Source organism: Lagenorhynchus albirostris, chromosome 9 (genome assembly GCF_949774975.1).
Source record: "Lagenorhynchus albirostris chromosome 9, mLagAlb1.1, whole genome shotgun sequence".
NCBI classification, from domain to species: Eukaryota; Metazoa; Chordata; class Mammalia; order Artiodactyla; family Delphinidae; genus Lagenorhynchus; species Lagenorhynchus albirostris.
Window position 1 is genome coordinate 90876620 of NC_083103.1, and position 72089 is coordinate 90948708.

At 38.6% G+C, this 72089-nt stretch overlaps 1 protein-coding gene and 1 pseudogene across 1 annotated transcript; both read right to left on the bottom strand.

Moving 5' to 3' along the window:
* Window positions 1-32658: 32658 nt before the first annotated feature.
* Window positions 32659-33237, bottom strand: LOC132526548 (NXPE family member 2-like). The gene has a single exon (XM_060160889.1). The coding sequence runs from the start codon at window positions 33235-33237 to the stop codon at window positions 32659-32661; it is 579 nt and encodes a 192-aa protein (XP_060016872.1).
* Window positions 33238-43116: 9879 nt separating this feature from the next.
* LOC132526549 (NXPE family member 1-like) lies at window positions 43117-51779 on the bottom strand (annotated as a pseudogene).
* Window positions 51780-72089: the final 20310 nt, after the last annotated feature.

Consider the following 72089-nt stretch of genomic DNA (forward strand, 5'->3'; position numbering starts at 1 on the left):
CCTACCTTCTAATACCATCACCTGGGGGTTAGGATTTCAATATATGAATATTGAGGGGACACAAACATTCAGAGCATAGCAGTAGTAGTATCTTGTATTCTCTAATGTAAGTAATTAATGATGTTGAATATCTTTCCCTGTGCTTATTTATCATCCATATATCTTCTTTTATGAAATGTCTGTTCAGATCTTTTATTGATGATATATATGAGAGATTGAGATTGATATAAGGAACTGGCTCAAGCAATTATGGAGAATGAGAAATCCTGTGAGTGAAAGCTGGAGACCCAGGAAAGCCTGTGGTGTAGTTCCAGTCCAGACCCAAAGTCTTGAGAACCAGGGAGCCAGTGTTGTTACGTTCCAGTCAGAGTTTGTAGGCCCAAGAACCAGGGAAGTGATGATGTAAGTCCCAGTAAGTTCTGAGTGCAGAGAAGACCAATGTCCCAGCTCAACAGTCAGGCAGAGAGCCAATTGTATCTTCCTATGACTTTTCATTTTATTCAGGTCCTCAATGGATTGGATGATGCCTGCACACATTGGAAAGGGCAACTTGCTTTACTCAGGCTGCTAATTCAAATGCTAATCTCGTCTAGGGACACCCAGAAATAATGGGACAGTGATTAAATCAGATTAGATTAGATCAAGTGTTTCTAGTTTTCTTGCCTCCTTACTGAGCAATTTTAGCTTTTCATTTTCTCAATATTTCCTTTTCCAGAATAGGGTCTTTGCCCCATCTTTGCAAAACCAAAGAGTGTTTTTGTCAAAACAGTCAGTGTGTTAAAAGTGAAGTAATCCTCTATTTCTGGAGAAATGGAAAAAGTTCTTACAGTTTTAAAATGGCAGATTTTCTTATTCCTAGTCCTTAGGGTTCCCTAAAAAATTGAAGTTTAATTTTATTGAGGGCACTCTATTACAGTGGGTAAAACATTATGATACATTTGAATTAAAAAAAAATTTAAAAAAGATTCCAATTTTTAAAAATTGTATATACAAACACAAAGGTTAGAAAACTGCAAGGGAAATTTCATTACAGACTGTTAGAGCTATGTTTTGGTTTACAAAGCTTTGTTTTGTGTTAGGTGTACATTTCCTTTCTGAATTGTCTAGTTGGAGGAAACTGTTAGAAAATGATTATTTTGTCTTTATCGAAAGCACTCTTGAAATTAGACCTCAGTTTTTTGGGAAACCTTGATGTCTAGAATTGAGGAAATTTCCCATTTAAAAACTCTTAAAGCTGGTCTACCTGGGTACAAATCCCATTTCTGCAGCTAATTAATTGCATGACTTGGGACAAGTGCATAATTCTCTGTGGCTCAGTTTCTTCATCTATAAAATAGGGATAATTCTAATGACTAGAAAGTACCAGGCTGACAGAATATGCTGATGACTTTGTTGAGTGTGTGTGTGTGTGTGTGTGTGTGTGTGTGTGTGTGTGTGTGAGAGAGAGAGAGAGAGAGAGAGAGAGAGAGAGAGAAAACACTAGCAAAGGAAATTGAAAAGGGTCAGCCTACATGGTAGGAGGAAACCAGGAAAGTGTCTTTAGAAACCAAACTAGTTTGTGATTAACTGAATTAAATTCCGCTGTCTAGTATATTAAGTAAGATTTACAGCTACTGTTGGATTTAGCCATTCAGCAGTGATTGGTGACTTTGAGGGGAGCAGATTTGGTGGAGGAGTGGACAAAAGCTTGATTGGAATGGTTTCAAGAGAGAATGGAAGGAGAGAAATAGGAGCAAGAAGCATAGACATTAAAAAAATAAAGTTTTACATTCAAAGTGATAAACAGTATGTAATGTCTTTGAAATAATAGGTGACGTTTATTGAGCACTTACTGTGTGACAGACACTGTTTTAGGCACTTGTATTAACTTGTTTAATGAGGAATAAGAAATACAGCTGGTCCTTGGTTTGCATGATAGTGTAAGACCACATGCACTAAAGCCATGGAAAGCGATCTTGAAAATCAGTGAGAAAGATTAAGATGTGACCTTCAACATTTTCGTCAAAACATTCTGTATTTTTTTTTTTTTTTTTCGCGGTATGCGGCCCTCTCACTGTTGTGGCCTCTCCCGTTGCGGAGCACAGGCTCCGGACTCGCAGGCTCAGCAGCCATGGCTCACGGGCCCAGCCACTCCGCGGCATGTGGGATCTTCCCGGACCGGGGCACGAACCCGTGTCCCCTGCATCGGCAGGCGGACTCTCAACCACTGTGCCACCAGGGAAGCCCAAAACATTCTCTATTTTAACTAGCTCTGTTGTTTATTAATGTATTGGGAAGTGAAAAAAGTTAGTAAAACTAATATTTATAGTACATTGTAATTTAAAACATTAAAAACATTAAAGACAAAAGTGTTTGTTTCACTGTAACATACCAAGATTAGTTTGAACAGTGCTTGCCTTCTCATCTGTGTTTGTACATCAGCTTCCAGCATTTTAGCTTTTCCTCTTTCAGTGTTGTGAAATATTTCCGAGAGTCGATTTAATGTGACGTTTTTGCGGGTATTACTCCCTCTGGGATGTCTCCTCCTTTTCATCATAACCACTTCCTCATTTATGTTTATAAATCCTCCTTCTCTAAGTCCCTCAGGCTGCATATCTGCCCCTCTGTGGGTCTGGGTCTGAGTGTGCCCTGCCTGAGCCTTCTATTGCTAATATGCCAAAGTTAAAAAAAAAAAAAGATACTGAGACCAGGAGGGAGAAGTCAGTGGAGACAGGAGTACAGTGGGCAAGTATTGTACAAGTGGAAAAGACTGTTGTTGTTTTTTAAATTTTATTTATTTATTTATTTTTGGCCGTGTTGGGTCTTCGTTGCTGCGTGCAGGTTTTCTCTAGCTGCGGCGAGCGGGGGCTGCTCTTCGTTGTGGTGCGCGGGCTTCTCATTGCGATGGCTTCTCTTGTTGTGGAGCCTGGGCTCTAGGCACGCGGGCTTCAGTAGTTGTGGCATGTGGTCTCAGTTGCTGTGGCTTGTAGGTTCTAGAGTGCAGGCTCAGTAGTTGTGGTGCACGGGCTTAGTTGCTCCGTGGCACGTGGGATCTTCCCGGCCCAGGGCTCGAACCCGTGTCCCCTGCACTGGCAGACAGATTCTCACCCACTGCACTATCAGGGAAGCCCGGAAAGACTGGTTTTTAAGGGCAGGATATCTCACCCAAACTCAGCTGTGCAGGGTCCTCCAGGTGAATAGGATCTGATGAAATGTTCAAGCAGCTTTAGCTGTTTTTTCTGCTGGTAAACAACTTTTTGGACACAAATTCCCTACCTTTCATTTGGTCAGTCTTGCTGGTGATCGGTGCTGTTGGGGAAATAGAATTGAAAACAGCATCTCTTGACACCGAAGGAAACTGCTCCATAAAGGTTGAAGACGAAACAGTTTTATTACTGAATGAGGGTTTGAGCAGAACGGGATGCACATCACAGGCAGTCAGCTAAAGAGAATGTAAAGGCAGAAGGAAATCTCACCCTCTCATATAGCCAGGCAGATAAAACGTACCTCTACACCATGTTCTCGAGATAAATGGTAACCAGTCCTCAGGTAAGAGGACATGACAGCACCATTTGTCACAAATAGTCCCTCATAGATTCACTTGGTAATTGGGGTGACCATCTGTGTTTGTTAACTGTCTTCATCTGGAAGAATAATGAAGCTTCTCTTCTCTCTATGACAGTAGGTAGTTAGAATTTGGAGCCAGAGGACTAAGTTAAACTCTCATAGAGACTGCGAGAGTGGGCTGTTCTTTCCGTTGATGTTTACATTTCAAAGAGGTGGCTCCTAGGTCCTTGAGAAAGACATTCCGGCGTTGTAAACCTGGCGAGAAGCTTATTTAGCTTTTGAAAAGATTTACATACCTCTCAAAAGGACAGAGAAAGAATTTATAATTACAAGTTTTCTAAAGGGAAATGGAGGGGGGAGGTGTCTTTCCCTATGTGCCATTACAGTACTTAGGATCAGAAAGTCTTTGAACATAGTCCAAAGCTTATTTCTGTTCATATGGTCTCATTGGAGACAGGAGAAGAGCTTGTTGTCAACCTCCAAATAATTACTTTGATTTTGAAGATTATCCTCTCTCCTTTAGGCCACTAATTAATTACTCCAGTCATTGTTATCTGAGCCCTTTCTTTTCTTGGCCTGTGAACTATATCAACAAATGAACATGTTTTCAGGCATGTTCAACTAACAGTGTTAAAGAGAAAGTCCTTTACATTAAATTCTCTTTGATTTTGAGTGGCAATGAATATTAAACAGCAGATGTGCCCCACTGTCCTGCGCACTAGGGATAAGTGCTAAACACGGCGGCTGCGGTGCTTTCCCTCCTGGATCTTACTCTCTGGCAGGGAATCAGTTTAACACACAGGAATCAATGCCCTGAGTACACCTCCAGGGGAGGTACAGAGTGGATAGTGAATAAAGTGCCTGCCTTAGCCCGGGATCTCAAGAAGTCAGATTATGGAGGTCCTGTAAACTTTAGTGAGGATTTGGGATTAAGAATTCAGTGTCTTGGGACTATCCCTAGGGATTTTGATTCTTTGGTTTGGTACAACTTCAGAGCCAATGGTTTTAAGGAGCTCTTCTGTAGGACTCTGGAGCAGTTAGTCCCAACATATCCCTTTGAGAGTCTCTGGACTTCATCGCCTTTGAAAATTTTAAAAGGCAGAGATTGACATAATTGGATTTGAATGGATTGGTGGAGGGAGGGGACAAGAACGGTAGGATAGTTAGGAAGCTACTGCAGTAGTCAAGGAAAGAATGATGGTGGCTTGGATTAGTGGGCATTTAGAGAAATGGACAGTTTTGAGACATTTAGGAGGTAGAATAGGATTTTATGATTGTTTAAATGTGAAAGGAGATTCTGAAGGAGAGGGAGGTATCAAGGATGACTCCCAGATTTCATATTCAAGAAATGGGCAGGATGGTGATATAATTTCCTGAGATAATGAACATTGGAGGAAAAGCATTGGGACTGAGGGGTAGGGATGAGAAGTTCATTTTTTAGACACAGGGACAGCCACAGGGAGATGTTTAGGAGGCAGCTGAATGCAGCAGTCTGGAGCTCAGGAGCTCTGGCTGGTTCTATACTAGAGATGGGGATTTGGGAGCAGTCAGCCGATAGATGGTAACTGAATGGAACAGATGAAATCCCCCAAAGAAAGGCTGTAGATGAGAAGGGAAGAAGGTCTGGAACAAAGCATGAGCCATATCAGGATATATTTTGGTAGGAAGAGGATCCAGCAGTCGATGTTGAAAGGAATGGCTAAAGTGATGGGAGGGAAACTGGGAGAGTGTGGTATCCATGTGGATATCTATGGAGAGTGGCCCTTGGTGATTTTTCTATATTTGTAATTTGGCAAAAGCAAGTTAAAAAACATTTCAGTCTCATTTCCAATCACACGATCCGGAGGGTGGATATTCTCAGTGCCACCTGCAATGGTTTTATCCCAGGCATCAGTCACATTCACAATGAGATCTTAAAACATACCTTTCAGGATAAGTGAGTTAATACAGCCTCAAAAGTCACAAGTCTCTCTCCTTCCATATGCACATCATTGATGTTTTCCATCCCACTTTGGTGTCTGGACTTCTCAGGAGCAGACATTCAATGGCTTTTTTTTTTCAATAAATTAATTTTATTTATTTTTTGCTGCATTGGGTCTTCGTTGCTGCACATGGGCTTTCTCTAGTTGCAGTGACTGAGGGCTACTCTTTGGTGCGGTGCATGGGCTTCTTATTGCAGTGGATTCTCTTGTTGCAGAGCATGGGCTCTAGGCGTGCGGGCTCAGTAGTTGTGGCTCGCGGGCTCTGGGGCGCAGGCTCAGTAGTTTTGGCACGTGTGCTCCGCGGCACGTGGGATCTTCGCAGACCAGGTCTCGAGCCCGTGTCCCCTGCATTGGCAGGTGGATTCTTAACCACTGCGCCACCAGGGAAGCCCTCAATGGCTTTTTGACCCTGTGAATAAAAACACTGATAGGAAATGATCTGGAGTTCCGGCCCAGGGGGATGAGGATGACTGCATTGTTTGCTGCTCTCAGGTCAGTTTCTGGGTGATGTGTTTATCTTTCACTGAGAAAAAATTCAGCGTGATAAAGTCCTTATCTTTTCCACTGAATGTGAATGTTTTTTCTGCATCTAGAAGTACATATTTCTCTTCTTTTTTAAAAAAAGTATTCTTTATAAATCTGCCTGACTCAAAGTTCTCAACCAGGCCCACCACTTGCTCTGGTACAGCCCACCAGCTAGGAATGGTTTTTATATTTTTGAATTGTTTTGTTTTAAGGGATTACATAAATACCTACATAACCTTGATTTTGCCTCTTGGCCCACAAAACCTAATATGTTAACTATTTAGCCTTTTATGGAAACATTTTGCAATCCCTGATCTTAACTACCAAAGACTGAAAAAAAATCTTTTCACTCAAATGGGAAAGGCAACTAGGCCAGTGGTTCTCAAACTTTAGCATAGGTCAGAATCACCTGGAAGCCTTGTTCTGGTACAGGTTGCTGGGCTCCATCCCCAGTGTCTGGAGTGGGACCAGAGAAAGGGCATTTCTTTCTTTCTTTTTTAAATTAATTTTTAAATTGTGTTATATTTGACATATAACATTATATTAGTTTTAGGTGTGCAATGTAATGATTTGATATTTGTATATATGGCAAAATGATCACTACAATAAGTCTAGTTAACATCTGTACCGATACACAGTTACAAAATTTTTTTTCTTATGATGAGAACTTTTAAGATCTATTCTCTTAGCAACTTTCAAATATGCAATATATCAATAGTATTACTATTAACCATAGTCACTGTGGTATGCATTATACCCCCATGACTTATTTACTGTATAACTGGAAGTTTGTACCTTTTGACCCCCTTCACCCATTTTTCCCAACCCCTCCCCCCTCCCCCCACTTCTGGCAACTATGAGTCTGCTCTCTGTATCTATAAATGAGCTCAGGTTTTTTTTTTTTTCTTGTTTTGCTTTTGTATTATACATATAAGTGAGATCATACAGTATTTGTCTTTCTCTGTCTCACTTATTTCACTTAGCATAATACCCTCAAGTTCCATTTATGTTGTCACAAATGGCAAGATTTCATTCCTTTTTATGGCTGAAAAATATTCCATTATATATATACCACATCTTCTTTATCCATTCATTTGTTGGTGGACACTTAGGTTGTTTCCATGTCTTGGCTATTGTAAATAATGCTGCAGTGAACATAGAGGTGCATACATCTCGAATTAGTGTTTTTGTTTTCTTTGGATAAATACCCGGAAGTGGAAATGATGGATGATATGGTGGTTCTACTGGTTTTTTTTTTTGGCCGCACCATGCGGCATGTGGGAGCTTAGTTCCCTGACCAGGGATTGAACAGGGATTGAACCCAGGCCCCCTGCAGTGGAAGTGCAGAGACTTAACAGCTGGACCACCAGGGAAGTACCCTGTAGTTCTATTTTTAATTTTTTTTTTTTTTTGGCCACGTTGCACGGCTTGTGGGATCTTAGTTCCCCTACCAGGGATCGGACCCGTGCCCTCGACAGTGAAAGAGCAGAGTCCTAATCACTGGACTGCCAGGGAGTTCCCCATTTTTAATTTTTTGAGGAACCTCCAGTTACATTCCCACCAACAGTGCACAAGTGTTCCCTTTTCTCCATATCCTTGCCAATGCTTGTTATTTCTTGTCTTCTTGATAATAGCTATTCTAATAGGTGTGAGGTGGTATCTTATGGTGGTTTTGATTTGCATTTTCCTGATCATTAGTGCTGTTCAGCACCTGTAGGCCATCTCTGAGTTGTCTTTGGGAAAATGTCTATTCAGATTCTCTGCCCATTTTCTAACCAGGTTGTTTCTTTTTTTTTCTTTTCCTTTTTTCTTTTTGCTGTTGAGTTGTATGAGTTCTTTATGTATTTTGGTATTAGCCCCTTATCAGAAGTACACGCTTCTTTTATTTTTTAAAATAAATTTATTTATTTATTTTTGGCTGCATTGGGTCTTCGTTGCTGCGCACGGGCTTTCTCTAGTTGCAGTGAGTGGGGGCTACTCTTTGTGGTGCGTAGGCTTCTCATTGCGGTGGCTTCTCCTGTTGCGGAGCACGGGCTCTAGGTGCGTGGGCTTCAGTAGTTATGGCACATGGGCTTCAATAGTTGTGGCTCGCGGGCTCTAGAGCGCAGGCTCAGTAGTTGTGGCACACAGGTTTAGTTGCTCTGTGGCATGTGAGATCTTCCCGGACGAGGGCTCAAACCCATGTCCCCTGCATTGGCAGGCGGAGTCATAACCACTGCACCACCAGGGAAGTCCCTACACGTTTCTTAAGTAATCCACTTCCATGACGGTAGAAACACACACACACACCTGTTACTGATGGTAAATAAACCATATATATATATTTCTATTTTAAAGAAAAGAATAGAATTTGTCACTTTAAAACATTTGACTGTAGTAGCCATATATCTGCCAAGTTTAACTTTCTCGAGCAACTAGTCCCCCCCTCATCCCACCAGGTGAGCTATCATTCTGTCAACCTGTCAGGCCTGGTGCCCTGTCTTTCCACCACATGGGTTGTGGACACATGGCTAGGGGTCCCCTGGGCCAAGTGATTGGTTTGGGGATAGGCACATTGCCCATACGGATTTCTGCCCGGAATAGGTACCTGGATGTTAGGGGAGGAAAATCCTTTGTTCCTGTAGCGGTGGATGAGCTAGAAGGATGTGCCTCTGGGTCTTTGGGCAGCCACCTTTCTTTCTGCATGGTGAAGGGCTTCTCTGAAGAAGGAAACCAGCCCATAACCAGAAGCAAAGTCGAGAGATGAGCTCCGGTGACACAGTGTGAGTGGTGGATCCAGCTCTCACTTTGAATCCTTGTATCCCACTTAATGTGATAATACCCTTTCTTACTTAAACTGATTAGCGGTAGACTGTTGTCATTAACAACTGAGAGAGTCATAATTAATCCAATGACCCAGTGGTTAAAGTATTCACTCTAATGTTTTCAGAGATATTTATTAAACATCATTTATGGGCCTGAAGCCCACTACCCTATTCCTCTATACTTAACATAACAACAACAAAAAAGGGGTCATCAAATTGTGACTTGTTAATTTTAAGTCAGTTAAGAACAGTATTCTCCCTTTCAGGGAAATAAATGATATTTATTACAACAAGAGAAGAGAATATACAATAGTTGCTAATTTTTTTGAGAAATCTCTCTCTAGAAATGATGCTTGCTTGCTGTTTTAATGTTTAAGTAGAGGATCAGTGAGGGACTCTGCCCACTGAACTTGCCTCAAACGAGGTTCTGGAGTTATGATTGGATTCACCAAGGACCATTTATTTCTACCCCAGGGCCTAAGCAAAAATAGTCAGAAACTTCACCCTATTGTGTGCACAGAACTTGGTTGTTCAACCCTTGGTACTAAGTGAGTTCCCAGCTTACAGTGGGGGTGGGATGATGGTGTCACACTGTGGTAGATGGCTGAAAACTGCAAAGTAATATTTAATGTTGCGTAGTCCTGCCTTGGAAATGAGTGAACCTTTGATTGGTGTCCTGAAATTTCCATCTCATTGCCTAACAAATTTCTAAGTTAGCCCAGCACAGAAAAGGAACTCATCCCAGATTTTGGTAAGGTTTTAAAACACATGACAAGATAATCAAATTTTGAGCATGTTGCCTAAAAAGGGCAGATCTCTAGCTCAGATGAATTAAAACTGCAATGACAGAACTTTTTATTAGAACATGTGAAGAGGAAGAATATTTTTAATATTCCTTGTGACAGGAGAAGTGAAATGTTAAAAGTAACTCACAAGTTGAAAAGGCGGATGAGCCCAAATAAAACCATTACCATAGGAAGATCACATTTAAAGAGATTCAAAAAATGATGCTTGGATTTTAAAATTAAGATAGAAGAAACGTACTTTCAGAAACTGTTGGAAAGTAGTCAATCCTGTGGTGTAGAGGTATAAGTCAGTTTTCCTTTCAAAGAGTCATTGATGACATTTAATTTTCTGTTAGCAAATTTCTTCAATCCGTCCTCCTTCCAAAAGGCAACCACTGGGAGGTGAGAACTTATCTCAGTCTTTTGTTTCCCCCCATCTTTTCACTCTCTGGTAAAACAAATACCCCTCATAAGCAATGTTCAGCCCTGACTTTTTTTTGTGTGGTATGCGGGCCTCTCACTGTTGTGACCTCTCCCGTTGCGGAGCACAGGCTCCGGACGCGCAGGCTCAGAGGCCATGGCTCACGGGCCCAGCCGCTCCGCGGCATGTGGGATCTTCTCGGACCGGGGCACGAACCCGCGTCCCCTGCATCGGTAGGCGGACTCTCCACCACTGCGCCACCAGGGAAGCCAAGCCCTGCTGTTTTTTTTTGTTACAGACCTTCCTGTACACTTGCAAGTATCAGAAACATCAGCCATACATTTCTCCTACTTGGCACGTGGAGGAACGGCACGTGGAGGAACGTAGCACAGCTACTTTGTTAAGGATGGCTATGTGCAGGTTTCAGCTGAAAGACATTAAAGAATCTCTCAATTTGTGCTCATTGGCAAGTGGTGGCTACATGTCTGCTCTTTCCTCACCCATTTATCAAGGGCCTGCACCATAGTTCTGCAAGGCTCAGAGATGAAAACAATATCTCCTGCTCTTAAGTAGCCTACAGCCTAGTGTGAATCCAAGTATGAAAGGCAATACTATACAGACTCTTCACCATTGACTCTGAGGTTAGGAGAGCAGCCTTTAGCTCTGAAACAAGGCAGTTAACTGACCTGGACACTCAAGACACTTGCCTTGTCAATATTGTGATTTAATGAACTGAGTTAAGCAACTAGAGTTGTCTCTGAACTGTGGACATTACCTAAGTTCTAATGATAAGATTTCAGACAGTAACTCCCGGGAAATCTCCTCCTTACAAACAAAGGAGTCAACACATGCTGAATATTTGGGATGTTGGAGCATTTTCCATTAGTTTTAACTGTACTTTGAACATTTACAAATCTTCTTTCTCCCTTCCATCCTCCCTACATAACAGCAAATTACATTTCTTTAGTTATTCATCCCTGTTGAAAGCAGGTGCAAGGTGCCTTAGCTAATAGTCTACAACTACAAAGGTCTTGCACAGCTATCTTCCCCCCATAATGCATACCAGATACTCTCATGTTGTCCAGTCTGTCATTCCCATACCTTCCACCCTTGTACTTTGAATCCTTGAACACTTAGACATGGGCTGTCCAGCACTCCTCTGCATGTGTGTCATTTTTTAAGAAGCTTCTTTCAGATGTGGTACATATATACAATGGAATACTACTCAGCCATAAAAATGAATGAAATAACGCCATTTGTGGCAACATGGATGGAACTAGAGATTATTATACTAAGTAAGTCAGAAAGAGAAGACAGATACCATATGATATCACTTATATGTGGAATCTAAAATATGACACAAATGAACTTTTATGAAATAGAAACAGACTCACAGACATAAACAATAGACTTCTTGTTGCCAAGGGGAGGGGTTGGGGAAGGGATGGAGTGGGAGTTTGGGATTAGCAGATGCAAACTATTATATATAGAATGGATAAACAACAAGGTGCTACTGTATTGCCCAGGGAACTATTAATATATTCAATATCCTGTGATAAACCATAATGGAAAAGAATATAAAAAATGTGTATATATGTATAACCAAATCACTTTGCTGTACAGCAGAAGGTAACACAACATTGTAAGTCAACTATGTTTCAATAAAAAAAATAAATAAGAAGCTTCTTTCCAGTAGGAAGTGTGGTTGTCTTATGAGAACTGAGCATGTACAATCCACAAGGACTTTTCAGCATTCTTTCTTGGGCTCCTACCCATTCACTGAGCCAGTTGTTAGTTATAATCTCGCATTGCTAGATTATAATAGTTAGGTTCCTCTCACTGTTCCCAATGTCCAGCTACCAGTAATTTTACTCCTTCCTATAGTTTGTCTTTCTTTCACCAAGTTTCTATTCATAAAACCTTGCTGAACTTATTTATATTCTGTTACCTTTTTATTCTTTCATTTCCCACTACCCTAATCTATGTATTCCCTAATTGGTATATTCCCTGTTTTCCATAGTAATACAAGCAAGAGTAAGATTTACATTTACAATAAGTAGATTTGTTAAAATGGTTTGAAAATTATTCAAGAAATAGAAACTGGCATATCTTGAGGCAGACTGCATTGGTTCAAACCCCAGTTCTGCCTCTTGCTGGTTGGGTTAGTCATTTATTCTGTTTCTTTAAGCATCCAGAGAGTGAGTGTAATAGTGGTACACAGGTTGTATAGAGAGGGTTCTGGCATTGGGTTCAAATCTTCACTGTCACTTATTTGCGGTCTGATGTTGGTCAAATTTACTTAACCTTTCTAAGTCACAGTGTGCTCTTCTGCAGTTCAAGGATAATGATAGCACCTGCCTCTTGGGATTATTGTATGGAATATGATATGCATGTAAAGCAGTTAGCACAGTGCCTGGCACACTTTAAGTGCAGAAAAACATGTTAGATATTCTTAGGAAAAACACACAGCAGGGCCAAAGCTGATAAACTAAAACTCAGATATGTAAAATAGTATATAGCTTTCTAACTTTTTTGTGACTGGATGAATATTGCTTCTGCTATTGAGGGGACAAAAGTGAAATTTCCCATCACAGGTCAATGTCTCTTCTAGTATCTTTCAGATAAATGGTATCTTTCAGATTATTTCCCCATTTTGCTGGTAAATGGACAATCTTGGAGGATTCCTCTCCCTGCCATATTCCTCTTGATTGCCCTGTCTTCCTCATTCTTTACCTCTATCTGGGCACAGAGACACTTACATGACCTCCTGGTAGAAGGAAAGATTTCTATCCTAAGAAAGGGCTTTCTTGGCTGGTTCCCACTGAACTCTGATCCGTGTGTAATTTGTGCCACTTCATCTCTGAGAACCTGCTTCTGTCTTTTCTGCAGCTGTTGTTGATGCCTTTGTGGCTGATGTAGTTTGTGTTTTCTAGTCAAGGAAAGTGCAAGATGACCCACTGATTCCTGAGCTCCCACTTGACTCCTACTGATACTGATGCCCTTATGTGACCCAGCAACATTGCTCCCTTCTCCCCTCCCCTTTCATTTTCATTCTATTATATGTTGGCACAAGGTACCTGCAAGCCATTCTTTTATCAAAGTTCCAAATGGAAAAGGAAATTCAAGTCTCCTCTTTGCTTTTGGCATGACCTCAAACTATCTGGAGTATTTTTATTGCAAACCTTACCCAAGTTTTGACAGTGGGAGATATGGGAGGCAGGGGAACAGAATTGAGGACTCTCCTTGATAACCTCTCTCTCTCCTCTCCCAGCTTCTTTTCCCAGTGGCCAAAGGGCTTTCTACTTTTCCTCTCTATGTGATGGGAATGCCATATCTTCTTTTTTGCCTATTCTATGGGTTTTGTAAGACTCTGATCAAGTTGGCCAGATTTGACTCTCTTGATATATGAAAGATATTAAATACACTTTTGAGGTATTGTCCCCTCAAAAAACAAACAACCAGACCTAGCTTTCAGATCTTTTCTGTTCCTATGTGCTAGAATTCTGAAGATCAAACCTGAGCAATACTTCTCTGTCTCCCCAAAATGTTGAATGAATGCTGTTGATTAGGCAGGATAACACAGCATATGGGAAATGAAACTTACATCAGTTTAATATTTCAAAAATATCATCCTTATTATTTCTGTTCGTTATAGAAAGGGATCATCACAAAGTAGAAAAACATCATTTGTAATCCCATCTCCAGGAAGTAATCACAGTTAATGTTTTCTAGCTGGGTGCTAACTGGGTGACTTAGAGCAAGTTACTTTACTATCTGATGCTCAGTTTTCTCCTTTGCTAAATGGGAATAACTCCTTCTCTTCCTCCTGCAGAGGATTGTTTTGATTCAAGATGGCATTTTTATCACAGAGGGAAATTATTATATACAATTGGTTCTGATTCTTCCTTTCTGTTCCTGTTGTAATACTCTATTATTATAATTTATGTATCTTTATAGTACATTTTAATACTTGGTAAAACAAATATTATACATCTTTTATTATCTTATTATACATCTTTTAAAATAATTTCTGCCAATTATAACTTGTTCTTTTAAATGAACATTGCAATTATTGTGTTAACTTCTTAAACACTTTATTGGTATTTTCATTAAGATTACCTTAATGTTTATGATATTAAACATTCAAATAAACAGATTTTCTTTTCTGGACCTTGGTAAAGTTTGGTAGTTTTCGTCATATAAGGTGTTTCACATTTCTTATTAGAAGTTTCCTAGGCCTTTTATATTTCTGATGGTTGTTTAAAATGTGACATTTTTCCTGTTAAATTTCTGAACTGATTACTGGTGGTATATAGAAAAAAATATTGTTGATTTTTGTATATATGTATATATTTTTAACATCTTTATTGGAGTATAATTGCTTTACAATAGTGTGTTAGTTTCTGCTATATAAGAAAGTGAATCAGCTATACATATACATATGTCCCCATTTCTCCTCCCTCTTGCGTCTCCCTCCCACTCTCCCTATCCCACCCCTCTAGGTGGACGCAAAGCACCTAGCTGATCTCCCTGTGCTATGCGCTGCTTCCCACTAGCTATCTGTTTTACATTTGGTAATGTATATATATGCATGCCACTCTCTCACTTCGTCCCAGCTTACCATTCCCCCTCCCTGTGTCCTCAAGTCCATTCTCTGCATATGCATCTTTATTCCTGTCCTACACCTAGGTTCACCCGAACCTTTTTTTTTTTTTTAAGATTCCATATATATGTGTTAGCATACGGTATTTGTTTTTCTCTTTCTGACTTCCTTCACTCTGTATGACTGTCTCTAGGTCCATCCACCTCACTACAAATAACTCAATTTCGTTTCTTTCTTTGACTAATATTCCATTGTATATATGTGCCACATCTTCTTTATCCATTCATCTGTTGATGGACACTTAGGTTGCTTCCATGTCCTGGCTATTGTAAATAGTGCTGCAATGAACATTGGGGTACATGACTCTTTTGGAATTATGATTTTCTCAGGGTACATGCCCAGTTGTGGGATTGCTGGGTCGTATGCTAATTATATTTTTAGTTTTTTAAGGAACCTCCATACTGTTCTCCATAGTGGCTGTATCAATTTACAATCCCACCAACAGTGCAAGAGTGTTCCCTTTACTCCACATCTTCTCCAGCATTTATTGTTTGTAGATTCTTTGATGATGGCCATTCTGACTCGTGTGAGGTGATATCTCATTGTAGTTTTGATTTGCATTTCTCTAATGATTAGTGATGTTGAGCAAATTTTCATGTGCCTCTTGGCCATCTGTATGTCTTCTTTGGAGAAATGTATATTTAGGTCTTCTGCCCATTTTTGGATTGGGTTGTTTTTTTGATATTGAGCTGCATGAGCTGCTTGTATATTTTGGAGATTAATCCTTTGTCAGTTGCTTCCTTTGCAAATATTTTCTCCCATTCTGAGGGTCACCTTTTCATCTTGTTTATGGTTTCCTTTGTAGTGCAAAAGCTTTTAAGTTCCATTAGGTCCCATTTGTTTACTCTTGATTTTATTTCCATTACTCTAGGAGGTGGGTCAAAAAGGATCTTGCTGTGATTTATGTCATAGAGTGTTCTGCCTATGTTTTTCTCTAAGAGTTTTATAGTGTCTGGCCTTACATTTAGGTCTTTAATCCATTTTGAATTTATTTTTGTGTATGGTGTTAGGGAGTGTTCTAATTTCATTCTTTTACATGTAGCTGTCCAGTTCTCCCAGCACCACTTATTGAAGAGTCTGTCTTTTCTCCATTGTATACTCTTGCCTCCTTTATCAAAGATAAGGTGACCATATGTGTGTAGGTTTATCTCTGGGCTTTCTATCCTGTTCCATTGATCTATATTTCTGTTTGTGTGCCAGTATCATACTGTCTTGATTACTGTAGCTTTGTAGTATAGTCTGAAGTCAGAGAACCTGATTCCTCCAGCTCCGTTTTTCTTTCTCAAGATTGCTTTGGCTATTCGGGGTCTTTTGTGTTTTCATACAAATTGTGAAATATTTTGTTCAAGTTCTGTGAAAAATGCCATTGGTAGTTTGATAGGGATTGTATTGAATCTGTAGATTGCTTTCGGTAGTATAGTCATTTTCAGAATGTTGATTCTTCCAATCCAAGAACATGGTATACTTCTCCATCTGTTTGTATCATCTTTAATTTCTTTCATCAGTGTGTTATAGTTTTCTGCATACAGGTCTTTTGTCTCCTTAGGTAGGTTTATTCCTAGGTATTTTATTCTTTTTGTTGCAATGATAAATGGGAGTGTTTCCTTAATTTCTCTTTCATATTTTTCATCATTATTGTATAGGAATGCAAGAGATTTCTGTGCATTAATTTTGTATCCTGCTACTTTACCAAATTCATTGATCACCTGTAGTTTTCTGGTAGTATCTTTAGGATTCTCTATGTATAGTATCATGTCATGTGCAAACAGTGACAGTTTTATTTCTTCTTTTCTGATCTGGGTTCCTTTTATTTCTTTTTCTTCTCTGATTGCGATGGCTAAAACTTCCAAAATTATGTTGAATAATAGTGGTGAGAGTGGGCAACCTTGTCTTGTTCCTGATCTTAGTGGAAATGGTTTCATTTTTTCACCATTGAGAACAATGTTGGCTGTGGGTTTGTCACATATGGCCTTTATTATGTTGAGGTAAGTTCCCTCTATGCCTACTTTCTGGAGGGTGTTGAATTTTGTCGAAAGCTTTTTCTGAATCTTTTGAGATGATCATATGGTTTTTTATCCTTCAGTTTGTTAATATGGTGTATCACATTGATGGATTTGCGTGTATTGAATAATCCTTGCATTCCTGGGATAAACCCCACTTGATCATGGCGTATGATTCCTTTAATGTGTTGTTGGATTCTGTTTGCTAGTATTTTGTTGAGGATTTTTTCATCTATATTCATCAGTGATATTGACCTGTAGCTTTCTTTTTCTGTGACATCTTTGTCTGGCTTTGGTATCAGGGTGATGGTGCCTCATAGAATGAGTTTGGGAGTGTTCCTGCCTCTGCTATATTTTGGAAGAGTTTGAAAAGGTTAGGTGTTAGCTCTTCTCTAAATGTTTGGTAGAATTCACCTGTGAATCCATCTGGTCCTGGGCTTTTGTTTGCTGGAAAATTTTTAATCACAGTTTCAATTTCAGTGCTTGTGATACATCTGTTTATATTTTCTATTTCTTCCTGGTTCAGTCTTGGGAGGTTGTGCTTTTCTAAGAATTTGTCCATTTCTTGCAGGTTGTTCATTTTATTGGCATATAGTTGCTTTTAGTAATGTCTCATGAACCTTTGTATTTCTGCCGTGTCAATTGTTACTTCTTCTTTTTCATTTCTAATTCTATTGATTTGAGTCCTCTCCCTTTTTTCTTGATGAGTCTGGCTAATGGTTTATCAATTTTGATTATCTTCCCAAAGAACCAGCTTTTAGTTTTACTGATCTTTGCTATCGTTTCCTTCATTGCTTTTTCATTTATTTCTGATCTGATCTTTATGATTTCTTTCCTTCTGCTAACTTTGGTTTTTCTGTTCTTCTTTCTCTGACTGATTTAGGTGTAAGGTTAGGTTGCTTATTTGAGATGTTTCTTTTTTTTGACGTAGGATTGTATTGCTATAAACTTCCCTCTTAGAGCTGCTTTTGCTGCATCCTAAAGATTTTGGATTGTTGTGCTTTCATTGTTATTTGTTTCTAGGTATTTTTTGATTTCCTCTTTGACTTCTTCAGTGATCTCTTGGTAATTTAGTAGTGTACTGTTTAGCTTCCATGTGTTTGTATTTTTTACAGATTTTTTCCTGTAATTGATATCTAGTCTCATAGCGTTGTGAATGGAAAAGATACTTGATACGATTTCAATTTTCTTAAATTTACCAAGGCTTGATTTGTGACCCAAGATATGATCTATCCTGGAGAATCTTGCATGAGCACTTGAGAAGAAAGTGTATTCTGTTGTTTTTGGTTGGAATGTCCTGTAAATATCAATTAAGTCCATCTTGTTTAATGTATCATTTAAATCTTGTGTTTCCTTATTTACTTTCATTGTTGGACCTGTCCATTGTGAAAGTGGGGTGTTAAAGTCCCCTAGTATGATTCTGTTACTGTCAATTTCCCCTTTTATGGCTGTTAGCATTTGCCTTATATATTGAGGTGCTCCTATGTTTGTACATAAATATTTACAATGTTATATCTTCTTCTTGGATTGATCCCTTGATCAGTATATAGTGTCCTTCTTTGTCTCTTGTAATAGTCTTTATTTTATTTATTTATTTATTTTTATTTATAATTATTTTTTTTTTTTGCGTTACACAGGCCTCTCACTTTTGTGGCCTCTCCCGTTGCAGAGCACAGGCTCTGGATGCGCAGGCTCAGCGGCCATGGCTCACGGGCCTAGCCGCTCTGCGACATGTGGGATCTTCCCGGACCGGGGCATGAACCCACGTCCCCTGCATCGGCAGGCTGACTCTCAACCACTGCATCACCAGGGAAGCCCAGTAGTCTTTATTTTAAGGTCTATTTTGTCTGATATGAGAATTGCTATTCTAGCTTTCTTTTGATTTCCATTTGCATGGAATATCTTTTTCCATCCCCTCACTTTCATTCTGTATGTATCCCTAGGTCTGAAGTGAGTCCTTGTAGACAGCATATATACGGGTCTTGTTTTTGTATCCATTCAGCCAGTCTGTATGTCGCTTGGTTGGAGCATTTAATCCATTTACATTTAAGGTAATTATCAATATGTATGTTCCTTTTAACATTTTCTTAATTGTTTTGCGTTTGTTATTGTAGGTCTGTTCCTTCTCTTGTGTTTCCTGACTAGAGAAGTTCCTTTAGCATTTGTTGTAAAGCTGGTTTGGTGGTGCTGAATTCTCTTAGCTTTTCCTTGTCTGTAAACCTTTTAATTTCTCTGTCAAATCTGAATGAGGTCCTTGCTGGGTAGAGTAATCTTGGTTGTAGGTTTATCCCTTTCATCACTTTAAATATGTCATGCCACTCCCTTCTGGCTTGCAGAGTTTCTGCTGAAAGATCAGCTGATAACCTTATGGGGATTCCCTTGTATGTTATTTGTTGCTTTTCCCTTGCTGCTTTTAATATTTTTTCTTTGAATTTAATTTTTGAAAGTTTGATTAATGTGTGTCTTGGCATGTTTCTCTTTGGATTTATCCTGTATGGGACTCTCTGTGCTTCCTGGGCTTGATTGAATACTTCCTTTCCTATATTAGGGATGTTTTCAACTATAATCTCATCAAATATTTTCTCAGTCTCTTTCTTTTTGTCTTCTTCTTCTGGGACCCCCTATAATTCAAATGTTGGTGCATTTAATGTTGTCCCAGAGGTGTCTGTGACTGTCCTCAATTCTTTTCATTCTTTTTCCTTTATTCTGCTCTGTGGTAGTTATTTCCACTATTTTATCTTCCAGGTCACTTATCCGTTCTTCTGCCTCAGTTATTCTGCTATTGATTCCTTCTGGAGAATTTTTAATTTCATTTATTGTGTTGTTCATCATTGTTTGCTTGCTCTTTAGTTCTTCTAGGTCCTTGTTAAACGTTTCTTGTATTTTCTGTATTCTATTTCCTAGAATTTGGATCATCTTTACTATCATTACTCTGAATTCTTTTTCAGGTAGGCTGTCTATTGCCTCTTCATTTGTTTGGTCTGGTGGGTATTTACCTCACTCTTTCATCTGCTGTGTGTTTTCTCTGTCTTCTCATTTTGCTTAACTTACTGTGTTTGGGGTCTCCTTTTGTCAGGCTACATGTTCTTAGTTCCCGTTGTTTTTGGTGTCTGCCCCTAGTGGCAAAGGTTGATTCAGTGGGGTGTGTAGGCTCCCTGGTGGAGGTGAGTAGTGCCTTTGTTCTGGTGGATTAGGCTGGATCTTGTCTTTCTGGTGGGCAGGACGGTGTTCAGTGGTGTGTTTTGGGGTGTTTGTGACCTTATTATGATTTTTGGTAGCCTCTCTGCTAATGGGTAGGGTTGTGTTCCTGTCTTGCTAGTTGTTTGGCATAGGGTGTCCAGCACTGTAGCTTGCTGGTTCTTGAGTAGAGCTGGGTCTTAGCGTTGAGATGGAGATCTCTGGGAGAGCTTTTGCTGTTTGATATTACATGGGGCCTGGAGGTCTCTTGTGGACCAGTGTCCTGTACTTGGCTCTCCCACCTTGGAGGCTCAGGCCTGACACCTGGCCGGAGCACCAAGACCCTGTCAGCCACTCGGCCAGGTACGTGGAGAGTTTCTTGCCTTTTAGAAAGTCTGAGGTTTTCTGCCAGCGTTTAGTAGGTGTCCTGTAGGAGCTGTTCCACATGTAAATGTATTTCTGATGTATTTGTGGGGAGGAAGGTGATCTCCATGTCTTACTCCTCCCCTATCTTGAAGCTCTCTAGACTTTTGTATATTTTAAACTAATTTTAAACTAATTACCTTAATGACTTCTACTAGTCAATTTTCATTTGATTTACTTAGGTTTTCCATTTAAAGAAGCATGATCTGAAAATAGAGAGTAATTTGTCCCCATGTTTCTAAAATTTACCAATTAAAAGAATTCTTCTGTCCTTTATTGCATTGGCTAGAACTTCCAGGAAAGTGCTAAATAATAACCAGCACACTGCTCTTGTTGCTAAATTTAATGGGAATGGGCTCTAGTATTTCATCATTAACTCTAATATTGGCTATCTCTATACAATAATTATTCTCTAATTGATTAAGGAGGTTTTCCTCTATTGTCAGGAAGCTTTTGTATTTATTTTTTAATCTTTGCATTTATTAAAAGAACTATTTTTAATCTTCTGAGGTACTGAAGTGACTAATTAACTGGCTGGTATATTTTACATGCTACTGGATTAGCATGTTATATAGGGAGATTAGTTTGTGATTTACATTTTTGTGCTCTATTTGTTGGACTTGGGGATTAGAGTATTGCTGGTTTGGGAAAATGAATTGGGCAGTGTGCCATCTTTCTCTGTACTCTGGAACACTTTAAGTGATATGTGAATTATCTTTCCCTGAAGCTGTGCTAGAACTCACTAGTAAAGTTGTCTAGACATGGTACTGCATTTGGAGTTATTCCCTAGGCAAAATTTTCCATTTCTTCCACGGTTATTGGTATCCACATGGACTAGTTTCTCAAATCATTTCTGGAAGGTTATGTGTTTTTTAGAAAATCGTGTGTTTCATCCTTATTTTTGGAATTTTTAGCTTAGAGTGGTGCATTTAAATTTCTTATAGCATTACTGGGTACTTGTATATCTGTGAATAAAGCCTGATTCTCATTTTTAATGATTTGCATATATTTTCTGTTGTCTAAATCTGTAAGCTTTGTCTATTTTATTGATATTTTCAAAGAAATTATTTCTCGGATTTATTTATCATATCTATTTTTGTTTTCTGATAATTTCTACATCATTATTTTTACATCATTATTAATGCATTTCTCTTTATCTCTCAGGTTTCTCTTCTTTTTTGACATTTTTTCCAATTTATTTTCATTTTCTGTTTTTAAAAATAAATATATTTAAGGCTGTGAGATTTCTTCTGAATGTAGTTGTCCTCACCATATCAATTTTGATTTGTAGATGTTGTTGCTTTTATAGGTGTAATGTTCTATAGCTGCACTTATTTTTAACTTTTGTAAAAATTGAGTATAATTTACAAACATTGAAATGCACATATTTGAATAGTACAATTTGATAAGTTTTTTATTGAAGTAAAATTTATGTACAGTGAAATGCATTTCTTAATTGTACCGTTTGTTGAGTTTTGACAAGTCTGTGTAACCAACACACCAAGCAAGATGCAGAGTCCCTCCCTTGAGCTTTCCTTCTGCCTGCTTCCAATCAGTCCCCCACTGGGCAACCACTGTTTGGATTTCTATCACCAGAGTCATTTTTTGATTCTCGAACTTCATATGAATGAAATCATACAGTAGTACTCTCTGTGTCTGAGTACTTTCCCTCAGCATAATGACTTTTAGGTTAATCCATATTGTTGCTTGTATTAGCGGCACATTTTTTTTAAACTGCTGAGTTTTAAAATTACTGAGTTTTAAAAATTGTATCGTTTGTACCACAGTTTGTCCTATGTCCTCTGGATGGACTTTTGAGGTGTTTCCAATGTTGGACTATAATGAATAAAGCTGCCTGGACATTCCTGTAAAAGTCTTTTTGTGGATATGTTTTCATTTCTTTTGGGTAAATACTTAATGGCATTGCTGGCCCAAGGGGTAGATGTATGCTTAATTTTAAAGAAAGTGCCAGTCTTTTTCCAGTAGTTGTACCATTACAGACTCCATCTGGAAATGCATGAGACTCCAGTTGTTCACATCCTTACTAATAATTGGTATTGTCAGTCTTTCATTTTAGTCATTTTGGGGGGTATAAAATAGAATCTCATTGTGGTTTTAATTTGTATTTCTCTGTTGTCTAATGATATTAGGCATCTTTTCGTGTGCTTCTTCTTGGCCATTTATATAGCTTTTTTTGTTAAGTGTTCAAGCCTTTTGACTATTTTTAAATTGGGTTGTCTTTTAGTTATTTGAGTTGTAGGAATTCTTTATATTAATATGTTCTGGATATAAGTTCTTTGTCAGATTTATGATTCTAAATATTTTCTTCTAGTCTGTGGTTTATCTTTTCTTTGCAGTGTCTTCTGAAGAATAGGAGGTTTTAATTTTAATGAATTCCCTTCTTGTAATTTTTTTTCTTTTATGGTTATTGTTTTTTGTGTTTCATTTAAGAAATTTTTACCTACCTGAATATTGCAAATATATTCTATATTTTCATGTAGAAGCTTTACAGTTTTAGCTTTTTTTGATCCTATCATTCATTCCAGTTAACTTTTGGGATGAAGTGTAGAGTCAGGATTCATTATTTTTTACCCAGTAGCTCTTTGGTTGTTCCAACACCATTTGTAGAAAAAACTATCCACTTCCTATTGAATTATCTTGGTGCCTTTGTTGAAAATCAGTTGAGAATTTCCCTGGTGGCGCAGTGGTTAAGAATCCGCCTGCCAATGCAGGGGACATGGGCTCGAGCCCTGGTCTGGGAAGATCCCACGTGCCGCAGAGCAACTAAGCCCGTACGCCACAACTACTGAGCTTGCGCTCTAGAGCCCACGAGCCATAACTACTGAGCCTGTGAGCCAAAACTACTGAAGCCTGCGCACCTAGAGCCTGAGCTCCACAACAAGAGAAGCCACCTCAGTGAGAAGCCGGCGCACCGCAACGAAGAGAAGCCCCCACTCGCTGCAACTAGAGAAAGCCTGTGAGCAGCAACGAAGAACCAATGCAGCCAAAAATAAATAAAATAAATTAGATTAAAAAAGAAAGAAAATCAGTTGAATGTATCTTGTAGGTCTATTTCTAGACTTTCTAGACTGTTTCTGTAGTTGCAGGTTTGGTATTCTCTTTGACCCATGAATTGCTTAGGAATATGCTGCCATCTTTAACAACAACTCTAACTTATGACCCTGAAGACCATTATGTTGGAGCCAGATCAGGACTGAGGCCGAGTAATAATGTCATCCTCTAAAGCAGTAGTTCTAAAATTTAGCAGTGTTACACAGGGAGTTAACAAACAAGAATAGATTTGGGGACCCTATTCCAGACCTAATTTTCAGTGTAAAAACTGGAGAATATCTCTTTTTAAAAAGCCCTCCAGGTGATTCTAAGACGTCCAGTCAATTTGAGAACCATTGCCCTAAGCACCACCTCTTACAACAAAGAGCAGACTTATAGTTACATGCTGAGACCTCAGTGGGTTCAATCTGTTCCATTATTTCAGTGTATAGACTAGACCTTCAAAAAAGGGAAACAGAAAATTAGCCTGTTACTTCTTCAGGCATTGAAATGAACATGAACCTCACATCATCTTTGAATGACATTCTTTTTAATTTGGGAGGACGTAATATCTATTATTGTTGTGGTGTAGTTAAGAGATTTTTTATGTAGGAAACAATTGGATTCTGGATGACTGTTTTGCTGTTCAAGTATGGTGACTTAAAGTTTTAGGGAGAACTGTTTGGGGCATGGAGGCAGGTGCCTTATCTATTCCAGGGCTAATGGATCAGGGAAGCTCCAAGAAAGCCAAGAGAGCTGTCAAATGAAGTGCATTACAGTTCAGGACCAGAGGGAAGGCTTTTGGAGAGACTTACGATCTCATTATATTGGTGAGACTATTAAAAAAGGAGCCCAGCTTCCGTGCTCCTTAGTTGTGGCATGTGAACTCTTAGTTGCAGCATGCATGTGGGATCTAGTTCCCTGACCAGGGATCGAACCTGGGCCCCCTGCATCGGGAGTGCAGAGTCTTAACCATTGTGCCACCAGGGAAGTCCCCTAGATGGTTTTCTTGTGTTGTTGTAAATCTGGATTGTGAATCATACTATGGTTGGTGAGATTTACCATGGGAATTATGTGTGGTTTGGTTTGAGTGTGTGAATTCAGAAAGAGTTTGTATTTGTTTCTGTCAAGTTCCCCTAGGGAATTAGCCCCAGCTTACTTGCTTATTTATTTACTTAGTTATTGGATTGAGGTTTCCTGAATTGAACAGGTAGTATGGATTAGAATTTCAGATCTTTATCGAGGCAGGTCTGTGCTTACTAACTCATAAAGGGAGACTTCCCTTTTTCTATCAGAATCTAGGACAAGACAGACAAACTTCTTTGTCATCTTTCCTGGGTATATTTTTTTCCAGTTCTCCTTTTCTCTGAGAGTAGCCATTTGAAGGTTTAGGCTTATGCAGGGATTTCAGGCCCCTTTCTTCCTGTCTGAGTGAAAATAAGAAAGCCAGTGAGGCTGGAGGGTAATGAATGAGGGACAATGATGGCAGGATATGAAGCCAGAGAGGTAATGAGAGGCAAGAACATGTAAGGCCTTGTGAGTCAGGACAAGATTTTTTGCTTATACTCTCAGTGAGATGAAAAATCATTGGAGGGTTTTGAGCAAAGATATGACATGCACAAATGTGATCTAATTTGTATTTTAAATGGATTTGTCTGGTTGCAGTTAGAAAATAGACTATGGGGCCCAAGGATGGAAGTAGGGAGACAAAGTTGAAGGCTATTGCAGTATTGTGGGTGAGAGGTGATGATGGTGTACACTTGGGTGGTTATGGTGGAGGTGGTGAGAAGTGGTAAAATTCTGGGTATGGTTTGAAGGTGGAGAAAATAGGATTTGATAATAAACTGAATATTGAATATATGGGAGAGACTTCAAGGGTTTTAGACTTAGACAACTGGCAAGAAATGTATTGCTATTTGCTGAGATGAGGAAGACTGGATAGAACAGTTTGGTGGAGGAAAATCAAGAATTTGGTTTTGGACATTTAGATCATAAGCTTGAGATGTCTGTTAAGCCATACAAATGGAGATGTAGATTGACAGTTGAATTTAAGATGGTGGGACACATGAGAGGAAATGTCCACATTATATATATAAATTTGGTAATTGCCAGGTTATATATGATATGAAATTCTATGGGATTTTATAAGATTATTCATTTGAAAAAGATGTTATAAATCACCTAGAATTTCTGGGTATTTTGAGCAGATGTATTTTTAATTAGTTAATTAATTAATTAATTAATTAGGCTGCCTTGGGTCTTCATTGCTGCACGCAGGCTTTCTCTAGTTGCAGCGAGTGGGGGCCACTCTTCGTCGCGGTGTGCGGGCTTCTCACTGAAGTGGCTTCTCCTGTGGCGGAGCACCGGCTCTAGCTGTGTAGGCTTCAGTAGTTGTGGTGCACATGTGCTCCACGGCATGTGGGATCTTCCTGGACCAGGGCTTGAACCTACGTCCCTTGCATTGGCAGGCGGATTCTTAACCACTGCGCCACCAGGGAAGTCCTAGCAGATGTATTTTTAGATTACATTGTCTCTACTGTGTTAGAAGAAATAAAAGTATATATATATTTTAAAATGCAGTAAAATACATATAAACGTAAAATTTATCATCTTAACTGTTTTTAAGTGTACAGCTTAATAATGTTAAGTATATTCACATTGTTGTACAACCAATCTTCAGAACTTTTTCGTCTTGCAAAACTGAAACTCTATGTGCATTAATAACTATTCCCCATTCTATTCCTCCCAGCCCCTGGCAACTACCATTCCACTTTCTGTTTATATGAGTTTGATTACTCTGGATACTTCATATAAGTAAAATCATACAGCATTTGTCTTTTTGTGACTGGCTTATTTTACTTAGCGTAATGTCTTCAAGGTTCATCCATGTTATAGCATGTGTCAGAATTTCCTTCCTTTTCAAGACTGAATAATATTCCTCTGTGTGTGTGTGTGTGTGTGTGTGTGTGTGTGTGTGTGTATCAATCACATTTTGTGTATCCATTCGTCTGTTGATTGACATTTGGTTTGCTTTCACCTCTTGGCTGGTATGGTAAAGCTATTATGACCATGGGTGTGCAAATTCTCTTTGACACTCTGCTTTTAATTCTTTTGGGGATATTTACTTAGAAGTGGTATTGCTAGGTCATTTGGTGATTCTATTTTTAATTCTTTGAGGAACTGCCATACTGTTTTCTATGGTGGCCACACCATTTTACATTCCCACCAATAGTGCACAAGGGTTCCAATTTTTCCACCTCCTCGTGAGCATTTGTTATTTTCTGTTTTTAAAAATTTTCTATAGCAGCCACCCTAATGGGTGTGAGATGATATCTCATTGTGGTTTTGACTTACATTTCTTTAAATGATTAGTCATTTAAATCATTTCTTTAATGATTAGTGATATTGAGCATCTTTTCTTTGCTTGTTGGCCATTTGTATATCTTTTTTGGAGAGATGTCTTTTCAAGTCCTTTGCCCATTTAAAAAATCAGGTTGTTTGGATTTGTGTTGTTGAGTTGTAGAAGTTCTTTAATACATTCTGAATATTAGCTCCTTATCAGGTATTTAATTTGCAATTATTTTCTTCCATTCCATAGGTTGCTTTTTCACTCTGTTGATTGTGTCTTTTGATGCACAGAAGTTTTAAATTCTGATGTAGTCAAATTTACCTAATTTTGCTTTTGTTGCCTGTGCTTTGGGTGTTATATCCAAGACATCATTGCCAAATCCAATGTCATAAAGCTTTCCTTGTTTTCTTCTAAGAGTTTTATAGTTTTAGGTCTTAAATTTAGGCCTTTGATCCATTTTGAATTTATTTTTTTCCATGGTCTAAGGTAAGGATCAAACTTCATTCTTTTTGCATACGGAATCCAGGTTTTTCAATACTTTTTGTTGAAAAGTCTGTCCTTTATCCATTAAATTGTCTTGGCACCCTTGTCAAAAATCATTTGACAGTATATGTGAGGGTTAGAAATATATTCTTGTTCTCTCCTTTCTGTGGATGAAAAATGTTGCCTGCCATATCAGTAAACAAAGCCCTAGGCCACTGCAGCCACCCCCTACTGTGCGCCCTGAGGGAAGTCAGGATGGAAAGCAGGGCACTGGCCCTACCTAGATGGTTAAGGTGCATATAAAAGGAATGATTTGAATAGCCCAGACTCTTGCATCTTCCCATACACAAAAAAGCTCACTAAAGTTATTAACTTGAGATGTCTGGTTTTCTTTAATCAACAGTAATCTTTTGATGTTCCAACTACCTGGTTTTTGTTGCAAAAACCCCTATGTATCCTTGCTCCTTCCTTACCTCTTTGGAGCTGTCCCTCAGAGCTATCTGAGAGACTGTCTTCCAAGCTTCAGTCCTCAGTTTTGTCCATCAAATAAAACATAATTCTCAACTTTTAGGTTGTGCATTTTTTTTCGGTCAACATCTCCATTAAACAAGTCCATTTTTATTTTGCCTACTAAATATCTTCTGAATCTCCCTACTCCTCTTTATTTCTGCCAGTGTCACCCTGGCTTATATTATCATCCTATCATCCAGGTTATAGGAATAGCCTGAAAACTTGTTTCCTCCTTTACTTAAAAAAAAAAATTACCCCAACAAACCAGCTTTATTGTGATATAATTCACATAGCATATATTTACCCATTTAAAGTGTACAATTCAGTAGTTTTTAGTATATGCAGCCATCTCTAAAACCTAACTGTAGAACATTTTTCTTCTATCCCAAATCACAAATACTCTTGACCCACTATAACCTGTCATCCAATTTGCAGCTAGATTGATCTTTTTTTTTAAAGCTAATCTGATTATGTTCCCCTCCCCCATTTCCCTACACAAAAACCCCCTTCAATGGTCTACTATCTCCTTACAATAGACCAAAATCTTTGGTGTGGCTTTCATTCCACACTGCCGCCTGCCCTCCCCCCCCCCCCCCCCCCGCCCCAATATCTCCAGCTCCATTTCACATCACTCTCTCCCATAATACAGCACTATGATATGGCCACACCATGCTTTACCCTTCCTCATGGATTTTCAGATGCTTTTCTTTTTCTCTGCCCCATCCCTATCTCTATCACCTTCCCAACTTTTATATGTCAACTCAAATACTGCTTTCTCAAGGAAGGCTTCCATGACTGCCCTTCCCCCTACCACACATCCAGATGAGCTTAGGGTCCCTCTGTTAGCCTCAGATTCCTCCTCTAGAATATAGGCTCCATGAGGCCAGGTGCTGGTACAATCACTGTATCCCCAGTGCCTAGCACGGTGCCTGCCAGTTTGCAGACATTTCATTTGTTCAGCTAATATTATTGGGTGCTCACTATTTGTCAGGCACCTTTCTAAGTGAAGATATGCAAAAGAGCATGGCTGGAAGTCTGAGTCCTTGACTGTAACTACCTCCAGAAGCTACCAAACACTGGCTGTGTACTAGGTCTGGTGTGGGAAGTGGGACAGCTTTCCCCATGAGACCTGTCAGATAAAGCCTTTGCAGTTACCTGTGGTCAGGCCTGAAAGATCATACATAGGATTTTGGACAGGAGCTGGACTCCTCAGAGATTAGGGGATGTTTTTCTCTTGAGAAATTGGACGGGCCAAGAGAAAAGCTTCCAGGTACTGGTGTGTGTGTGTGTGTGTGTGTGTGTGTGTGTGTGTGTGTGTGTGTGTAGTCCACTGAATAGGCCTTTTGCCACCTTATCACTGCACAGTGAGATGTTCCTGTTGACCAGCCCCATCCATGTACATAGAGCATCCATGTTGATTTTCAAGTGCCCAATGAAAAGATATGAGCAGACATCTAAGGATTTCAGGTATTTGATGAATACCTCCTACTTGAAAGAGAGACTAAATAATCACACAGATAAAAGAAATCCAGAAGCAACAGGGACAATGTAAAGAATAAAATAAAATTTCAAAAAATGTATCATCATAATAATAATCTGAATGTTTTCGTCATGTAAGAGAAAATATTGCATCCAGGAAATAATGGGATGCTGTGAAAAAGTATAACCAGAGAACAATTAAGAGCTCTAAAATGAAAAGAAATATAGTGACTGAAAAAAAAAAATCAACAACAGAAGTGCCAAAAGATAAGATCAAGAAAATCTGGCAGAAAATATAGCAAAAGATACAGTGGTATACAGTAGAAAACTTAAGTTTACAAGGTAAATCCAGGAGATACAATAGACTATTAGGAATTCCAGAAGGAGAAAATAGAGAAAATACCAGGAAAATATAATATTTCTGAAATTAAGAGTAGTAGCCTCCAGTTTGAAAAGTTCTAGGGTGTGTCCAGCACAATAAATGAAAAAAATCCCTACTCCTACCCACCTTAAATTGAATAATCACAACACCAGGGTATAGAGATGATTTGAAGAAAAGAGATGAGGAGAAAAACAGATGACATAGCAAGTATTAGGAATCATAATGGCACCAAACTCTGTAGTTAGAGAAAACTGAAAAATAATGGACTTTAAAATTCTGAAGGAGAATCATTAATCAACTCAGAAATCTAAACCCAACCAAACTTTCCAAAAAGTGCCAAGGTAGAATAAAGATAATTTTAGATAAGCAAGAAGTAAAAATTAAATTTTTCTTTTCTAAGAAAGTTTTTGAAAGATATGCTTAAGCCAAATGAGCAGTAAACTCAGGAGACTGGAGATGCTGTACAGGGAAGTGGTGAGGAGTTCCTAGGTCATTTTCTTCCTTGTATAGCAGGTGGAAAGCAGTCATTCCCAACCAGAATAGGTGGCAAAAGGCTCCGGGCAAGAATTCTGCAGGGATAAAGATAGACTTGAAACCTTATCTGATGCCGTCAATGTTTTGGAAAATAAGAATGGAAGAATTTTGACAGTTATGATGGGGGATGTGGACAAATTAAAGATAAATACATAGAAAACAAAGCAAATGAAATTCCAGTAAAACCAAAAAATTTGTGTTTTTTTGGAGAGGGTAAGGAAGGTGTACTACTTGGCTCAGCAGATAGCAAAATTTAATTAGCAATGCAAAACACTATTAAGTTAACTTAGTAAAGCCCTTGTGTATAGTTAGAGAAAGTAGTAAAGGAAAATGTGGTGCAAGTGTGATGTAAGAGAGCGAAATCTTTTACAACCAACCTAGGGAATTGATATAAAATGCCAAAATGGCAAAAGGAAGACATAGCAGTGTTACAAACACTGCTAGAGACCTACCTGGGGTCCATTCTTCTCCTAACAGAACATACGGTAGCAACATGCTTAGCAAAAAAATTTTATTTCCTTGCCTTTCTTGTCAGTAAGAGTGGTCATTTTATATCAGTCTAGCCAGTGATACATGTGACACATGATCAGAAGTCTTTGGGTGGCAGATGCAGCTGAAATGTGTCCTTTGCCCTTCCTCTTCTTGCCTGGAATACAGTTGAATTGCTGGAGGTGCAGCATCCATCTTGAGACACTGAGGTGACAAGGATGAGAGAGAAAGTCATGTGCTAATGAGGGGAGTTAGAGCAGAAAGGTCTCAGATGGGTCTTGATGGCATATTGGGTCGTGTGCCATCCCTGCTTTGCCTCTGGGCTTCTTTTACCTGAGAAAATCCCTGATTTGTTCAGAAAATTGAGATTTATTCAGAAAATTGAGTCGATTGTTCATAAAGTCGAGATTTGTTTAGAAAATTAAGTTGATCAAGCTACATAAGCATAATAGCTAAAAAATATGGTGGTAAATAATGTTTAAAACAGTTAAAATAATTCAGACTGATTGTATGGGGGGATGGGGAGAGTGTGGTAGAAACTGCTGGGTTTTGGTACAATTGATGCTGCAGTGAGCTCAATTTGATGTCTTGGACCACGCATATGTATTAGTTTAATAAACAGATTAATAAGAAAGAAGACTATCTTCCTGCATGGAACACTTTGATATCTTCCTATTTCACTTGAAATAAAATCCAAACTCCTTTAACAGATTCTTCATGATATGGCTGGCCCCGGCCACCTTCCCTCCTCATCTTTCATCATCTTCCTCCTTGTCTAACTCCCAGCCTCATTACCTTCTTTCAATTTTGTAAACGCCCTTTTAGTAAATTTGCACATGAAGTTTCCTCTGGCTCATTCAGGAGCCCAGGAGGAAACATGACAGGCGCAAACTTGGTGACCCAGGAGAGTTTAATAAAGGCGAGATTTAAGGAAACCAACACGGGATGATGCAGTACTTTGGGGCCTACAAGGGCAGGGAACTATCCATCCCCAGGCCTGAACCACCTGTAATGGAGAAAATCACCTGACAGAACTGTGGCCTTTAGGAGAATAACGCTGATAGCCCACAGGTATTTGAACACTGAGAGTGCAGCGCTCACTGTTAATGAAAAGGACTGGAGTGGTTGCTATAGGAGAATGTCTCAATGCACATTAGTGTGAAAGCTTGCTTGCGCTATGTAAAAGTCTCTGCCCTTCTTGACTGAGTCTCTGGTGGTCACATGATCAGGGCCTCACAGAGCATGTGTTGAGGCCTCATAGTAAAAGACTTCTTTTTTAACAAAATTTTGTTGAAGTACAGTTGATTTACAATGTTGTGTTAATTTCAGCTATACAGCAAGGTGATTCAGTTATACATATACATATATATTCTTTTTCATATTCTTTTCCATTATGGTTTATCACAGGATATTGGATATAGTTCCCTGTGCTATACAGTAGGACCTTGTTGTTTATCCATTCCATATAGAATAGTTTGCATCTGTTAATCCCAGACTCCCACTCCATCCCTTCCCCACCCACTACCCTTGGCAACCACAAGTCTATTGTCTATGTCTGTGAGTCTGTTTCTGTTTCATAAAGGTTCATTTGTGTCATATTTTAGATTCCACATATAAATGATATCATATCGTATTTGTCTTTCTCTTTCTGATTTACTTCACTTAGTATGATAATCTCTAGTTCCATCCATGTTGCTGCAAATGGAATTATTTTGTTCTTTTTTGTGGCTAATATTCCAGTGTGTGTGTGTGTGTGTGTGTGTGTGTGTGTGTGTGTGTGTGTATACCACATCTTCTTTATCCATTCATCTGTTGATTGTTTCCATGTCTTGGCTATTGTAAATAGTGCTGCTATGAACATTGAGGTGCACGTATCTTTTTGAATTATAGTTTTGTCTGGGTGTATGCCCAGAGTGGGATTGCTGTATCATATGGCAACTCTGAGGAACCTACATACTGTTTTCCATAGTGGCTGTACTAATTTACATTCCCACCAACATTGCGGGAGGGTTCCCTTTTCTCCACACCCTCTCCAACATTTATTATTTGTAGACTTTAGTAAAAGGCTTCTTGGACACGAGTATCCAGGTTCTCACACAGTTCAGCACTTGAATTTAAAACCAGGGCGCAATCAGTATTGACATGGGAGGTGCCATTGGCAAACTGGCCTGTGAAGATCACCCTGTCATAGCCTTGGTTCCTTGCCCTCCAGAGAGCCAACACCCCTTCACTGGGGAGGATGAGCAGGACAGACAGAGACACCCGGCCCTCCCAGAACAGGGTGAAGCTGACAAGGTAGGTGCCATTGTTGAAGTCTGTCACCTTTCCCGAAGCGCCTGCCTTCAGGGCTGAGGAGGACATCCTGGCCCTCAGGAAATCCCCGCCATATTCCTTCCTGCGTCCCAAGTGGTTCCTCACCTCCAGCAGGACGTCTAGCTGATCCCCCCTGCAGTATGTGTCTCGAGGGCTGAGGAGGGTGGCTTTGCTGTGTGTGGCGCTGGTGGTGGAGCTCACGTGGGTGAAGGGTCTGGGTGGGATCAGCTGGTCTAGTTTCTCCTTGATCCCCTTTATTCTCAGCTCAGTCTCTGTTGGTGAAACTGCTGGATCCAGTGGTACTTCATGGTGTAAGACCATTTTGAAGGTATTTCTGTGATGCATAAGGGAGGCATCTCTTATTCACACCAAACTTGAAATGACAAAGACTGAGACATATTCTGTGTACACAGCTGAGCCTGTCTCTGTTAACCTTAAGGTTGGATTTATATCTTTATTAATATTTTACCACCAAAGAGTCCAGTCCAGGAATTTCCATAATTAAAGTGCAGAAAGCTTTTGGTAAAACCTATGTGTCAGTTGTTCCATTACTATTCCACTACTATTCCATAGGCTATTAAAGCCCATTAAAAAATATTTAAAGATATTAAAAGAATTCTTTTGATTAAGAAGTGGTTACAACAGTACATTGAAAGAATTAAATATTAAGAAATATTTCACTATGTGTCCTAATAAAATGAAAGGAAAAATCATAATAAAAAATAAACATTTTTAATAGTGAAATGTCAAGTTTTTTTGGTAGGTACCGCATAAACAAGGTACAGAATTAAAAAGATACAAAATGGAAAGAAGTATGGAAGGAGCCTCCCTCTTTCATTCCTGTCTCCTGCCACACAGTTTTCCTCCCAGGATTAATCACTCTTATCTCTTTTATAAATATCTTTCCAGAGCCTATGTATATATACACGTGTGTGCACATACACACACACACTACATATATTCTCTTTTCTTTTTACGTAAATCTTTTTACGTAAAAATTCTTTTTACGTAACATTATATGCATTGTTCTGTGCCTTGCTTTTTAATGTAAGGATATATTCTGAATATCTCTTCATTTTAGCACATACTGAGCTGCTTCAGTCATCCATTAAGATGGACACAAAGTATTTCATTGAATGGATGTATCATTCTTTAACAGTCACCTGTTGGTGGACGTACAGATTTTCCCCATTTTCTGCTAATATGGAAATTAATAACCTTGTACATTTACTCGGAAGTGGAATTACTGGGTTGAAATTTAAGGACATTTTTTAATGTGTATGTTCTAAAATATGGAAAGGTTTGTGGGTTTTTTCTTTTGACCACACCACGCAGCATGTGGGATCTTAGTTCCCTGACCAGGGATGGAACTCATGCCCCCTGAAGTGGAAGCGCAGAGTATTAACCACTGGACCAGCAGGAAGTCCAGGTTTGTGTTTTCGTTCTCGTAATTATCTTTACATAATATAACAAATATGTGCAATAGATTTACATAACACATTTAATATTCTTTTTTCAGCAATATCTGTTGACTCCCTACCATAAGCAGTGACCAAAATTATTTACACTGTCTTGCCCCAATTTCCTCCTCTCCACTACTGTATTTTTGTTCTTTAAATTATTTATCTTTGTGTTCACCCTATTTCCTTAAAAGTGTGTGTTTTAATAAAGTTATATGTATTATATGTATAACTATATACAGAATATTCTATATATACTATGATATATATATAGTACTATATATTATATATAATATATATTATCTATAATGTATAGCATATTATACTATAGTATATATAAGTACTATATGTAATAAATATATAATTGTATTATGTATAACTTGTTTATTAAAACACATATTTTTAATATTTATGTATATATATGTGTGTGTACTTATTAGCTTTAAAAAGTATCTTTAAATACCAGGCTGAAAATGATAAAGAAATCTCTCCACCTGCCCTCCACCATCTTTTGTTATTTATAACATTTCTGTGTTATCAGAGTTTATAATATCTGTGTGTCAGAACACACAACATTTATGGTTTTCCACCATAATCTCCCTAGTTTTGTTTTGGTTTTGGTCAGTACTATAGTTTAGTGGATTCAGTAATTGTTGTCATTCTATTTGTAAGAGTTTTTCATCATTTATCCCTTGTTTAACTGAGGCTGGTCTTCTACATTTTAAAAAGAAGAGTTCATAAGGACTATATAACCTGTGTTTGTTGTAATAGTTAGATTTTTTTTAAAAAAGTTTGAATCTATAAATAACCTGAGATTCATTTGATACGTGGTATAAGGTGAGAATACAAATTAACTTGTAATCTCCAGCAGTGTATGATATCTAGAGAAGCAATTTTGCTTATTATTTCTTTAACCTTCAGAAAAACGCAACTGTACAAGGGACAAATTAAGAATTAAAATATGCTTTCCTTCTAGGAAACTGAGACTTCAAACAGAAAAACATCTTCAATGAATTTGAGGATTTAGGGGAGAAAACAGTTCAAGTAATTAGCTACAGAACCTATGTTGGGAAGAAAAGGAAAATTGGGGCCAGGCGGAGTCTTATGAGTTGAAAGAAAATGAAAGAATCAAGGAAACAGTGCCTGGGACATAAAAGGCTTCAAGACATTTTTGTTTACTGGATTAGTGAGTGAATTCAAGGTGTAATGAGAGGGAGAGTACAGGCATACCTTGGAGATATTACAGATTTAATTCCAGATTGCAACAAAGCGAATATCTGCCTTAAAGTGAGTCACGTGAATTGTTTTCCCACTCCATATGAAAGTTATGTTTACACTATACTGTCATCTCTTAAGTGTGCCATAGCATTATGTCTAAAAAAACAATGTCCATACCTTAATTAAAAAATACTTTATTCTGGGCTTCCCTGGTGGCGCAGTGGTTGAGAGTCCTCCTGCCGATGCAGGGGACGCGGGTTCGTGACCCGGTCCGGGAAGATTCCACATGCCGCGGAGCGGCTGGGCCCGTGAGCCATGGCCACTGAGCCTGTGCGGCTCCAGACTTTCTTGCTAAAAGTGCTAACCATCATCTTGCCTTCAGTGAGTTGTCATCTTTTGGCTGGTAGGGGGTCTTGCCCTGACGTTGATGGCTGCTGACTGATCAGGGGGGCGTTATTAATTGGCCTAATTTCAATACTGTTGTGTCTCAGAATAGAGAGGCCTGAGGAGAGGAAGAGAGGGGAATAGCTGGTGGGTGGACCAGTTGGAACACACACAACACTTATCAATTAAGTCCATTGTCTTATATGGGTGCAGTTTGTGGTTCTCCCAAACAATTATAAGAGTAACATAAAGATCACTGGTCATATATTGCCATAACCAATAAAATAATAATGAAAAAGTTTTAAATATTGCAAGAATGACCAAGATGTGACGCAGAGATACAAAGTGAGCAAATGCTGTGGGAAAAATGGCACCAATAGACTTGCTCAAGTCAGAGTTGCCACAAACCTTCAATTTGTAAAAAATGCAATATCTGGACTTCCCTGGTGGCCCAGTAGTTGAGACTTCGCCTTCAAATGCAGGGGGTGCGGGTTCAATCCCTGGTCAGCGAATTAAGATCCCACATGGCTCGGGGCCAAAAAGCCAAAACATAAAACAGAAACAATATTGTAACAAATTCAATAAAGACTTTAAACTTGGTCCACGTTAAAAAAAATAACTTAAAAAATGCAATCTCTGCAAAGTGCAATAAAGCAAAGTTCAATAAATCAAGATATGCCTGTATTAAGTGTCTGTGGTTAAAAAGTGTGAGATATCAGTTGGGTGATAACAAGGTTCCAGGTGTGGCCTGTAAAGTGTGTTGTCAAGATATATTAGATATGAAGGTCCCTGGTATGTAGAAAGAAAAAAATCACCAGAAGGCTTGAGGTTTGGATTGATTTGGGTGTGGGATCTAAATTCTTTCTGGGCAATGGAAGAATTTTTTGGGAGGCGATGAAGACTTAACCAGCTACATAATTATTTTGTGAATATGAGGAAACAATCAACTCTATGAGGTAAGTCCTATCTTATAGTTATTTCATAGATTAGGAAATGAAGCAGGAAGATATTAACTAATTTGCCTATGGCCATAAGAGGAATAACTGCCAAAGTCAAGATACAAGTCCAGGCAATCTGACTCTCAAGCTTGTGATCTGACCATACTGCAGCCCCACCTCCAAGCGTGTGTGTGTGTGTGTGTGTGTGTAGTGGTGGTGGGGCAGGTGTTGTTCGTTTATGTGACTGTGACCCTAGAGGATGGTGCAGAGGCTGAGCAGCATGATACTCCTAGATTTGGTCACATCAACCAGAGCCTGTCCTATAGGGCAGCTCAGGGAGCTCTGGAGTCTGTCTTGCATGTATAGTTTAGAAGGAGACTGTTCCATTCCATAGTTACCCTCATCCCCTAAGACTGAGCTGGGTCGCAAGGGGAGGAGACTGAAAAATTTTTGAAACTCTTAGGCATTTCAGAAACTGTGATATTTCTTTAAAATGTACTGGACAATTTATCCATTTGTTCAACAGACATTTTAGAATCTGTCTTTACTAAGCATAGTAAGGGGCATTCAAAGCAAGATCCCTACTCAAGAGTAATATAAAATTTAGTTGGGGACACAGGTTAAGGCAAAGTAAGTTTAACTCTATCCATCTCATTTACTTTAGTCTCTCAAGTTACAAAATTGGGTGTTAACAACTGAGGGAATATTAAATCTTTCCCAATTAAAAAAACTTTCCCACCCTCAGTATATCACCAGGCAATTTAATGCCATGTTCTTGGTCTGACCTGGGATAGGCTGAATTCTGAGAGAGGTTTTATTGAGAAAGTGCAGAACCTGAACCTTTAAAAAAAAAAAAATCTTTGTGGAATTCTTCAGTTGTAAAGATGATCCATACATGTAGCCCTAATATAGGTGCTAGCAGTGTTTTACGAATCATCTTATTTGAAAACAAAGCAGACAAGGGAGGGCCTGCATATATAGGCACATGGAAGATGAGCCCTTTTGTACATGCTGTTCCTTCCAGAACGCTTTCCCTCTAGGTTGCTCCCTTTGTAACCCTTCTTTTGCGTCCCTGAATTCTACTCATTTTCTGGTATTATTTCAGATATTACTTCCTCCAGAAGCATTCTCTGGACTCAATGCTGGGGGGTGACTCTGTTTCCCCTAGCATCCTTTCGTAGCAGGTATCACACTGTATTGCAATAGTTTGATACTGACTGGTATTCTCTCTTGTTTAACATTATGTCCACACCCCGAGGCTGCCATATAATAGTTGTTGAGTAAACAAGTGTTCATTTAATGAATGATTCTCAGAGCAGAACCTCGTTCTTCCTACAGTTGCTTCAATATCTTCTTTTTTTAAAAAAAATTAATTAATTAATTAATTTTTGGCTGCATTGGGTCTTCGTTGCTGTGCACGAGGCGGGGCTACTCTTCATTGTGGTGCGTGGGCTTCTCATTGCGGTGGCTTCTCTTGTTGCGGAGCACAGGCTCTAGGCGTGAGGGCTTCAGTAGTTGTGGTGCACGGGCTCAGTAGTTGTGGCTCACAGGCTTTAGCATGCAGGCTGTTGTGGCACACGGGCTTAGTTGCTCCATGGCATGTGGGATCTTCCCGGACCAGGGCTCAAACCCGTGTCCCCTGCGTTGGCAGGCGGATTTTTAACCACTGTGCCACCAGGGAAGTCCCTCAATATCTTCTTGATGGGGATCTTTTAGGTTCTCAGTATGTGTCATTAGCATAATCAAAAGGAGGGAAATCAAAGACAAGGTGATTGCATTGCAAGTGGCTGCATGTAAATTTTTGGAGAAAACTCAACTCTTTTCTCCAAGGATCCCTGGTTCCTTTTAGTGAGGAAGGCTTCTTAGAGACCACAGTCTAGGTGCTAGGAGTGATTATTGCTAATGGGTTATTTTTGCTTCTGGGCCTTTTCACTGGATAGAGCTAGGAAATATGTCTATTTGAAAATAAAAAGAATCATGAGCTTATACAGATGTTTCCAATTCAATTTTTGAAAAGTTTGTTTTAACGTCTTTAATTTTTTTTACTTGCATTTTTCTTTTTCACTAAAAACTCCATTTCCTGATATCACTAACATAAAAATTTGCCTTATCCAATAAAATGTAAAAAACAGTTACAAAATAATAATATCAGTATTAGTTCTAATAAAAAGACTGTTGTGTGAAACTTGGGATTTTTTTCTAGCTCTATGTATCCTTAGAATATATTCAACCATGGAAGTACAGTCAAAATGCTGTGTTCTTAAGTCTCTGAAACACAGAAAAACATAGTTTTGTGTCACCAACTTGACTTACAGCTAGGTTTATTTATTTACTTATTTTTTCATTTTTAGGAATTTTTTTCTTTTTGGTTTAAGTTTTTAATACATAAATCATATATATGGTTCCAAAACCAAAACTATGTAACAAAGTATAAAAGAATCTTGCATCTATACATGTCCCTTCTACTCTGAATTCTGCATGCCTTTATGGATTAACTTTTTATTTTTCATCCAGTGGTTCTGTTGTTGTTATTGCAGTTATAAGCAAATACAGCTGTGTCTATCCTTCCCTTTTAATTACCTAAGAGGTTGCACACTATGTACTGCAACTTTTCTCATTTACAGTATATCCTGAGACTAACAACATTAGTTTGTAGAGCTCTCCCTATTCCTTTTCATGGTGGCATTGTGTTATCTTGAGAAGATGTATCGTAATCTGTTTGGTCCCCTATAGATGCACATTTTGTTTGTTTTCCAACTTTTTGATATCACAAACAGTGCTCCAATGAATAATCTGTGTAGAGTTGTTTCATAGTTTTGTTAGTGTCTTTGAGAATGCTGGGTCAAAAGGTAAATACATATGTACTTTTTCCAAATATTGCCAAATTTCTCTCCACCGGGACTGTACCATTTTGAATTCCCATCAGGATGTCTGAGAATGACTGTTTCTCCACAGTCTCTTCAATATCATATGTTTTCAAACTTTGGAATTTTTGTCATCTTGATAGAAGAGAAATGGTATCTCAGTGTAGTTTAGATATATATTTCTTGTTCTGTGTTTAAGGGCCATTTTCATTTCTTCAACTAAATTGCTTACTCTTATCTTTTTCTAATTTTTCTATCTGGGCCTTTTTCTTTTCAATTTTAAGAACTTTTTATATAATAGGCATAATAGTTTTTTGTCAAGGATGTAAGTTGCAAGTGTTTTTTCTCTATTTGCAATTTATCTTTTTTTTTTTTTTTTTTATTGCGGTACGTGGGCCTCTCAGTGCTGTGGCCTCTCCCGTTGTGGAGCACAGGCTCCGGACGCGCAGGCTCAGCAGCCATGGCTCACGGGCCCAGCTGCTCTGCGGCATGTGGGATCCTCCTGGACCAGGGCACGAACCCGTGTCCCCTGCATCGGCAGGCGGACTCTCAACCACTGCGCCACCAGGGAAGCCCTGTAATTTATCTTTTGACTCTGCTTATGGTTTTCGGGGGGACATGTAAAATGTTTTTATTTTTACATAGTCTGACTTATCAATCTGGGGTTCTAAGTTATGTGGACACAGAGAAAAGAGAAAGTACTTTATTCTATGTATTACAAATGTCTTTTCACAGTTTTTGGTTTATTTTTTTGCTCTCTTAATGGTATCTTTTGATAGCTGTTCCTGATTTTAATGTACTAAAACTTACCAGTATTTCCCCTTCTGATTAGTGTCTTTGGAATTCAGTCTAAGAAAACATTCTACCTGGAAGTCATAAAGTTATTTTCTTATATTATCTTCAACAGTCCAGGAACTATTTATTACTGTGCTGATCAAACTATGCTCTGAGGACCTGTGCTAATTCTGAACTGTTTTTTTACTGGTCCATGATGAGACAAGTACAGAGATTGAGAGTATGCATTCAGAAACTTTTATGGTGATGTGACATTACATAGCGTGCAAGAGGACTCATCTTGCTGATAGTTCTGGTATGATTGAACTCATGTGGTGAGTCAGGCATCTGAGATTTTGGATATTTTTAAAAACATGGCTCTTTTAAAAAATAATTAATTTATGGCTGCATTGGGTCTTAGTTGCTGTGCGCATGGGCTTTCTCTAGTTGCGGCGAGCTGGGGCTAATCTTCATTGCGGTGCACAGGCTTCTCATCCCGGTGACTTTTTGTGCAGAGCACCGGCTCTAGGCACGCGGGCTCCAGTAGTTGTGACATGTGGGCTCTAGAGCACAGGCTCAGTAGTTGTGGTGCACGGTCTTAGTTGCTCCGCGGCATGTAGAATATTCCTGGACCAGGGATTGAACCTGTGTCCCCTGCATTGGCAGGCGGATTCTTAACCACTGCACCACCAGGGAAGTCCAAAAACGTGGCTCTTTACTACAGAGAGTGTGAGATGTATTCTTCGAGAAGCTTGATTGCTTTGCTTTTCGCATTTATGTCTATGATCTCCCAAGGACTGTAGGGGTCCAATTTTATTTTTCCCATATGGGTACCCTGTTTTCCCAGAACTATTTATTGAAAAGGGTCACTCACTGCTTCCCTCACTGCTCTGCAATGGTCTATTTGTCAGGAGCCAAGAGTTCTGTTCTCTGTATTCTGTTTCATTTGTCATGTTTCTCTTTGCACCAGTACCACACTGTCATAATTCTATAAATAGCTTTAAAATAAGTATTGATATCTGGAAAAGTAAGTTCTGTAACCTTCTTTTTTTAGAAGTATCTTGATATTTTTGGCCCTTTGAACTTTCTTAGAAATTTTAGAATCATATTGTCAAATTATGCATGTGCACACAGGTACACACACACACACAACCTGTTCAGATTTTGATTGGAATTGTGTTGCATTTATAGGTCTGTTTAGTCTTTCAATTTGTGGCTGGAGAGTGGTATGTGTGTGTGTGTGTGTGTGTGTGTGTGTGTGTGTATCTTACACATTGTTGTATTTATTCCTATCTTTTGGGTTACTCAGTGTTTTTGATAGTTCACTGAGTTGTACTTTTAAGTTTTGTGTACACTCCTAAATATATTGTTATGTTTTACAATAGTGATGGTTTTAAAACATGCATTTACAATAGGTCAAAAGTCCCAAATTTCTAAAATTAAATATAATACAACATAAGATACCATGGGATTTTAATTATATTTTCTAATCATCTATTGCTACTATGAGGGAAATTATTAATTTTTGTATGTTGAGCTTGTATTAGGTCACCTTCTAAATTTTTATATTTAGCTCTTTTTTTAAAGAGAATGTTCTTTTTAAAGAGAATGTTTCTTAAAGTGAGTGATCAGATAACCAGAAGAGTTACTTCTGTTCTTTCTGACACATACAGCCAGGACACTGTTGAATAGAAATAGTGACAGGCATTCATGTTTTCTTCCTGACCTTAGTCAGAAACGTTTGTTATGTTTCATTCACTAAGTGATGTTTATTGTAGTTTTCTGGTAGATAAATTTTAAGTTACAGGAGCTTTCTTCTCTTCCTAGTTTGTTACTAGTTTTCCCCTCAACTTCCAAAGAATTTGTGTTCAAGTCTATCAAGATTTTTGTTTTAAACTAGGTGCTGGCAAACTATGGCCTAGAGGTCAAATACGTTTTACCACTTTTTGGGGGGGGACCCGTCATCTAAAAATGGTTTTTGCATTTTTAAAAAGTTGGGCAAAAATCAAAAGAAGAATAAAAGTATATGAAATTCAAAATTCAATATCCATAAATGACGTTTTATTGGAACACAGCCATACTCATTCGTTTACATGTTGTCTTGGCTACATTTATGCTTTCATGCTACAATGGCAGAGTTGAGCAATTGTGACAGAGGTAATGGCCTGCAAAGCCTAAAACATTTGCTATCTAGCCCTTTACAGAAAAAGTTAGATAACCCCTGTTTTAGACCATCATGATGATCACTTTTATTCTCTTTTACCCTACTAAAGTATCAAATAGGATGCTTTCCTCCACAAGTAATAGAAATCATGACCCAAATTTTACTTACAGAATAAAAACATTCACATGTAGACAAGCTCTGGGCATGGCATAATCATTCTTCATGTCTGTTTTTTTGGCTTTGCAGCCTATATTGGTTGTCTTTGTTCTTAAGTGTCCTCCCTGCCCAGATGGAATCTTTTAAATTTGATTTTCTTTGTCCCTAAAATAAGTAAAACTTCTCTGACAATACAAATAGGATTATTTGCCGACTGGTCCCTAGGGATTTTGTATATTGTTTTAACAAATGTAGTTTAAGTACATGTTAGTCTGATTTCCAATCATATGATCAGGTGTGTGGATACTATTGGTGCCATATGCAATGGTGCTATCCTAGGTATCAATGACACCTACATTGAAATTTTTGAAAATGTCCTTCCTGGTAAGATATTGAATGTTAACCGTGGATGTCTCCAAACCTCTTTGTGTCTATGTGTATCTCCCTGATGTTTTCTGTTTTAAGGATCATTTTAATGTCCGGGCTTTTTAGGAATAGTCATTCAATAGCCTTTCCAACACTGATGGCCCTGCGAATGAAAATGTCAACGCGGAAGGGTCTGAAGTGCTAGCCAAATGTGGTGATGGCTGTGTTTCTTTGATGATGATGGCTGATATCTGGTCAGTTTCCTGGGATATAATCCTCATCTTTCACAGAATAGGAAAGTGATAAAAGGGTAGCTATATTTTCCCCACTGACTCGGAATGTGTCTGTCTTTCTGTATCCAGAGGGAATTGTTTCTTAAAAATTCTAGTTCCATGAAGATAAAAAATTTTAGTGCTGATAAAAAAATAAATAAACCTTCTAACTAGAAGGACATGATTAATATTTTTAAAAAGAATATCCTACCATTTCAAATGCTCACCCATCAAGATTATTTCTGACTGGATAGAGTACCTGTTCATATGTGTGAAGTGTCAATCAAAATGTAAAGTTTTCATTGGAATTTATAAACAGGAACAACATTTCTTCTGAGAGAGGGAATACAATATATTCTAAATTAAAAGGCTCAAATCTAGAAAGATAAGTGAAGTTGAAAATAAAACAGCCAAAATGAGAGAATACTTATTAAAAGTATTATTAAATACTTATTAAAAGTATTTTTATACCAGCCTGAATTTAATACTTATTAAATACTTAATACTTATTAAATACTTATTAAAAGTATTTTTATACCAGCCTGAATTTCTAAAAGAATATAAAATAGTTACATACTTTTTACAACTTTGAGTAGGTAGTGCGTCCACTACCACAGGGTAGAGTCTCCCAGGAGGTAAATGAGTTTTCCTTTTAAACATCCATTTATCTTAATTGTATTAACTGAATCTTGAAGTTCTATCATTTCTTTGCCATCTTTGCTGATGCTGTGCTGACTTAGACCTTGGTCTCTAACCTGAATATCACTGGTCTGACAGTTGGTGTCCTTGTATAAAATCACTTACCCTTGTTCAATTAACGAAGCAATAATTTATTTCTTCTGTGAACGTTTTTTTCATAGGAATATTTTTAAACATTTTAAAAATAGCTTAAAAATAACATATCCACATTTTAAAAACTTCAAAAAAGCTTAAAATATCTAACTTGAATTCATATTTTTAAATAGGATTTTGCTAAAAGTGACATGCAGCAGGCAACACAAACCAATATTCTTAGATTTTTCCAGTGAGTTCCATTAGAATTACAAGCTCTCTTGGCACATGGTCTGTCTTCCAATGTATCTCAGGTAGCAGTGCACCAAGAGTTTTGCTATGGGGTAACAGAGATCATCAGATTCCTTACCTGTCATGCTTCCTCGTCACTTGCTGTGTCACTCTCCTACCACTAGACCAGTGCATCGTATTTTGTTTTGTTTACATCAGCACTTCTGTACTAATATCATATTCTGTATTAGATAGGAAGAAAATAATAATGACTTAAAAATACAAACCTATTTATCCCTCATATAACAGTCATATAGTGAGCAAGCCAGGACTAATATGATGTTGCATGGTGTCAGGGATTCCAGTTCCTTCTGTCTGCTTGTTCTGCTTTTCTTTTTTCAGGGGGGCTGGTGTGATACTCTTAATTTTATTATTCCTTTTACAACTTTACTGAGATTTAATTGGTGTACAAAAAAACGCATATACTTAACGTGTACAGTTTGATGAGTTTGAACATGTGCATAAACCCATGATGCCATCACCACAATTAAGGTGCTGTTCTTAACCTATGACTTCAATCCCACGGTCTAACATGGCTCTTTCATCTCTTACCATTATATCTACAGTTCAGCCAGTAGGAAGGGGAGGGCTAGTTGTTTTACTTTTAAACGCATGACCTAGAAGTTTCCCTTATCATTCCACTCACAATCCTGGCAAAAATCTAGTTATGGCCTTAACTAGCTGAAAGAAGGCTGTGGCCTTTAGTTTGTGACAATGGACCCAGCTAAAATTATGGTGTTCAATTACTGAAGAGGGAGAGGGGAACGGATATTGGGAGACCACCTGCTTCACTTTCCGTGCTTAGCCCCATGTAGGCCTTGTGGTCTCTGGTTGCCAATGTCCACATAATAGTCATCAACATGGTTGTTCTGTGCATGTAACCTTTGGACAAATGGCAAAATGGTGCTGATTGCAGAACTGGAAAAATTCTGGATTAGCTATTCCTTGATGACCTGGAGGAGTTGTTAAGTCCTGGAGATTTTGGCCTGCTAAAGAGAGTTTTCATAATCCTATGAAATTCCTGTGTTGGAATTTCCATGTGACATGTTTGACCTTCTATGATGTTTGACATCATCACATCCTGGATGGCTGAATATCATAACCGTGGAAACTTAACATTGCTCTACCCATCCTAATAATGCACTGGCATACTTTGGTGAGAAAGATAGCCTTTGAGTTTATTATCATAAACCATATCTTGTATAATATTAATGTGTCAGGGTATTCATTTTTGCCAAGTGTCAAACTAAGCGCTCTGCAGGACTATTTCAAATATATAGCAAATTCTCTTATGATCAGTCTTACATGTTTATTTTACTTGATAATTTTAGAATAGGCTTGAATATTTTTAAGAGTATGTTAGTAATAGTTTTAAGATTCCATTGTATTTATTGATTAGTTTAGGGATTGTGGCAGGCAGACTAATGGCCCTCCAAAAATATCTACTTTATAATCCCTGAGACCTGTGAATATGTTACCTTCCATGGCAAGTGGGACTTTCCAGATATGATTACGGGTATGGGTTTTGAGCTGGGAGATTATCCTGGATTATCTGGGTGGGACCAATCTGAATCACTTTAGTTATCAAAAGTGGAAGAGGGAAGCAGAAAAATGGGTCAGAAAGATGTGGTGTGAGGACTTGACCCACCATTGTAGCTTTGTAAAAAAGGAGGAAGGGGGCTGCGAGGAATGTGGGCAGCCTCCAGAAGCCTGAAATGACAAGGAAACTGATTCTGCCCTAGAGCCTCCAGAAGGGAATGCCGTCCTGCTACACCTTAATTTTAGCCCAGTGAGACTGATGTTGAACTACTGAACTACAGAACTGCAAGGTGATACATTCTTGTTGTTTCAAGATGATACATTTTTGTTGTTCAAGATACTTTGTTACAGCAACAATAAGAAAATAATGCAGAGATGATTGACATTTTTTTCAGTATCAAGTCATCCCACCCAGAAACAAACAGTATTTTTTATCTATTTATATAAATTTTATTTTATATCACTTAGTAGCAATTTAAATTGTCTTTCTGTAGGTCATGCACATTTTGTTAAATTGTGAATTAGCTCTTTAAAGTACAAAGCAGATTGCATCACTCTCTTCCTTCATTGTTTTTTTGTAGCTTTCGAAAACTTACTGAATAAACACTAAAATCCTCAGCTTTGTACTTGAGAGCCTTCCATGATTTAGCGTCTTCCTTTTTTAGCCTCATGCTTCACCACATGCTCTCACTCCTTTGGGCTGTTGAACAAAGTTCATGATGATTTTGCTCCTGAGTAGAGTTACCAGATTAAAAAAATACAGAATACTAAATTGAATTTGAATTATTTTTAAGGAGCAATAATTTTTTAGTGTCAGTATTTCTCGTGCAATATTTTCCCTTTATCTCATGTCATATGCATAAGAAATTAGGAATTACTGAAATTGAACTGACACTTTGTATTATTATTTGCTAAACCTGGCAACCTTACTCATGATCTTTATGAGTTTTCTCTTTCACCTCATTCCCTGTCTACAGATATCCTTTGGGGCTAAGTCAAATACCACCTTATCATAAGCCCTTCTGCCTTTTTACTTCCTTCATAGAATTGGTAGGTTAAATGTCTTTCAGATTGCAGCCTTGCTGAACATTTATTTTTCTCCATTTGCCCATAACGCCTCATATCTGTTAGAATCTCAATAAACATTTGCTGAATAAATGAATAAATATTAGGCAATAAATCAGTTGAGGTACATCTCAAAATGATTGTTATTGGTAAACTCTTAGGCTTTAAAGAAAGTTATTTTAAAGCTAAGTATAAACATTGTTCTTTCATAAGTAACATGGCTTTGTGTTTAACACTAAAACACATTTAATGAAACGGAAAACTCCATATAAAACTGCTAAGTGCATCCACTAAAGGTTAGGAAGGTATGCCCACAGAGAATTCGGCTAACTAAACCAAAATGTTCCTACTCTGAAGCTGTGGGTATCCATCAGAGATTTGTACAGAATGTCCCCCAGACAGAATCACTGACTCTAGGAGATGCATTCCTGGGTTTAAATATGGATGTAGGATATGAATACTTTCCCCTTTGGGATAAATTGAGATGAAATCTGTTATAAAGAGAGTTTGAAATAATTTCCTTGAATTGATTTCTCTCTTTAAAATCCAAGGTGATTGACACCACAGACCCCTGCTAGGAATGGTGTTCCTGGAAAATCGTGATTGCTAGGGTTGATTCTGATAAAGTCTCCTCTGTGTCAGAATGTCTCTTAGAAGATCCATGCCAAGCACCACCTACCACAGGACAAAGCAAACTTACTGTTATATGAGGAGACATCAATGTGGTTAAGATGTTTCATCATTTCAACTCCTATACTGGACCTTCAAAAATATAAGACAACAAACTACCCTGCTGTCTGTTGACACAATACAAGTAATAGAAGCTTGTGAGTGAAGGATAATTTAAAATTTTCTACAACTGCAAGCTATTATGGTTGTTGTAAATATTGTATCTATTGGGCATTGTATATGAATTAGGATTTTTTATTGTATATCCATTGTATATGCATTAGGAAAACTATTTACCTTTCTGGGAGCACCTTGAAGTCCAGGGCAGCTCTGCTCTTCTGTCACATGCAATCAGTGTGTCCTGGAATTTTAGTTTCAAAGTATTTATCTAATCTGAAAGTCCTCCTCTCTCTCTACTTACACATCACTTATTCAAGTTCATACAGTATTTTTCTCAGATTACTGTCAGCCTCTAGCCAGGCCGTCTCAATTTTATCCCATCTAAATTCTTCAACACAACTGCCAGAGCATCCTTTCTTATTGCAAATGCAACTGCATTACTGCTTAAAATCTTTTATTTTAAAGTTGTTTATTTAAAATCCCCATCACTTACCTAAGGAGTTCAGGCTTCTTAGCCTGGCATGAAGACCTCTTCTCATAGGGTTCCTGCTTCCCTCTTTATATATGTTTTCTGCTATGTTTACCTTCCATTTTTCCTAGAAACTTGCTTTCCGAGGGTTGTAATCTTTATGAAGGAAGGTAATATATTTGCCTGGTCCACTGCTGTGTCCCTGATACCTCACAAAGTGGCTGGCAGAAAGTCATGTTCAGTCTGATGCATGAATAAATATACACTGCATTTCTTTCCTCCAGTGGATGAAAGACTCTCTGACTCTCCTACTTCAAAGCTCTTACGCTCCCTTTGATTCACTCTTTGTTCCAGTCCTGTGTACATGTGTAGGTAAGCGGTAGCAGGCAGAAAGGGGACACGGGGGAATGGGGACCCAGGTGCCAGGTAGTACAACGGATATAAGTGGTACCTGATTCGCTACTATGGATGTCTCTTCAGGTTCAATCCAGAGAAAGGAAGGGATCAACACATTTTCATCCTTACTGGGACTTAGGCATAAGGACACTTACTGGGTAGGAAGAGATTTGGTGAGGGGTACCATCAGAGATCAAAGGGAAAGAACAGAAACCCAACTGTGCTTTTACTTGTTTCAGAAGGGAATCAAAGACTATTGATCAGAAGCCAACACTTGGATAACTCTGTAAGATCTGAAATGCATGTTATTTTTCCATGTTTGCTATCCATACTTTACTTCCTCTTAGCATATTTTTTGGGAGCTTAAGGGGAAAAGACTGTAAGCTTGACTTAGAAAACTGCTGAGAAAGGGGTTGCTGAGAACCTAGCATTCCACTCTATGGCCAAGCTTAAGGAAAGTGAATTCCCAGGAAAAGAAAATGGATCCCTAGGGGGAAAAAAAAGAATGGAAAGGGAAAAGGAAATGGATTGAGACTTACAGAAAGTTAGAAAAGTAGCCAAAGAGTCTGGAACTGATAGGTTGTCTCAGGGATTGGCCCACAGGTTCTGGGATTTGTGGTGGCATATAAGTTATCCTTTGTAAATTCCCAAAGTGACTCATGAAGTGTTTTGCAACTTATGGTAGAGCTGGCAGACCAGGAAGTAAGTATGTTTGTGAGGAATGGGAGAAAATCTTGGCATTGACACTGCCATGATTGATATGAGAAACATGCTTACACCCCAGTTTATGGAGGTCTGTTCAACCGGAGGCTTCCGAAAATCACTAGATCACAACTCAGGGAGTATGGAGGACTCCTCCAACCTGATATCTGAGAATATCTGAGAATACCTGATCTTGAGATCAACTGGGGATGACCAGTAGGAAGGAGTTGGATCGTTGGAAAGATGACTCAGGTTGCAGTGTGGACAATGGATTAGAGAGGGTAGGCTAGGCAGAAAGGAATCTGTGACAAGTAATCTAGATGAGATGATGATGATCTGAACTCAGGTAAGAGCAGTAATCATGGAGAGAAATGGATAAATGTGAAAGATACTTAAGAGGTAGAATCTACAGAATATGATATGGGGGATGAAGAAGCATGGATGTTACCATACACTTATCAAGGAATCCTTTTCTGGTGTAACATCTATTAACTAACACAGCAGAATACTTTTCCATTGAACATATTTTGTAGAACCTAGGTCTACAGTAAAAGATATGACTGAATCTAAGAATACCAGTCATCATGGAGAAGGACAGGCATATATAATATAGTTCACCTTGGGCAGCCCTCTTTTATTGAACATCTGAGTGAGAATGCCAACCCTGGTGGTAGGAGTCATGAACAGGGGGCTCAGGAAGATGCCGCATACCTGATCAGACCTTAAAGAGGCATCTGAGAGGGTCATGCTCAATACATATATATATATTTTTGCGGTACGCGGGCCTCTCACCATTGTGGCCTCTCCCGTTGCGGAGCACAGGCTCCGGACGTGCAGGCTCAGCGGCCATGGCTCACGGGCCCAGCCGCTCCGCGGCACATGGGATCTTCCCAGATCGGGGCACGAACCCATGTCCTCTGCATCAGCAGGCGGACTCTCAACCACTGCGCCACCAGGGAAGCCCCATGCTCAATATTAATTGAGGTAGGCAATGTAGCTCTGCCTGTGGGCACCTCTCAGGGTATCTAAAAGTATACTTAGCTATGAAAAAAAGCTTCTTCCTTGACAGTAAGATAAGAAATTTCTCCATTCCTGGTGGTCATGTCAGTCAGGGCCTCACAGAGTGTGTGTTGAGGTCAGAAAGTAGAATTCTTGGACACGAGTATCCAGGTTCTCACACAGTTCAGCACTTGAATTTAAAACCAGGGCGCAATCAGTATTGACATGGGAGGTGCCATTGGCAAACTGGCCCGTGAAGATCACCCTGTCATAGCCTTGGTTCCTTGCCCTCCAGAGAGCCAACACCCCTTCACTGGGGAGGATGAGCAGGACAGACAGAGACACCCGGCCCTCCCAGAACAGGGTGAAGCTGACAAGGTAGGTGCCATTGTTGAAGTCTGTCACCTTTCCCGAAGCGCCTGCCTTCAGGGCTGGGGAGGACATCCTGGCCCTCAGGAAATCCCCGCCATATTCCTTCCTGCGTCCCAAGTGGTCCCTCACCTCCAGCAGGACGTCTAGCTGATCCCCCCTGCAGTATGTGTCTTGAGGGCTGAGGAGGGTGGCTTTGCTGTGTGTGGCGCTGGTGGTGGAGCTCACGTGGGTGAAGGGTCTGGGTGGGATCAGCTGGTCTGGGTGGGATCAGCTGGGATCCATGATCCCCTTTATTCTCAGCTCAGTCTCTGTTGGTGACTTTGACAGGCTCGGTGATGTTTTAGGGTATGGGGACTTTGTGGAGCTGTTCCAGTGGCGGAGGGAAATGGGTAAGTTAGAGTGAACCAAACTGAAGGGGCAAGGAATGTGACATACTATGAAATGAACCTGTCCAAATAATTTTTACTTATTCTGTGTTTGAATATTTATTTACATATTATCATCAATTTTATTTAAACTCTGACAATTTTGAATAAAATGTATACTACACATTTATCTTTAACCTCAGTGTTTTTGAGAATGCCTGAACAGTTGTAGATAAATATATTAAATCCAAAATATAGAGCTCAGAGAATACTTATGAGTAATAAATTGATTCCAGTGCATTTACTCTTCCTTTTCTTATACATCTTATCACCAGTCATCATTACCTTCTGTTAGTTCTACTTATGTATATCTTTTACCCTTGTCTAATAGTCTTTTCTTCCCCAACTGTATTATAGTTCAAGTCACCATTGTTTATTTCCTGAATTGCAGAAGTCATTCCAAGGGTCAAAGCTTCAGTTCCGCTTTCTCCCCAATTAATTTTCTCCATTGTTGCTAAATCAGTCCGTCTCAAGCAAAACTCTCTTCACGTCCCTCCCTGCTTAAATCCCTTCAATGGCTTCTCATTACCCTGGGGGTAAAGTCTAATTTTGATATGGCTTTATGCTATGACCTCTTTTTTAACTCTCTCTAGTTCCTGCCACTCCTTTTTTGCATTCTATTGATACATTTTAATGAGTAACTGTTTTTATTATCTGGAGCTGACCTTCCTTTCCTTCAGCTCTCACTCTTTATTAATACACCTCTTCCAGGATGGCTGGCCACCTCCACATTTTCCCCCAAACCACCTAAACATCCGTTAACTTCTTACTGAAAAATCTTTAGAACCTTAGAGGTTACTTTTTATCCTTTTAGCACTAGATCATGTTTTTATAGGTTCTCAAATTCAGTAATTTCCAAATCTTATCGATAGTCAGAAGTGCCTGCAAACTTTTCTAAAAATATGGATTCTCAAGCTGCAGCCCAGATCAGCTGAATCATAATCACTAAATGCCTTGCCCGAGAGTTTATGTTTTTCAAAAGCCTCACATGAAATCAAGTCAGGTAATTGTGAGAACAATGGTTATAGACTGGTGGTTGTCAACCCTTTTGTACTTTAGAACACACATAAAGCTTAGACAAAAAAAATAGGTCCACTGCACCCCAGCAATAAAATCAATAAGACCCACGTGGTTGGTACAAAGCAATAGAGTAAATCAAAAGGGACAAGAAACAAGAAAATGAGATATAATTAAAAATAAAAATGAACAGAACCCAAGTTCCTTTCAAGGTCAGGAATAAGACAAAAATGTTATCCACTTTAGAAGTCCTGAACAATAAAACAAAACAAACAAACAAGTGTATGAAAATTGTAAGGGAAGAAGCAAACTGTCTTATTTTTCATTTTTCTTTTCTTTTTTAATTTTATTTTTTGCAGATGTTGTTATTGTCCACCAAAAAACCCCCACCAGAGTTAGCAAATTGTTAGCATTTACAGAGTCACAAAGGAGCTGGATACAAAATAAACTTGTAAAGATAGCATTTATCTATACCAGTAATAATCACTGGAAAATACAATAGGAGATAATCTCTGACCTTGTTGGAGGCATTTTGAAAACTCTTTTAAAGAACATTTTTAAAAGACCTTGAACGAAAAGCTTTAACATTTTTAAAAGTAGTAGAGCCTAATATTATAAATTTGTTAATTTTCCCTCAAATAATTTAAAAATTCTATGTATTTATTTTTTAATTGAAGTATAGTTGATTTACAATATTGTGTTAGTTTCAGGTATACAGCAAAGTGATTAGGTTATATCTATCTATCTACCTACATATTTCTGATTATTTTCCATTATAGGTTATCACAATGTATCAAATATTGTTTCCTGTGGTATACAGTAAGTCTTTGTTGCTTATCTGTTTGATGTACAGTAGTCTGTATCTGTTAATCCCATACTCCTAATTTATACCTCCCCCTGCCTCTTTTTCCCTTTTGGTAACCATAAATTTGTTTTCTATGTCTGTGAGTCTGTTTCTGTTCTGTGTATAGATTCATTTGTATTATTTTTTAGATACCACATACAAGTGAGATCATATAAATTTGTCTTTTTCTGACTTCACTAAGTATAATATTCTCTAGGTTCATCCATGTTGCTGCAAATGGCCATATTTCATTCTTTTTTAATGGCTGAGTAATATTCCATTGTATATACATACAGAGCATGTATACCTCTTCTTAATCCAGTCATCTGTTGATGGGTACTTGGGTTGTTTCCATGTCTTGGCTATTGTAAATAGTGCTGCTGTGAACATTGAAGCACATGTGTCTTTTCTAATTATAGTTTTCTCCAGATATATTCTCAGGACTGGAGTTGCTGGATCATATGGTAGCTCTATTTTGAGTTTTTTAAGGAACCACCATACTGTTTTCCATAGTGGCTATACCAATTTACATTCCCACCAACAGTGTAGGAGGGTTCCCTTTTCTCCACACCCTCTCCAGCATTTGTTATTTGTAGATTTTTTTGATGATAGCCATTCTGATAAGTGTGAGGTGATTTCTAATTGTGGTTTTGATTTGCATTTCTCTAATAATTAGTGACATTGAGCATCTTTTCATGTGCCTGTTGGCCATCTGTACGTCTTCTTTGGAGAAACGTCTATTTAGGTGTTCGACCCATTTTTTGATTATGTCGTTTGTATTTTGTTATTGAGTTGTATGAGCATTTGTGTATTTTAGAAATTAAGCCCTGGTCACTTGCATCGTTTGCAAATATTTTCTCCCATTCTGTAGGTTGTCTTTTCATTTTGCTGATGGTTTTCTTTGCTGTGCAAAACCTTATATGTCTGATTAGGTCCCATTTGTTTATTTTTGCTTTTATTTATATTGCCTTGGGAGACTAACCTAAGAAAACATTGCTATGGTTTATGTCAAAGAATGTTTTGCCTATGTTCTCATCTAGGAGTTTTACGGCATCATGTCTTGTATTTAAGTCTTTAAGCCATTTTGAGTTTATTTTTGTTTATGGTGTGAGGAAGTGTTCTCACTTCATTGATTTACATGTGGCTGTACAGCTTTCCCAACACTAGTTGTTGAAGAGACTATCTTTTCTCCATTGTATATTCTAGCCTCTTTGTCGAAGATTAATTGACCACAGGTGTGTGGATTTATTTCTGGGCTCTCTATTCTGTTCCATTGATCTATATGACGTTTTTGTACTAATACCACATTGTTTCTTTTTTTTGGCCATCCTCACAAAATGTATTTATTTATTTATTTTCTTATTAGTCATCCATTTTATACACATCAGTGTATACATGTCAATCCCAATCGCCCAATTCATCACACCCCCACCCCCCGCCGCTTTCCCCCTTTGATGTCCATATGTTTGTTCTCTACTTCTGTGTCTCAATTTCTGCTCTGCAAACCAGTTCATCTGTACCATTTTCTAGGTTCCACATATATGCATTAATATACGATATTTATTTTTCTCTTTCTGACTTACTTCACTCTGTATGACAGTCTCTAGATACATCCATGTCTCTACAAATGACCCTATTTTGTTCCTTTCTATGGCTGAGTAATATTCCATTGTATATATGTACCACATCTTCTTTATCCATTCGTCTGTCGATGGGCATTTAGGTTGCTTTCATGACCTGACTATTGTAAAATAGTGCTGCAATGAACATTGGGGTGCATGTGTCTTTTTTGTGTGTGTGCGGTACATGGGCCTCTCACTGTTGTGGCCTCTCCTGTTGAGGAGCACAGGTTCCGGACGTGCAGGCTCAGCGGCCATGGCTCACAGGCCCAGCCGCTCCGCAGCATGTGGGATCTTCCCAGACCGGGGCACGAATCTGTGTCCCCTGCATCGGCAGGCGGACTCTCAACCACTGCGCCACCAGGGAAGACCTGCATGTGTCATTTTGAATTATGGTTTTCTCTGGATTTATGCCCAGTAGTGGGATTGCTGGGTCATATGGTAATTCTGTTTTTTAGTTCTTTGAGGAACCTCCATACTGTTCTCCATAGTGGCTGTATCAATTTACATTCCCACCAACAGTGCAAGAGGGTTCCCTTTTCTCCACACCCTCTCCAGCATTTGTTGTTTGTAGATTTTCTGATGATGCCCATTCTAAGTGGTGTGAGGTGATACCTCACTGTAGTTTTGATTTGCATTTCTCTAATAATTAGTGATGTTGAGCAGCTTTTCATGTGCTTCTTGGCATCTGTATGTCCTTTTTGGAGAAATGTCTATTTAGGTCTTCTGCCCATTTTTTGATTGGGTTGTTTGTTTTTTTAATATTGAGCTGCATGAGTGGTTTATATATTTTGGAGATTAATCCTTTGTCTGTTGATTCATTTGCAAATATTTTTTCCCATTCTGACGGTTGTCTTTTCATCTTGTTTGTAGTTTACTTTGCTTTGCAAAAGCTTTTAAGTTTCATTAGGTCCCATTTGTTTATTTTTGTTTTTATTTCCATTACCCTAGGAGGTGGATCAAAAAAGATCTTGCTGTGATTTATGTCAGAGTGTTCTTCCTATGTTTTCCTCTAAGAGTTTTACAGTGTCCAGTGTTACATTTAGGTCTCTAATCAATTTTGAGTTTATTTTTGTGTATAGTGTTAGGGAGTGTTCTAATTTCATTCTTTTACATTTGCTGTTCAGTTTTCCCAGCACCACTTATTGAAGAGACTGTCTTTTCTCCATTGTATATCCTTGCCTGCTTTGTCATAGATTAGCTGACCATATGTGTGTGTGTTTATCTCTGGGCTTTCTATCCTGTTTTTGTGCCAGTACCATATTGTCTTGATTACTGTAGCTTTGTAGTATAGTCTGAAGTTAGGGAGCCTGATTCCTCCAGCTCCGTTTTTCTCCCTCAAGACTGCTTTGGCTATCCAGGGTCTTTTGTGTCTGCATACAAATTAAAAAATTTTTTGTTCTAGTTCTGTAAAAAATGCCATTGGTAATTTGATAGGGATTGCATTGAATCTGTAGATTGCTTAGGGTAGTATAGTCATTTTCACAATATTGATTCTTCCAATCCAAGAACATGGTATATCTCTCCATCTGTTGGTATCATCTTTAATTTCTTTCAACAGTGTCTTATAGTTTTCTGCATAAAGGTCTTTTGTCTCCCTAGGTAGGATTTATTCCTAGGTATTTTATTCTTTTTGTTGCAGTGGTGAATGGGATTGTTTCCTTAATTTCTCTTTCAGATTTTTGATCATTAGTGTATAGGAATGCAAGAGATTTCTGTGCATTAATTTTGTATCCTGCAACTTTACCAAATTCATTGATTAGCTCTAGTAGTTTTCTGGTGGCATCTTTAGGATTCTCTATGTAGACCTTAGACCTGTATTGCTGTAAACTTCCCTCTTAGAAGTACTTTTGCTGCATCCCTAGGTTTTGGAAAGTTGTGTTTTTATTTTCATTTGTCTCGAGGTATTTTCTGATTCCCATTTTGATTCCTTCACTGACCCATGGGTTTTTTAGTAGCATTTTGTTCAGTCACCCCATGTTGTGTTTTCTCCGTTTTTCTTCCTGTAGTTAATTTCTAGCTTCATGCTACTGTGATTGCAAAAAATGCTTGATATAACTTCTGTCCTCCAGAGTTTGTTGAGACTTGTTTTGTGACCTACCATGCGATCTGTCATGGAGAATGTTTCATGTGGTCTTGAAAAGAATGTGTATTCTGCTATTTTTTAATGGAAAGCCTTGTAGATGTGTGTTGACTCCAGTGGTCTAACGTGTCATTTAAGACTGCTGTTACCTTACTGATTTTCTGTTTGGATGGTCTATCCATTGATGTAATTAGGAGTGTTAAAGTCCCCTGCTATTATGCTATTATTGTCAATTTCTCCATTATGTCTGTTAATATTTGCTTTATATATTTAGGTGGTCCATGTTAGGTGCATGTATGTTAATAAGTGTTACATCTTCTTCTTGTATTCATTCCTTTATCATTATATAATTCCCTTCTTTGTCTTTTTTTATAGTCTTTGTTTTTAAAGTATTTTTTGTGATATGAGTATTGCTATACCTGCTTTCTTTTTGTTTCCATTTGCATGAAATATCTTTCCCCATCCTCTTGCTTTTATGCTGTGTGTGTCTTTAGCTCTGAAGTGAGTCTCTTGCAAGCAGCATATGCGTGGGTCTTGGTTTTTTGTTTTTTGTTTTTTTTTTAATCGGCCACCCTATGTCTGTTGTTTGGAACATTTAGTCCATTGAGTTTTATTTTTTTAAGATTTAATTTTATTTATTTTTGGCTGCGTTAGGTCTTCATTGCTGCACGTGGGCTTTCTCTAGTTGTAGCAAGCAGGGGCTACTCTTCGTTGTGGTGTGCGGAGTTCTCATTGCAGTGGCTTCTCTTGTTGCAGAGCATGGGCTCTAGGCGTGTGGGCTTCAGTAGTTGTGGTGTGCAGGCTCAGTAGTTGTGGTTCATGGGCTCTAGAGCACAGGCTCAGTAGTTGGGGTGCACAGGCTTAGTTGCTCCATGGCATGTGGGATCTTCCCGGACCAGGGCTCGAACCCATGTCCCCTGCATTGGCAGGCAGATTCTTAACCACTGCACCATCAGGAAAGTCCCTCCATTGACATTTAAAGTGATTATTGTAAGGTATGTACTTAGTGCTATATTGTTACTTGTTTTCTGGTTGTTCTTGTAGTTCTTTTCTGTTCTTTTCTTCATGTTTTAGTTTCTTCCCCTGTGGTTTGATGATTTTCTTTAGTGGTATCCTTGTGTTCCTTTCTGTCTAGTTTTTATGTATCTATTATAGGTTTTTGGTTTGTGGTTACCATGGGGTTTAATATATGTTAACCTATAACTATATCTTTTAAACTGGTAGTCATTTAAGTTCAAACATATTCTAAAAGATCTATAATTTTTATTCCCCTCACCCATGTTTTGTGTTTTTGATGCCATATTTTATATCTTCATGTTTATCCCTTAACTCTTTATTTTAATTATAGTTGATTTTACAAATTTTTGTCTTTTAATCTTTGTACTAACTTAAGTAGTTGATCCACAGGCTTTACTATATATCTGCCTTTCCTAGTGGGATTTTTCTTTTTCTATAGATTCTTTTTTTTGACTGTATTAGTGAGATTTTACTTAAAGCATTTTGAAATTTTTTGTGAGGGGGCTTGAAGGTGGCAGAGATAATGTTTTACAAAAGAATTTTTCCCCCATTATTTTTCTCCTGGGGAGAAAATAGCATCTTTTCAGATGGGCTCTTTCTCTTCTACCCTTGACTTAAATGTCCTCGGTGCTATAGATTCTTACTTCTAGTTGTAGCCTTTTCTTTTCCACTTAGAGACAACCCTTTAACATTTCTCTTAAAGTAGATTTAGTATCGATGAACTCCTTTAGTTTTTGCTTGTCTGAGAAGTTCTTTATCTCTCCTTCAATTCTAAATAATAATATTCCTGGGTAAAGTATCCTAGACTGCAGATTTTTCTATTTCAGTACTTTGAATATATCATGGCGCTCTCTTTTGGCGTGCCATGTTTCTGCAGAAAAATCAGCTGATTTTGTATGTGACTGTTTGTTTTTCTCTTGTTACTTTTAGAATTCTTCTATTTCTTACTTTTGCCATTTTAATTATATGTTGTGTTCTGGGTTTGTTTGGGTTCATCTTGTTTGAGACCCTCTGTGCTTCCTGTATATGTTTCCTTCTTCATGTTTGGGAACTTTTCAGCCATAATTTCATCAAATGCATTTTGATCCTTTTCTCTCTCTCTTCTCCTTCTGGGCCCCTTACAATACCAGTGTTAGTATTCTTGATGTGGCACAGGTCCCTTAAACTGTTCTCATTTTCTTAATTTTTTCTTCTCTTTGTTGTTCTGATTAGGTGATTTCCATAATTCTGTCTTCCAGACCACTTATGCATCTTCTGTATGAGCTAGTCGGCTGTTAATTCTTACCAGTGTGTTTTTCATTTCAGTTATTGTACTCTTCAGGTCTGACTGGTTCTTTTTTTATATTTTCCAATTCCTTGTTAAAATTCTCACTGTGTTCATCTATTCTTTTCCCTAATTCTGTTAGTGTTCTTATTACTAATTCTTTGAACTCCTTATCTGGTACATTATTTCTGTTTCATTAGTGGGTTTTTTTTTTAAAGGGGTTTTCTCTTGTTCTTTCATTTGAAACAAATTCCTCTGTCTTCTTAGTTTGCTTAACTTCTCTATGAATTAGGTCAAATATTACCTATTTTGATCTTGAACCAGTGTCCTTATGTGGAAGCATCCTCACACAGTCTGTGTGTTCCCAGTGAGTTTGTTTGGAGAGCTGGATCTGGCATAAGCATGAATCATGTCTTCCCCCAGGGCATGCTGGCGGCTATCGCCTTGGTAGGAGGTGGGGCTGGAGACTGAAGGACTAGAACTGGAGCTAGGTGTGAGCCTGGGTTTCTCCTCTTCTCAGTTGCCACCACCTCCCTATTGGGGGTGGGGTCTGTTCCCTAGGTACTAGAGCAGATGCCTTGAGGTTTGGGTCTGAGGTGGCTCCATTCCCTCTAAGTGTGTGCTCTCCCCATTCTCAGCAGCAGCATTCTTGCCCTAGAGGTGAGCTATGCTGGAGCAAGAGGGGCTACTGTGGGCACTTGGTGTGGGTAGAGGCATGAGCTGTGGTAGTCCTGGCCTCAGTCAGAGTTCCAGACCACTTCCTATGTGCTGCCTCCACAAGTGTCAGCAATGGCCACTCTTGCCCCATTCAGATGCCATTCTGGGTCTGAGCCAGCTCTGTCCCTCACAACTGCACACTCCCCTCAGCCACTACAGCTGCTGCTCTAGTGTGGAGCTTTGCCATGGGGCAAGAGTGCCTAGAGTGGGCGCATGACTCAGGCTGGGGCTTGTGCTGGGGTGGTTGTGGGAAACTGGCCAGAGTCCTGTGCAATTTCAGTCAGCTTCCTCCACCTTGTTTTGGGAGTAAGCAAGTGTGTGTGTGCCCTTCATGAGCAGAGTCTAGGTTTCTTACAGCCCTCTTGTTTGTCCCACTGATTTTCAGACCAGCTAAGGGGACTCATCTTCCTGGTGTCAAAGCCCCAGGTTTGGGTTGCCCAATATGTGTCTCTACCTTAGATCCTTCGATCCTCAGGGAGGATCTCTGAGCTTGTGTAAGCCCCCTCCTCATCTTTGTCCCCTACCAGGGGTGCCGGTCCTGACCTGATTGCTTCTCTTCCCTTCCTACCCAACTCTGTGTGGATCTTTCTTACAGCCTTGGTTGTACAAGAGTCTTTCTGCCAGTCTCCAGTTTGTTTTCAGTGAGAATTTTTCCACATGTAGATGTATTTTTGATGTGTTAGTGGGGGGAGGTGAGCTCCACATCCTCCTACTCTGCCATCTTGATCTCCCCCTGATTGGAATTCTTAACCCTTAGAGTCCTTAAGTCCAAGTGGAAACTAAGAGGTTAGCAATTGTGGACTGTTGGTCACGCTAGCATTCTGATGATTGCCAAATTTATAAATACATTTAATAATTTCTGGATGTATATTCTTCCTTATAGTAAATTTTTCAATGCCTCAAAAAACATGTTTACTAATTAACCCAAATATCTTTAGTTCCTCTGTAAAAGGAAGCCAAAAGTGGTTAAACCTATGTTCAGTAATTAATGTTTCAGTATTTTATCTTAGTTGAAAATGATCTAGCTATTCGATGAATAGTCATCATTTAACTTATCTGAATATAACTTTAACATTTCAAGTTTTTAAAAAGATTTAGAAACAATTTTTATGTAGACTTATCATAAAGCATAATTACTGTTGAAAATTTCATTAATAAACTTTTATATGTATTTAATTTACTTATTCTTGGCAATCATGTTTAGATTACTTATGAAAGCTTCACGTGACATTAAATGCTAATCATCATCTTATCTTTCTTGCTGACAAATTATGTAACAGAGATCATGTGAGCTTATTTAACTTTTAGTAAACCGAGGTAGAATAGAAGTTGTATATCTATATTATATTTGAATACGAAAACTTCCTGTTTTAATTAAACCAACAAACTTAAACTAGCTTTTATTTACTAAAGATTATCCTAGATCACATGAACCTGAAAAACATTTCAGTAATTTCTATATTCCTGAGAGTATATTTAATTTAAGTCAATCAAACAGAGCTCTTTACAAATTCATTTTGGCAATACCACCCAGAGGTAGAAAAATATCACATATCTATAACATGCATACATAGACATACATAAACATACAGACAGATGCAAGCAGAGATCTTACAGCTTTCATTTAAAAATTTTAGCCATGACACATATATGATAATGCAAAACTCACTAGTTTATAAAAGAACAGCTGGATCCAAATTGTGTATCTGGCAGATAGAATAAGTTCAGGTTACTTGCTCAGGTGGCTTAAACTTTTCACTAATATTGGTAATGAAGGTTTTTAAGATTTTTTTTATTCACCTAGTTTCCAAATAGCCTTTTTTTCTCTCTCTTTTTTTTCCCCTTCTGATAAGAATGACCTCCCTGAAGTTTGCATTTTAAAGAGATGGCCCTCATTTCCTAGAGAAGACAGGGTAGAACATTTAAATATATCTCAAAGGCACAGAGAAAGAATATAAGTTTCTCCAAGAAGGGCTTTTGTTTCCTAAAGCCTGAGTTTTTTCAATACCTACAAGCCTTTTGAGATGAAGACGGGATGTTTGGGGATTGGTAAAAAAGGATAGCGGAGATTTTTCGTTCTTCTAAAGACTCAATTTGTAAGACAAGTTGTACAAGTTGTCTTCAGTTTGTCAGACAGTTTTTAATTCCTCAAAGATTGGGTTGAGGGACTTCCCTGGCGGTCCAGTGGTTAAGACTTTGCCTTCCAATGCAGGGGGTGTGGGTTCAATCCCTGGTTGGGGAGATAAGATCCCACATGCCTCAAGGCCAAAAAGCCAAAACATAAAACAGAAGCAATATTGTAATTGCTTCAATAAAGACTTTAAAAATGGTCCACATCAAAAAATCTTAAAAAAAAAAAGAGTACATTATCTTCAACTTGCTTCTTTATATTTAGCCGAAGATCTTCAGCTAAGATAGAAGTGAAAAGGTTCCTAGGTTCTCTTTGTAATGTTTCAGTAAATCCTCCCACAAAGGGTTCAGAATGTTTTTCTTTCCCTCTGGGCATGTAGTTTCATTTTAGATTAGGGACATGGCCAAAAAGGAAAGTTCCTATTAGGCTCTGAATATCAGCTTTTAATTTGGTCAAATTCTGGGAATTTCCCAGTGGTTAGGACTCCATGCTTTCACTGCCCTGGGCCTGGATTCAGTCCCTGGTCAGGGAACTAAGATCCTGCAAGGCCACGTGGTGGCTTTATTTTAAGATAAAATAAAATAAAAATTGGCCAACTTCTCACCATAAAGCTACTTTAAAAAATCCTTTCAAATATCTTGTTAGGTTTTAGCCAGGACAAATAGTATTTACTCCTGACCGTACTGAACAACTCCATGGACATAAGAAGTGTTCCCAAAGAGGGTGCAAAACATACTACTTTCCCCAAATTCAAAGATAACCAAGAGAAAGAAAGACAATTGCCCTGAGAGCTGGCAGCAGTTGGTTGTACCCTAGCTGTAAATGGAGTGCAAACCCACATTTCTGTCCAGCCATGTGTAGTCAGTGGGGTGTGAGCCACAATTCTATCTGGGCATTTTTTAAAAAAAATTTTATTGAAGTATAGTTGATTTACAGTGTGTGTTAATTACTGCCGTACAGTAAAGTGATTCACTGTACATTATATATGTATATTATATATATTCTTTTAAAAATATTCTTTTCCATTATATATGTATATTATATATATTCTTTTTAAAATATTCTTTTCCATTATGGTTTATTATAGATTATTGAATATAGTTCTCTGTGCTATAGAGTAGGACCTTGTTGTTTATCCATTCTATATAAAAAAGCTTACATCTGCTAACCCCACCTCCCATTCCATCCCTCTCCCTTGGTAACCACCAGTCTATTCTCTATGTCTGTGATTCTGTTTCTGTTTCATAGATAGGTTCATTTGTATCATATTTTAGAATCCTCATATAAGTGATACCATATGTTATATGTCTTTCTCTTTCTGACTTACTTCACTTAGTGTAATAATCTCTAGTTGTATCCATGTTGCTGCAAATGGCATTATTTCATTCTTTTTTTTATGGCTGACTAGTATTCCATTGTATTGATATATATGTACCGCTTCTTTATCCATTCATCTATTGATGGAAGATTAGGTTCTTTCCATGTCTTGGCTATTATGAATAGTGCTGCTATAAACGTAGGGGTGCATGTACCTTTTTTGTTCTGTTTTTTTTTCTTTCTTAACATCTTTATTGGAGTATAATTGCTTTACAATTGTTTGTTAGTTTCTGCTTTATAACAAAGTGAATCATCTATACATATACATATATCTCTATATCTCGTCCCTCTTGCGTCTCCCTCCCACCCACCCTATCCTATTCCTCTAGGTGGTCACAAAGGACTAAGCTGATCTCCCTGTGCTATGTGGCTGCTTCCCACTAGCTATCTACTTTACATTTGTTAGTATATGTAAGTCCATGCCACTCTCTCACTTCATCGCAGCTTACCCTTCCCCCACCCCATGTCCTCAAGTCCATTCTCTATGTCTGCATCTTTATTCCGGTCCTGCCCCTAGGTTCTACAGAACCATTTTTTTTTAGATTCCATATATATGCGTTAGCATACAGTATTTGTTTTTCTCTTTCTGACTTACTTCACTCTGTATGACAGATTCTAGGTCCATCAACCTCACTACCAATAACTCAATTTCGTTTCTTTTTATGGCTGAGTAATATTCCATTGCATATATGTGCCATATCATTATGCATTCATCTGTTGCTGGACACTTAAGTTGCTTCCTTGTCCTGGCTATTGTAAATACAGCTGCAATGAACATTGTGGAACATGACTCTTTTTGAATTATGGTTTTCCAGGGTATATGCCCAGTAGTGGGATTCCTGGGTCGTATGGTAGTCCTAATTTTAGTTTTTTAAGGAACCTCCATACTGTTCTCCATACTGGCTGTATCAATATACATTCCCACCAACAGTGCAAGAGGGTTCCCTTTTGTCCACATCCTCTCCAGCATTTATTGTTTGTAGGTTTTTTGATGATGGCTATTCTGAATGGTGTGAAGTGATACCTCATTGTAGTTTTGATTTGCATTTCTCTAATGATTAGTGATGTTGAGCATCTTTTCATGTGTTTGTTGACAATCTGTATATCTTCTTAGGAGAACTGTCTGTTTAGGTCTTCTCCCCATTTTTGGATTGGGTTGTTTGTTTTTTTGATATTGAGCTGCATGAGCTGCTTGTATAGTTTGGAGATTAATCCTTTGTCAGTTGTTTCATTTGCAAATATTTTCTCCCATTCTCGAGTTGTCTTTTCATCTTGTTTATGGTTTCCTTTGCTGTACAAAAGTTTTTAAGTTTCATTAGGTCCCATTTGTTTATTTTTGTTTTTATTTCCATTTCTCTAGGAGGTGGGCCAAAAAGGATCTTGCTGTGACTAATGTCATAGAGTGTTCTGCCTGTGATTTCCACTAACAGTTTTATAGTGTCTGGCCTTACATTTAGGTGTTTAATCCATTTTGAGTTTATTTTTGTGTATGGTGTTAGGACGTGTTCTAATTTCATTCTTTTACATGTAGCTGTCCAGTTCTCCCAGCACCATTTACCAAAGAGTCTGTCTTTTCTCCATTGTATACTCTTGCCTCCTTTATCAAAGATAAGGTGACCATAAGTGCATAGGTTTATCTCTGGGTTTTCTATCGTGTTCCATTGATCTATATTTCTGTTTTTGTGCTGGTACCGTACTGTCCTGATTACTGTAGCTTTGTAGTATAGTCTAAGTCAGGAAGCCTGATTCCTCCAGCTCCGTTTTTCTTTCTCAAGATTGCTTTGGCTATTTGGGGTCTTTTGTGTTTCCATACAAATTGTGACATTTTTTGTTCTGTGAAAAATACCAGTGGTAGTTTGATAGGGATTACACTGAATCTGTAGATTGCTTTGGGTAGTATAGTCATTTTCACAATGTTTATTCTTCCAATTCAAGAACATGGTATATCTCGCCATCTGTATCATCTTTAATTTCTTTCATCAGTGTCTTATAATTTTCTGCATACAGGTCTTTTGTCTCCTTAGTTAGGTTTATTGCCAGGTAGTTTATTCTTTTTGTTGCAATGGTAAATGAGAGTGTTTTCTTAATTTCGCCTTCATATTTTTCATCATTAGTGTGTAGGAATGAAAGTGATTTCTGTGCATTAATTTTGTATCCTGCTACTTTACCAAATTCGTTGATTAGCTCTAGTAGTTTCCTGGTAGTATCTTTAGGATTCTCTATGTATAGTATCATGTCATGTGCAAACAGTGACAGTTTTACTTCTTCTTTTCTGATCTGGGTTCCTTTTATTTCTTTTTCTTCTCTGATTGCTGTGGCTAAGTCTTCCAAAACTATGTTAAATAATAGTGGTGAGAGTGGGCAGCTTTGTCTTGTTCCTGATCTTAGAGGAAATGGTTTCAGTTTTCACCATTGAGAACGATGTTTGTGGTGGGTTTGTCATATGTGTCCTTTATTATGTTGAGGTAGGTTCCTGCTATGCCTACTTTCTGGAGAGTTTTTATCATAAATCGGTGTTGAATTTTGTTGAAAGCTTTTTCTGCATCTATTGAGATTATCATATGGTTTTTATCCTTCAATTTGTTAATGTGGCGTATCACATTGATTGATTTGTGTATATTGAATAATCCTTGCATTCCTGGAATAAACCCCACTTGATCATGGTGTATGATCCTTTTAATGTGCTGTTGGATTCTGTTTGCTAATATTTTGTTGAAGAATTTTGCATCTGTGTTCATCAGTGATATTGGCCTGTAGTTTTCTTTTTTTGTGACATCTTTGTCTGGTTTTGGTATCAGGGTGATGGTGGCTTCATAGAATGAATTTGGGAGTGTTCCTCCCTCTGCTATGTTTTGGAAGCATTTGAGAAGAATAGGTGTTAGCTCTTCTCTAAATGTTTGATAGAATTTGCCTGTGGAGCCATCTGGTCCTGGGCTTTTGTTTGTTGGAAGATTTTTAATCACAGTCTCAATTTCAGTGCTTGTGATTGGCCTGTTTATATTTTCTGTTTCTTCCTGGTTCAGCCTCGGAAGGTTGTGCTTTTCTAAGAATTTGTCCATTTCTTCCAGGTTGTCCATTTTATTGGCATAGAGTTGATTGTAGTAATCTCTCATGATCCTTTGTATTTCTGCAGTGTCAGTTGTTGCTTCTCCTTTTTATTTCTAATTCAGTTGATTGAGTCTTCTTCCTTTTTTTCTTGATGAATCTGGCTAATGGTTTATCAATTTTGTTTCCCTTCTCAAAGAATCAGCTTTTAGTTTTATTGATCTTTGCTATTGTTTCCTTCATTTTTTTTTCCATTTATTTCTGATCTGATTTTTATGATTTCTTTCCTTCTGCTAACTTTGGGGTTTTTTTTTGTTCTTTATTTCTCTAATTGCTTTAAGTGTAAGGTTAGGTTGTTTATTTGAGATTTTTCTTGTTTTTTGAGGTAGGATTGTATTGCTATAAACTTTCCTCTTAGAAGTGCTTTTTCTGCATCCCATGGGTTCTGGGTCATTGTGTTTTCATTGTCATTTTTTCTCTCGGTATTTTTTTATTTCCTGTTGATTTCTTCAGTGATCTCTTGGTAATTTAGCAGTGTATTGTTTAGCCTCCATGTGTTTGTATTTTTTACAGTATTTTTCCTGTAATTGATATCTAGTCTCATAGCGTTGTGGTCAGAAAAGATACTTGATACGATATCCATTTTCTTAAATTTACCAATGCTTGATTTGTGACCAAAGATATGGTCCCTCCTGGACAATGTTCCATGAACACTTGAGAATAAAATGTATTCTGTTGTTTTTGGATGGAATGTCCTGTAAATATTAATTAAATCCATCTTGTTTAATGTGTCATTTAAAGCATGTGTTTCCTTATATATTTTCATTTTGGATGATCCGTCGATTGGTGAAAATGGGGTGTTAAAGTCCCCTACTATGATTGTGTTACTGTCCATTTCCTGTTTTATGGCTGTTAGCATTTGCCTTCTGTATTGAGGTGTTCCTATTGTTGGGTGCATAAATATTTACATTTGTTATGTCTACTTCTTGGATTGACCCCTTGATCATTATGTAGTGTCCTTCTTTGTCTCTTGTAATAGTCTTTATTTTAAAGTCCATTTGTCTGATATGAGAATTGCTACTCCAGTTTTCTTTTGATCTCCATTTGCATGGAATATCTGTTTCTATCCCCTTACTTTCAGTCTGTATGTGTCCCTAGGTCTGAAGTGGGTCTCTTGTAGACAGCATATATATATTGGTCTTGTTTTTGTATCCATTCAGCCAGTCTGTGTCTTTTGGTTAGAGCATTTAATCGATTTACATTTAAGGTAATTATCGATATGTATGTTCCTGTTACCATTTTCTTAATTGTTTTGGGTTTGTTTTTGTAGGTCTTTTCCTTCTCTTGTGTTTCCTGACTAGAGAAGTTCCTTTAGCATTTGTTGTAAAGTTGGTTTTGTGGTGCTGAATTCTCTTATCTTTTGCTGTCTGTAAAGGTTTTTTAAATTTCTCTGTTGAATCTGAATGTGATCCTTGCTAGGTAGAGTAGTCTTGGTTGTAGGTTTTTCACTTTCATCCCTTTAAATATGTCCTGCCACTCCCTTCTGGTTTGCAGAGCTTTTGCTGCAAAATCAGCTGTTAACCTTATGGGGATTCCCTTGTATGTTATTTGTTGCTTTTCCCTTGCTGCTTTTAATATTTTTTCTTTGTATTTAATTTTTGATAGTTTGATTAATATGTGTCTTGGTGTGTTTCTCCTTGGATTTATCCTGTATGGGACTCCATGCGCTTCCTGGGTTTGATTGACTATTTCCTTTCTAATGTTAGGGAAGTTTTCAACTGTACTCTCTTCCAATATTTTCTCAGACCCTTTCTTTTCTCTTCTTCTTCTGTGATCCCTATAATTTGGATGTTGGTGTGTTTAATGTTGTCCCAGAGGTCTCTAAGTCTGTCCTCAATTCTTTTCATTCTTTTTTCTTTATTCTGCTCTGCAGTACTCATTTCCACTATTTTGTCTTCCAGGTCACTTTTCTGTTCTTCTGCCTCAGTAATTCTGCTATTGATTCCTTCCAGAGAATTTTTAATTTCATTTATAGTGTTGTTTATCATTGTTTGTTTGCTCTTTAGTTCTTTTAGATCCTTGTTAAATGTTTCTTGTATTTTCTCCCTTCTATTTTAAAGTTTTTGGATGATCTTTATATCATTACTCTGAATTGTTTTTCAGGTAGACTGCCTATTTCCTCTTTTTTTGTTTGGTCTGGTGGGTTTTTACCTTGCTCCTTCATCTTCTGCATATTTCTCTGTCTTCTCATTTTGTTTAACTTACTGTGTTTGTGGTCTCCTTTTTGCAGGATGCAGGTTCATAGTTCCCTTTCTTTTTGTTGTCTGCCCCCAGTGGATGAGGTTGACTCAGTGGATTGTGTAGACTTCCTTGTGGAGGGGTCTGGTGCCTGTGTTCTGGTGGGTGGGGCTGGACCTTGTCTTTCTGGTGGACAGTGCTATGTCCGGTGGTGTGTTTTGGGGTTTCCGTGAAGTTAGTATGATTTTAGGCAGCCTCTCTTCTAATGGTGGGTTTGTGTTTCTGTCTTCCTAGTTGTTTGGCATGGGGCATCTAGCAGTAGAATTTGCTGGCTGTTGGGTGGAGCTGGGTCTTAGTGTTGAGACGGAGATCTCTGGGAGAGCTCTCACTGATTGATATTACATGGGCTCAGGAAGTCTCTGGTGGTCCAATGTCCTGATCTTGGCTCTCCCACCTTGGAGGCTCAGGCCTGACGCCAGGCCAGAGCACCAAGTCCCTGTCAGCCACATGGGTCAGAAGATAAGGGAGAAAAAAAAGAAAGAAAGAATAATAATAAATAATAATAAATTGAAAAAAATTATTAAAATGAAAAAATAATAAAAAAACAAAAGAAGAGAGCAACCAAACCAATAAACAAATCCACCAATGATAACAAGTGCTAAACACTAAACTAAGATAAACATAAAAATCAGAAACAAATCAGTTGCCAACAGCAAGCCCCAAGTCTCCAGTTGCTTCCAAATCCACCGCTACAGTTTTGGGATGATTCATTGTGTATTCAGGTATTCTGCAGATTCAGGGTACATCAAGTTGATTGGGGGGATTTAATCCACTGCTCCTGAGGCTGCACAGAGAAATTTCCCTTTCTTTTCTTTGTTCACACAGCTCCTGGGGTTCAGCTTTGGTTTTGGCCCAACCTCTGCGTGTATGTTGCCCTCAAGTATCCATTCCCCACCCAGACAGGAGGGGGTTAAAGTAGTGGCTGATTAGGGGGCTCTTGCTCATTCAAGCAGGGGGGTAGGTAGGGGTACGGTAGTTATAATTGGAATGCGGGGTGAGCCTGTGGTGGCAGAGGCCAGCATGATGTTGCAACAGCCTTGGGCATGCCGTGTGTTCTCCTGGGGAAGTTGTCCCTGGATCACGGGACCCTGGCAGTGGTGGGCTGCACAGGCTCCTGGGGGGCGGGGTGTAGATAATGACCTGTGCTTGCACACAGGATTCTTGGTGGCTGCAGCAGCAGTGTTAGCATTTCATGCTTGTCTCTGGGGTCCAAGCTGATAGACGTGGCTCATGCCCACCTTTGAAGCTCATTTAGGCGGTGCTCTGAATCCCCTCTCCTCGTGCACCCTGAAACAATGGTCTCTTGCCTCTTAGGCAGGTCCAGACTTTTTCTCGGACTCCCTCCCGGCTAGCTGTGGCGCACTAACCCCCTTCAGGCTGTGTTAATGCAGCCAACCCATCTTCTCCCTGGGATCTGACCTCTGAAGCCCAAGCCTTAGCTCCCAGCCCCCACCTGTCCCGGCAGGTGAGCAGACAAACCTCTCAAGCTGGTGAGTGCTAGTCAGCACCGATTCTCTATACAGGAATCTCTCCACTTTGCCCTCTGCACCCCTGTTGCTGCGCTCTCTTCCATGGCTCTGAAGCTGCCTCCCCACTACCCCCATCTCTGCCATGAAGGGACTTCCTAGTGTGTGGAAACTTTTCCCCCTTCGCAGCTCCCTCCCAGAAGGGCATGTTCTGTCCCTATTCTTTTGTCTCTGTTTTTTCTTTTTTCTTTTGCCCTACCCAGGTACGTGGGAAGTTTCTTGCCTTTTGGGAGGTCTGAAGTTTCCTGACAGCGTTCAGTAGGTGTTCTGTAGGAGTTGTTCCACATGTAGATGTATTTCTCATGTATTTGTGGGGAGGAAGGTGATCTCCACGTCTTACTTCTGTGCCATCTTGAAGGTCTCCCCCAGCATTCGGTTAGTTTTTAAATGCTGGACTCAGTTTTGACTGAGTTCTGAGTAACAGTACTGATAGAGCCTTAAAAGCAGAAAAAACAAAAACAAAAAACTGTTCTCTCTTTATTCTAACAGTTGTGTGGCCTATATAAAATGATATTTATGATATAGCTAGTGGGAAGCAGCCGTATAGCACAGGGAGATCAGCTCGGTGTTTTGTGATCACCTAGAGGGGTGGGAGAGGGACGGTGGGAGGGAGACACAAGAGGGAGGAGATATGGGGATATCTGTATATGTATAGCAGATTCACTTTATTATAAATCAGAAACTAACACACCATTGTAAAGCAATTATACTTCAATAAAGATGTTAAAATAAAAATACAGACTAAGAGACGTGAGAGGTTCCAGTAAAGGAAGTGGTCAGCTGTGGTAAAAGATAATAAAAAGTCTCTTGCCTCTTCGGCAGTTCCAAACTTTTTCCCGGACTCCTTCCCAGCTAGCTGTGGCTCACTAGCCCCTTCAGGCTGTGTTCACGCAGCCAACCCCAGTCCTTTCCCTGGGATCCGACCTCCGAAGCCCTAGCCTCAGCTCCCAGCCCCCACCTGTCCCGGTGGTTGAGCAGACAAACCTCTCAGGCTGGTGAGTGCTGGTCAGCACTGATCCTCTGTGTGGGAATCTCTCTGCTTTGTCCTCTGCACCCCTGTTGCTGTGCTCTCCTCCATGGCTCTGAAGCTTCCCACCTGCCCACCCTTGGTCTCTGCCAGTGAAGGGGCTTCCTAGTGTGTGGAAACTTTTCCTCCTTCACAGCTCCTTCCCAGAGATGCAGGTCCTGTCACTATTCTTTTGTCTCTGTTTTTTCTTTTTTCTTTTGCCCTACCCAGGTATGTGGGTATTTTCTTGCCTTTTGGGAAGTCTTCTGCCAGCGTTCAGTAAGTGTTCTGTAGGAGTTGTTCCACATGTAGTTGTATTTTTGATGTATTTGTGGGGAGGAAGGTGATCTCCACGTCTCACTCCTCTGCCATCATGAAGGTCCCCCCTGTAAGGTATTTCTATACATGTTCTGCTCTTTGGTTGGATTGTGAGTACTTTCTGGGCAGGGATCAAATCTTATTCTTTCTTGTTTTTCTAAGTTTGTCAAGTCTTTTACGGTAACCACTTTTATCAATATCATTGTTTATATTCCAAAGGAGCAAATCTTTTCTGGCAACACAAAGGGTACAACTCATATGTCCATATTCTCTTTTCCTTTTTAAGGCTGCAGTCATCAATAGATAAAGGTGAAAAATACAATCTATGTCCCTAAATTCTTCATTTCTAAGTCAGAGCATCAAAATATTTTGGGATACACATCTCATGGCCTTTGGCAGATCGGATGAATCTTGGAGGCTCTGTGTCATATCATGGATTTATTGTCCTAAAAGAGAATATGTCTCTATTACATGCCATGTCATTTTATACATAAACC

Coding starts and splice junctions, on each gene's coding strand:
- LOC132526548 (XM_060160889.1), bottom strand. CDS start 33,237: ATGGTCTTACACCATGAAGTACCACTGGATCCAGCAGTTTCACCAACA.